Below are 72,089 nucleotides of genomic sequence, written 5' to 3'. Positions count from 1 at the left end.
TTTCAGGGGAATTTGCTAAGCCCTTCTGGTAACAGTATCGGAACAATTACTGTCGTAAAAAGACTCGATTTTTAAACATGCTTCTTTGTGTGCTTCAGGATTCATTCAGCCAAGGAGTGAGACAATGAAGCCAACCACCAGCAACGCTCCAACTGCTCAGCACAAGCCCGCAGTCTCCTAAGAGCTTTGTTAAGAAAAACATCTTTCAGAGACTATTGTCTCACCTAAACAAAAGGCTATTTAACTGCACTCTCATTTAACCCAAATGGGAAGCTACTGTCACACCAGGCGTGTATGAGAGGGCCTGTGACTAGCTGTAAATCATGGATGAATATTCTGGGAACCACTGCCACAACTGCGACAATCCCTGCTGGATCCAACCACAAAAAGAGAAAGTGCTGAAATCTTTGAACTGTTAAAGGAGGTCAGCAGGCACATCTTTGCTAAGCTGCCCAACTTCTGGTATCAAATAGTATGCAAGCAAAAATTTAGAAGCCTCATTATTGCAAAATTAAAGCTTGGATGGAACGACAAGGGAGAAAAGCTGGAGAAAAAGAAGCAAAGGAGGGCATGAGAGAAACTGTGTAAAACTGTATGACTACCATCAGATCACCAAGAGTATTCCTCCATTGTCCAGCTTCACTAAGACCAGAGGGCAAAACAGCCCTGGACTACAAGGACAGAGACTGAACCAAGCTCCTGAAAACCATAAGAGAAAGTTCAAGCACAGCACTTTTCAATTTAAGTGTACGTGAGATTCTTTGAGCTTGTTTTCAGTCTTGCCTTGTTGAAGAAACCTCTAAAGATCGCAGAGTAGAATCAATCTAGACTCCATAGGTTGGACATTAGGAGAAACTTTTTCTCTCAGAGGGTGGTCAGGCACTGCAATGGCTGCCCAGGGAGGTGGTGGAGTCGCCATCCCTGGCAGTGTTCAAGAGGCACCTGGATGAGGAGCTGCGAGATGTGGTTTAGTGCTTGTGGTACTAATAGGAATGGGAGGGTGGTTGGACTAGATGATCTTGCAGGTCGTTTCCAACCTTGCGATTCTGTGATTCTTGATTCCATAGTTTGGTCCGACTCACAAAAAGCCTGCCTAGTCTCTACAAAGGAAACTTGAGCTCAGGAGCATGAAGGGATCTGCTGTTGCTTATGTAAATGGCATTTTGCTCTACCAGGATTTAAAATAAACTGTCTGTTCCCTTCCTCAAAAAGTTGAGGTTATCACAGCAAGGAGACAAGTAAAAAATAAACATGCCCACAACAGCCTACAGTTTCCAGGAATTGTGCTTGGAAGGATCTGCATCTAGGTTACTTTACTCACCCCCCAAGAAGTGAAGTAGTAGGAAATTCAAGTTCACATGTATAGGGGAAAGAAATTTCATCTGAATACACAATCAGCCATGCATCAAGTAGTCTGCAGGGGAAAACGAGGTGAAAGTCAAAAATAGGCACAAATGAGCACAGGCTCGTGCCTCTCAGAGCTTCCCAGACTAGCACTAGTAGGAGAATTATCACAGGCCTTGCTTGGAAAGAATTGCAGTTTGAGTAATAACAACAAAAAAAGTCCTTCTATCCAGCTGCCTTTCAGCGTTTAAGAAATACAACGTGATGTCACAGTTTGCACCTTGACAGCGTTCTTTTGACTCACCTCACTAATACTCAATATATGCTCTACCGCGACATTAAATTTGGGAAAGTGGGAATAAAAGACTATTTTTGAAGAATTTTTAATAAATTTTATGGTCCAAATGGGAGAAAAATAACACAAATTAGCAAGCACAAAAACTCACATTAAGATTGCTTTTGCCATTTTTCTCTAGGTTTGTGTCTATCAACTGATATATCCTGTAAATATCTGCAATTAGGTAACTCTACATTTACTTCAATGCCTCTTCTCTCCATAACCAACCAGTTACACAGTTTTTACATACATTCCTAAGTTTGATGTAGTTGCATTTACATGTATTGCTTTTACGGCTATTGTGTTAGAAATCAGTAGATGATCCCTCTCTTCGTGCTGCAACACTGAATTTTTACTGTGGCTTTCAGCACACTTCAATTGAAAGGAATTAAATTTAAAACACTACGATGTCCAAAACATCATCTTAAAAATGCATCAGAAAAAAAAATAAAAAAATACCCCAAACATGATTACTATTTAAAACAAAATGATTTATTACACAATGGAAAGATTAAGGTTTGGTGATCATACATAATTTTTTCAATCCATTAGCTGTCAAATTTGTTGAAATACTGAGAAAATCTATGAGGTGTCATAAAAAAAAAAAAAAAAAAAAAAAAAAATCAAAAACCACCAGCCCTGTGACATACCTGATTTACACAATGCCTTCAGACAGCTGTAGTTTTTGTTCTTACGTATTTCAGGTGTTACTGTACATAATCCCAATTTTCTCCCATCTGATTGTCTTGTTCATAGATTAAAAAAGAATGAAGGAAGAAGTAAATGCTCGCCTGCTTTCTGAATTCCCAAATGAGTTGTCAATCCTGAGTTTATTCCAAAAGAGAACATTCTCCCCACATCTGGTAGCCAAACTGAAATCAAATTTCTAACTCACAACCTCTTCTGCATCTCAAAACATGAATATGCTTGCACTTCCAAAAATGTAAAAAGCAGAACTTTATCCGATGTAAAGATAACAAAATAGAGATCTAAAAAACGTAAGGGCAGCTCTCCTTTATGCCTTATATATTTTAAATGATTTTATAATAAAAAAGGTGCATCTTTTGACCTACTTAGTTCAGCTGTCACTCACCCAAAGCTTTTTATTTAAGTGAAACTAACAGGTACAGGTAAGGCCTGCAGCAGTAATTACTATGGTTCAAATTTAATTTGCCAGCTTTATTCCTAACAGGAAGTTTTTAAGAAAAGATGTTTAAATTATTTTTTATCTGCCCTGGAGTCAGTCTGCTTACTTTCCACAGCTGTTCCTCTTCCCAAGCCCTGCATTAAACTTCGCAGCCATCTCACATTGCTCATTTTAAGTTAACGTTTCCAAGCTGCTGCCTCCATACTGAAATAATTTTACTGGAAATCCTAGTGAAATACTAGAAAAGTGCTGCCAGCAATTGCAATCTGACCTCCCATTACAATTTAAACATCCAAAAAGTTCAAACGTTTCTCTTCCAGTTTTCTAATGCTTCGAAAAAATCCTCATTCCAGCTGTCTCCACAGCTGGGATAGCACAGAATAAGACAACAAATGAACATTTTGCATTACAACCAGGAGATTCCCAATCAATCTATGCACAAATAGTCCGTAAGAATGCTGGAACCTTTCAGAAAGGGGGGTGTTTCCCCACTGCTTTGGAAAGAAATAGTTTTCATGTTTCTGCATCTGGCTCTGTGAAAATGTGCTTTAGTTTCTCCTTCTTCAGCCAGCAGGCCCTGAAGGTGAAGTAGCATGCTGCAGCATGAGCACCAGCCTTTCTGGATGATGGTGCAGACTAGGAGTATCTCAGAGGAGATATGATCATCCAGAATAAAGCACAGAAAAAAATATGTGTTGGAATACAGCCTGCTTACCTAGAGAGGGCCATGGAATTCTTCCCTTCTTGTTGCCTCTTCAAAAAAGACCACACAAAATATTTCTGCCTATAGAAAGAGACATTTTCTGCATACACCAAGAGAAGGACCTACAGTGCTATGTTACCTTTTCAAGTACTTACACTGTGAAAGAGAAGATGATGGCTGCAGTACCACCTGCAAGGTAACACTTCAGGGAAGTATGAGCAATCCGTGGATAGCAAGCAAGCAGCCTGTTTACACACAGCAACTCATACACAGAATGAAAGTATGTTAAGTCCCAGCTATGCTAAAGCAAACTCTAAATATGAGCCAGTTTATTTTTTAGCCTTGCAATAATTTTGATAAACTTTGAGGTTACAGAAAGAGAACTCATTTTAATCAGTCACCAACTACAATCAATGGTGAACAGCTATCAATACACTTAAATCCTTGCAATACAGCACAGTAGGGAGAAAAAAACAACAAAAGACCACATACAGTTTGCATGCTGCTGTCTAGCTAACTCTAACTCCCCCTTCTCCCAACATGACGCCCCCACTTCACCTTCAGCATGCCAGAACAGACAGCACCATCCTCAGCCCACACAGCATAGCCAGGTCAGCAGGAGCATCCTATGGACTCAGAACAAAACACTCTCACCCTTCAGTGATCAGGCAAAAGCCAAATGCCAGTAGTTTGCCATCCACACCTCTCCTGCACTTGCTCTGATGAACCTTTTGTTTCATTCCCATTTACCAGACCTACACGGTGTTTTCTGTATCACTGCCTTAGAAAGTTCAGCTTCCAAGTGAATTTCACTTCTCCTTCAGTGAGTCAAGTTTAAATAAAACTGCTAGAAGAAACACTGAGGTTATTACTAAACAAAGCAAACACAGTCATCGCCCTGGCATTTGCAACCTTCTTGCAACCAAGCACCAGTCTTGCAACTACTGCTATGAGCAGTTAGTCAGAGTTAGGGAACACTAACTATGCATGCAACCTGGGAGAGCCACGGCTTGGTTCACATCTGTCTGAAGTGCTTAAGATGGGGAAACCGACAAACAGCAGCTACTATCTATGAAGCTGTTAAATATTTTAAGTTAAAGAATCAGGATTATTATTATAATAATAAAGAGAATTTTAAAAAATGAAAGTATGACTATCCATTCCATGTAAAGTCTCTTCCCCTCAATTAGTAAATTCCAAGCAAGAAGGACCTGCAGAACAGCCAGACACAATATCGCTTTAAGGAGAAATAAATAATGTGTTGTTGCAGCCCTCAGCTTGCAAAGTTACTCCAACTTTTTGTGTGCTCTGCAAAAACAGGCTGTACTTTGGGCAGCTCTCTTAATGGATCTGTTCAGTAAGGAACATTCTAGGTTGCATCTATCTAATAAAACGAAATTAGTGGCCATCTCAGTCAGTGAGAAGCACATACTGCCAGGCAGTAGAGAACCTCCCATAAAGGATGCAGGGAATAGTGGCACCTTCCTCAATTCCTCTAGCAAGGTCAAGCTTGCTTGAAGGCTCTTAAACTGCACAGAGGTATGTAAATGAACTCCGTGTTAGAGGCAGTTCTGAAAGAATAAGTTTGATGCTTTAAATTTTTCATGATCTTAACACATCTCTGATGTCATGCAGAACAGTATCTGTGCTCCACTTTGGTACGTTGTTCCCCTTTCTGTCTTCAGCATAATCTTCAGCTTCTGCCATCAACCTTCAGCCCAGAAAACAGAGACATGCTAACCAAAATAGGTCACCATGGATCTATGCCTCACTAACACAGATAAAATGACTACATCTGTGCTAACAAAAGGGAACCTTGAGGTTATTAATCACAGACCGCTTTAGCTCAGCATAAAAATAACACGTAACTCCATTTTCAAGAGAAAAAGCAGCACAGACTGTTTTCTATAAAAAGAAAAATAGTTGCTCGAGCAGAAATATTAACATCCAGAAGCCAGGAGAGAGACTGACAGATCTAATGATCCAGTAACTAGGTTACACGTGATCTTTCCAAAAGCCAATTAGCAGAAAGCCCCAGCAGTGCCCAGGCAGCTCTCCTTCTGCAGGTAGCAACCCCTGTGCCAGGGCTGGGCAGCCCCAAGCCGAACAAAAGGGAACCAACCATTCACAGGGGCACGTGAAGGATGTGGTCTGCAAGTTGAGTAGGAAGTTAAAAGATACAGGAAGAATCCAAGCAGTTTCATAAAGGCCAATTTACCAGAAGGAAAAATCCCCAACAGTAAGATTGTAAACTACATGGAGTATTTGGGTTTGTTGGTTTTCTGTTTTTTTGTGTGGTTTTTTTTTTTGGTTTTTTTTTTTTATTTTTTTTATTTTATTTTAATGGAAGCAGTGGTATTTATGACATTTGAAAGAAGCCTGTATAAAAATATCAGCCCTTATAGGGAGCAACCTTGAATCAGATTTTGGATACACGAAAGACAATTCAGGACAACTGCCAAAATTCCTACAAAATCTGGCTCAAGTTTGCAGTTCCCCAAAACTTCAGTTCAGCACTGAAATACAGCTCTGCAGATGATGGGAAGGAGAAGCAGGAACCTCACTCTCCAAATTGCTGAACAAAAATTTAAATAGATAATATCAGTGGTAATTAGCAGTCAGAATACAACATCCGGCCTACCACAGAGTAAAAGATATGCATTTACTCTTCAAGGTTGAGCAATAGGAAGAAATACTGACTTGTGATTCCTTGGAAAAATGAGATGGATTTCTCCCTGTGGAAAAACAAATGATAAAAAAAATCAACCACGATCAGAGACATCAATAACCAGCTTCTCTTGAGAGCTGGTAACCATTCCACTATCAGTGCATGTTTTCTTAAAGTTTTTCTTCCTTAATCACACAGTACAGAACAAGGTGTGTTTAGAACTGCAGCACTGGGCCATCGAAACTCCAGATAAGCCTCCAAAGATTTGCGTTCCTTGCTTACTGTTAAGAAAGCAGGAAGAATAATAGAAAGGGAGAAGTGCTCAAAAGTCACAGAGCTAAACTTGTTGAAGATGTGGAAGAACAGCCAATAAGTTCCAGGGCCCTACACCAACTGCTTTGGCTATCAGCTTACTGAAACTTTACAAAAAAAATTAACAGCGTGTCTTCCCACCTCATTTGTTTTATCAATGGAAAAGGTTGACACAGATATCATAGACAAACACTATGAAATGCTGTCGCAGATGTGCATTAAAAAAAAAAAAAAAAAAAAAAAGGCACAGGAAACAAAAATGTGTATAGAATCCAAGAAGGAAAAGCAGGTAAAATTATATGCATAATCAGTACCACCAGGTTTGGAGAACACCAAACAGTTCTTACTGTCTGAAAATCTCAGCTATGCATTGATCTAAATTGTCGAGAGTCAGAATTCTTTGCCCTGTATTACAAGAAGAAAAGCCATGTACTTGTTCATTTCTAGCAGTCAAACACATTTCCCTAATCTCAGCCTTGCAATGACAATAGTATCATTGGGTGTATTTTTGCTCATGAATTGTCATTAAAAGTAAGACAAGGTAATGGCTCTTCCCAGGCCTCCTGGCAGCAGCACGCATGATGGGCAGAAGGACAGAACCTCAATTTACCTTATGCTCTTCTTTCACCCTCTAACAAATTCAACTTCATTACCAAATCTGACAAAAGAAACGTGCTACTAAGCCAGAGAATACAGACATGAGAATTCCGAGGAGGGGAAAGAAAGGAGAAATAAAGAGGAGACAGAAAAAAACAAGTGCAAAGTAATGGGCCCAAACACCCCGTGGCATATATTGCCATGCAACTTTAATACATAAGTGGAGCTCCCTTCCAACGATGCCCTAAGCACAATGCTGCAGCCAGGTGAGGCTGCAGGAAAAGCAGGCAGCCAGTAGGCAGCCTTTGGCCCCAGCCTGGCAGAGAACTGCTCCAGCACAAGCACCCAGCTTCACAACTCCCTTCCCACGACCACACGACACACATACAAGGCAAGGTCCCCCAGGCGAGCGCCCTCAGTGCTGCGATTCCTTGCCTTGTCCCTGCAGCACGAGGAGTTTGATTAAACATCCCCAACAGGAGAGCACTAAACACACACTGTAAATTAAACAAAACTATGCTGATGATCTCGGTGCAATTACTTCCGACTGGTTTGAGTCTTTATTGTCCCCTCGAGCTCTGAGCTTCACAGATAAAAAGGATCCGGCCTTACTGGAGGAATACCAAAGAACGAGTTACGAAACCTTCCTTAAACACTTCCAGAGTGACCCAACTAGCTTTTCTTCCTGATGAGGTTCCAATTAAATTTAGCCTGGAAGTCTGATGAAAAAACAGCCTTTTCCAAGACTTATCATAAACAAGCTAGCTAATGCTTAGAATAAACGCAGCCATTGGTTAACACACACACATGAATTACAAATTGCTGCAGCGTATTTTATTTCACAAGAGTCAGGCAGTGCCAAAAGTCTTTAGGAAACTTTTCCCCGGCTGATATCATATAATCCAACACTCCAGCACTTCAGCTTTTCCAAACTTGAGCCAAGCTGTTGCTTGATTGCAAAAGGAAACACACACACACGAGCACAGTAGGGTTGCTTGCTGCAATTTGGATATTCTATGGTAAATGAAAAGCAGATAGTCTTAATCTGCTCCTGGGAATGTCTTTGCAAAAAAAACAAAAAAACAACCAAAAAAAAACCAACCTGGAGTTACTCACAAATATCCTCTAAGTCCTATTAAGTGTTATCAGGTTGGTTTTATAATTAATTTCCAGATATTAATTTCATTAGGCTCAACCTACTTGCAAGGGCCAGACCTATTATTCTGATTAATTTTCTCTTCCATGTCTCCAAATCACATCTTCCTTGCCAAGCTGGAACTCTTCTCTGATCCCATTCTCTAAAAAATACCCTGCTCCAAGGTTAACCCAGAGCAGCCAATAATGCAAGGCTCTACAATTTCTAAAAGCAGTTTGCATCTTCCTGCAGATAACTGTGTGGATATGGAGCTACCACTTTCCCTTCCCTGCAGTCTTCTCAAAGGACAGGCATCGTCTCATCCTGCAGCCAATAATACAGATTTCTGCAGAGATCCCAAACCAAAGATGAAGAGGTATATCTAGCCCTCCCTCTCATTTCTTTATATAACAGTGAGAAGGAAAATGTAGCTCTGTTATTTACATCCACTCATCCACACTCAAACAGACTCACCATCCCTCCAGTTAGCTACTTCAACTTTCATCAGGTTATGCTTCGTCCATGTATTAGCTGGTTTGTTCTCATCACTTTGCCTATTGTCTGGCCTATGTAGCTTAACTAATAAGAAAATACAATTTTCAAACATTACTCCTGCTTTTAAATAAAGGAAACCTGAAGGTAGATTTCACAGTTCAATCCATTGTCCAGTGAAATTTTACCAATAACCCTAAGAGTCAAAGCAACCTCAGCAAATACATTTGATTAAGAAGAATACTACATTTGGTTTTCATTCCTTTCCATGTATGCCTGAATTTTCTTGAGTATACAGACTGAGTGGGGAGCTTCCCATTGGTTTTTTTGCTTTTATAATCGGAGGAAGATGAAAAGTCTACTGCTTGGCTGCAGAAGAAAGAGCTTCTGAATTCACCCTTCTCACTGTATGCACAAACAGATAGATTTATCCCACTCCATCAGGGCAATGATCTAATTTTTCAGTCATATGCTCGTCGTGTGCTGCTATTAGTCCCTGGCTCTCCTCCATCACGTACTGTCTCTTCATTCAGGAAGACAGAACTGGCTTCCCTGGGTCTGGTTCTCTCAAGCAGAGAGCTGCCATCAAGTGTCATTTGCTCATCCATTGCTTCACCCGATCCTTGAAGCGTTATTACAACCAGAGACTGCTCCAGCGATTTCTCTGGTGCCTTAGCACGCAGTCACTGCACACACCATCACAGGAGGAATGCTCGTGTTCAAGGTATTGCTTTGACATTTTCTTAGTTTGGGCTCTGAAACATTCCTCAATGTGCGCTTCAGATGGTGGACAATCGGGCATGAATTCCACATGGACTCTCTGCCCCTACCCCCCAGCTCTGCTGCTTAATGGGATAAAAGCGCCATTACACAACATGCTCACAGTCAACAAACACTAGAGCTAGCAAAGGTTAGTTTCTAACAGCCCAATGCTTTTCCCACAGCTGCTGCCGCATCACCAGCCCTTCCTCACCCCTTTCCTGACACCGTCCCCTCTTCTTACTGCACATTTAGGGGATGAGAAATCGCCACCTTCTTCTCTTCCAAGTTCACTTCTGACACACTCATTCAGGCAAACTGACCCCATGTCATTGGAACTGTTCCATTTGCAACTTATTTCTCAATTCAAATACTATTAGCAAACGCAGAGCTGTGAGCAGGACTTCATTATAGTGCCTTCTAAAACCCTTTTGATATTCACGTGGCAGAGCCGCTTGCCCTCTCTCCACCAGAATACTATCACACCATCTGCTATCTCTTATTTATTTATTTACTACTGAGAAACTGCCAGGATATTTTCTGCTACCTTCAGGCTCAATATTTATAGAATCATATAATCATTAGTGGTCATAAATTTTAGGAACCCTCTCCTTTCTGCTCATTTTCTATTTCTCTTCGTGGGTTCTAGTAGTTTCTTTTTCCTGGTACTGACAATTACACTCAACATTTTAAAGGACGCCAGGGGAAAAAATGGCTCTGCATCAGAACATGAAATAATTTTATTTTACACATTGCATCAATTAATTTAGCTAAACTGTAAAAAAAAATAAGAAAAAAATAAGAAAAAAAGCTAATAAACACTGGTTACAACAGCACAGTCATAGACCTGGCCTTCTGACATGCATATAGCAATGCCTCAGTTCGAAATTGCAACAAAAACATTAACTTTTAGCATCTTCAAGGTAAATATGTCTAACAAACACAGTAGTAAACAGATTTTCAGGATGAATTTCCATGAAGACTAGAGCTGAAGTCTCCGAACAAAGGTTGCAGATTGCCTCCATTGAGGTTATTCTTGCAGGTCCACATGAACTTCTACAATGCACTCCAGCTACTTGGTACATGAAGTTACACACACCTCCTAAACCTCTGAAAGGTCCAAGAACTGAAACTCCTTCCCACGCTTTCCCATTAAGATTTGCCACATTGTTAAGGGTCTAAACGCTAACTGGAAAATGAGAAAACTCTTCTGGACTGGGAAAAAAAAAAAGAAAAAACACAGTAATTCCTGCAGACTCTTACTTTTACAAGATCTTTACCTTCCCTTTTAGCCTTGATGTTTCAGAAAATAACCGCAGGCAGGACAAACGAAACAAATCATGCTTTTCCTTAATCTGAAAAGGACATCGCTATTATACACCACAGCAAGAGCTGGCCAGACCCTTCCCAGTTGTAACCACTGTTATTGCAATCATAAGACTGCAGAGAATTAACAAAACAAAGCCAAGCCAAAATCATTTCACCCTGATGGCATGCCACAAGTGGCAGCAAACTCCTGGATAATTCATGGCAGGGTGAAAAAGAAGTGAGAGGAAGGAAAGAACAGAAAGCTATCGATCTCCTTCACCCAAACACACCTGTGTTGCCTTCCCACCATCACACAAAGAGCACAGCGGCAGGGAGAGGCTACAGATACCTGCTGTGTTCCTAGCAGTGGGAAGACTGGCTCCAACAGGGCAGGGAGCAGTACTCCCACAGCCTCTCTTATCCTCTTTAAAAGAGGTTTATTTTTACAACTCATTTTCAGTTACATATTAATGTCACGGAAAATAACTCCCGTATTACTCAGCCTTAAAGCCTGCTCAGAATTCCTACCCCTCTTTGTGTAAGACTGCTAGAAACTTACCTCGGAAAGGAAAAAGGCCACTACAAAAAACATACTTGCCATTTCATATTATTTAATAACAGCCTTCCCCTCCCCTGAACTTTCAGGCCAGAATCACCACCACATAAACCTGCCAAACAGGACACCTCATTATTTCAACGTGTGCAAGCAAAGCGATAGGGAGTTTCACAGCAAAACTGATAAGGAGAGACATAAAAGACTAATGAGCAGGCTGCCTGCTCCACTGCTGGGCTAGCCGAGGTCCCCCAGAGCACCTTTGGTGTTGTTCCATTGGGAGACAGACACTGGGACACGACCAAAAATAACATTTGGAGATGTATGGGAGAAATGAACACAAGGTCTGCAGCTCAGCCGTTTAATCCAGGCATGGAAAGAAATTATATGAGAGAGGATAATCAGCAGAAAAAAGCACGTGATGTAGAGCAGAGCGAGCCAATTAAATGTACACAGGTTACTGAGCAGTACGACCCTCCTTGTGCTGTTTGATCACCAGCCCAGTGCCACATCTCCTGCTGAAATAAATTGACAAATCTCTTCGTGACCTGTGCCTGTGGTACAGGTGACTGGAAATAAGGGTCCCTGGCTAAGGAGAGACAGTGCTGAAGAGTCTAGAAAGGAGGACATATATGAAGAGCTGCTCAGGTCCCTGGGTGTGCTCAGGGCAGAGCAGAGAAACTGAAGGGAGGCCTAATGGTGGCTGCAGCTTCTCACAGGGAGCAGAGCAGTAGCGCTGAGCTCTGCTGTGTGACAGCAACAGGGCCTGAGGGAACGGCATGGAGCTGTCAGGGGACGGGCAGATGGGGGTCAGGGAAAGGGGCTGCACCACAGGGCGGTGGGCATGGAACGGGCTGCTCAGGACTGTGGGCACGGCCCTGAATGCCAGAGTTCACAGAGCGTTTGGACACTGCTTCCAGACATTTGGGTGGTGCTGGACAGAGCCAGGAGCTGGACTCCATGATCCTTATGGGTCCCTTCTGTCTAGAGATACTTTGGGATTCTATGAATGACTACGGTCAGTGAGCATCAGTCAGCCAGTAGGGCCCACTGTACATTGGGAGCAGAGGTGCAGAAAGCCCAGCAGTGGCCTGAAGGAGCAGCAGACTCTGGGAGGGAGAAGGGCGCACCTCAAATTTGGTGATGTTTGCACTCCTGATAGGTTCTCCAGCTTACCACTAAGTCATCTTCTGACCCAGAAAAAAAACTGCACCAGACAAGCCAGCTTCCCCAGCAGCCTGCCCTAGAGAATGATCCTATTTGCTGTGGTCTGCACTAGAAGGAAGCTGTTGCTTCAAGTAGGGATGGCTTGCTCTAACATCTCAGCTAAAAAAGCCACAGCTTTCCCTGAGACTGAGCCACCTGTGCAGCGTATCTCTACAGGATTTCAGTAAGAAAACATGCAGGACGGAATGACACTCTGGGTTGTCCAGTCACCCTGCAAGCTCCACACCCTTACTTTAGCCCCGAAACAAAGCTGGCATATTTGGAAGGTACCTAGGACTTAAATTATTCTTAACATCACTACTTCTTTTAGAAATCTTGTACCACAGGATAGCAGCATCTGGCTTTGATGCTAAGGTAGCAGGAAAAAAAAAATACATATATATATACTTATATTTAATGGCAAGCATGAGAACAGTGCATAGGCAAGGCACCACAGGTAAGGAAAACAGCAACAGGTTTTGCAGTGGGCTTCAGCACAACACCCACTTTGTAACCTGGGATAGAAAACCCAAGCAGCAAACACACTGCCTTACACTAACATACCAGCCAGCCCTGCACCAGTTCCTCACACCCAGCAACAAACATGCACTGTGCAGCCACCTTCTGCCATGAATCTCAGTATCCGAACTCTGTGACTTGAGATTGATGCTCTTTGTTCCACTCTACGTAGCAGCACCAGAACAGATGCTTAACTTCCAAGGGCTTGTTACAAGAATCATGATTCCCTCTGAGATCAACAGAAAACAGCCTGCTGGCACCTTTACGAACTTCACCAACAAGGCTTCGTTTTATTTGAATAGCAACAGAGCCACCATTCTTTTTCACTAAGCCCTTTTTTGAACACCCAAACATTAAAAGTAATTTCCACAACTTACACATCCAGATTTAAAAAGTCACTTCATACTCCATCTCTCAAATCCCCCCAAAAGGTACCTCATATTTTCCTCTCTCCTAATATTTAATCAACTTCATTTCATTACAGACAAGCCTAAAGAGCTCATAATGCTGCAATTGATTACAAACAAGATAGCACCCACATCTGACGAAGGCTGACCTAATTGTCTGTCTCGTCTACATTTCTGCAGGGCAAATTTACTGACATTTTGTGCAAATTCAAAGCTGGCTGAGCCCAGTGACCTTTAATACCTCTGTAATTAGTCTTCTCCGCCTTCACAACCAGAAAAGCAGTCGCCCCTTTTCTCCCCCTAAGTCAGCAGTCCAGCTGTAAACTACAAACTTCACAGCCTACTCAGCACCTACAGTCAGTCAAGCATTCGCAAAAACAACAAAACCCACTGTAGAAAGTACACAAACTGTGACCTTTCAAGGTCATGGAATCAGGTCTGGAAAGGCCCTTTTCAGACAAGCGCACGTTTCCAAAAGAAGAAACAGAACTGGTGAGGCAAGTTGGTGGACAAAGTCAATAAACAGGATTTTTATACTGCTTTCCTAAAAATAAAAAATAATAAAAAAAAATCAAAAACAAAAACAAAAACAATGTACTGAGAGGAAGTTCCAAAAGTAATGCCTTCTATTTATCTCCAAGGAAACTACAGCAGATATACAATAACACTCTTTGATAGAGCAAATTATCCACTGCAAAACACCATTTTTGAACACAGCACCTTTAGCTAAGTATACCATGCTCATAAACATCTGCACCAGTGCAGGTGACCCACTATAGCTGTCCCCACTGCTGACACGCACCACCCAGCGCCTCACTGTGCTCATATCCACTGGTTGGGCTCCAGAAATACTCAGCAAGTGTCAGTGAATGTCAGCAGGAGCCACTTTTTCCCTTATGGGGGAAATATGGAGACCCCCCCCCCTTTGCTTCATATGCACTTGGAGGCACTCAAGGCCAAGTTGGACGGGCCTTGGGCAGCCTGATCTGGAGGGTGGCAGCCCTGACCACAGCAGGGTGTTGGAACTGGGTGGGCTTTGAGGTCCCTTACAACCTAAGCCATTCTGTGCTTCCATGAACAATGAGGGAACAGCTGGCAACTTACAGGAAATTCTTCAGCCCATTGCCAGTCCTCAAGTTTCTCTGCCCACTGGCCAAATTTTCACTGCAAGCACTGAGAACAAGACGGTCCAGTGGCACACCTTCCCCATTTTCCTGCTCCAGCAGATTCCAGCCTGGGATTCAGTGCATTTTACAGAACTGCAGTGGTTGGAAGGGAAGACCTCTAACGCACTGAGTCCAATCCCCTGCTAAAGCAGGTCCCTACCAGCAGGTCACACAGGAGAGTGCCCAGGTGGCTCCTGAGTATCGTCAGAGAAGGTGACTCCACAAGTACCCCGGGAGGCTTGTTCCAGAGGGTAAACTCCTAGAAATGTCAGCCCAAGAGGAAGCCAATGACTTAATGCAAAGATATTTCAAGTCAAAGAGTGCAGCTCCATCACAGAACATATATAACCTAAAAAGCTGCCAGCACTGGCAGCCTCATGTTCAGCAGCATCAAGAATTTTTGTGGTTTCTTTTTTTAATTAAATGCTAGTTCTCATCATATATGAATTTCTTTAGCAAAGGCTTGCATTTTTTCTTATGTTAATCTCAATTCAGCAGGGAAAATTTACTGAACGGTTCTATACATTTACAATCCTCTGTCTGAATTTTAATGCAGAAATACATCTCCTAGAGCAAGTCTTTTCTTACTTAAACCATCACACTTAAATGGCAGATCCCCTTCGGTCGTTCATCATCCATGATTTTCTTTTACAAAATTTGGTTACAAATAGCCAGTTTTAGGACACTGATTACACAACAACTGATGAACTGTGTCAGCTTCAGAAATAAAGGGATTTCCGATCTGACATGCAGCCAATGAGCAGAAGTCAGGCTCTGGTGCTACACTTTCAGTCTCCCACCAATTCCTGACATCTTGAAGTTGTGTGTTGCTGTGTGTGTCAAACATCCTGCCCTCATTAATAAACTCTTCTAATTTATTTGGCTTACTCAAGAAAACAGTGTAGAAGAAGAACACCATTTCAGTGGCGTTCATAAGGCTGTGCAAAAAACAAGCAGAAAAATGCAGTTTCCTGACCCCTTCCCATGAAGATGGCAGCTGCCCCAGTGCCAACAACTCGTTCCATAGCTAAATCTGAGCTTCAGTCTGCAGGGAAAAGAAGAACTCAGTGTTTGGGTGAACACAGCATCATTTAAACTTTCAGAAACAGCAGTCAGAACTCAACATGTCACATATAAACCCTAACTCTTGCTGTTTCCAAAGGAAAGCAAGGGGCTGCACCATCCCTGTGGGAGCACTCAGCAGGAAGGCCATGGGGATCCCGGCCCACAGCCATATCCTTGCAGGTGGGACTCAGTGACTGGAACATGCACTCACACACACACACACAGAGTGGATTCAATGCTTTCCTTCCGGCTTCTGCATGGCTCTACCCTGCTCATGAGCCAGACACCACATTCATCAGTACAGAGAGGAGGGAAGAACAAAATAATTAATAAGAAAGAAGAAGAAAAAAAAAAAAAAAAAAAAGAGAAAGATCTTAATTCAGAAGAATGTTTGGGACTTCGCTTACGTTTGGGGCTTTGGTTAACCGGGCTGCTGGAAAGCGTTATTGTGGTTGGCCCAGCTCCAGGATCAACTGCTCTCTGTGCGCACAGACTGGAAGCAGCACCCGGAGCGAGAGTCAAAGTATCCTGGGGACAGCAACAGCCAGGGCCGAGCCACTCTGCTCCTCTGCAGTGATCGCTTCCCACTCTGCAGGGACAGAACGCTGCTCTGCAGGAATGCCCACGAGGAGGGCTGGAACTGAGGAGAGTTAGGCAGCGCATTTCATTTATTTCATGCCAGCAACCGAGCAAATCTGGCAACTTAGGGGAAAAAAAAAAAAAAAAAAAAAAAAAAAAAGCTCCACAGAGTTTGCGTATGCTTAAAAAAAAAAAAAAAAAAAAAAAAGTAGAGGCAAAAAAGATAAGGCCTACTACGGGCAAGCTGCCGCTCTGGAAATAAACTTCTGTCTGCTCACAACTCTCCTGCCGGCTCCTCAGCCCGCACACGAGGCCACGGCGGTGGCGTCGCGGAGCCCCGGCCGTGGGCTTTGACCCGCAGAGGGCAGCGGCCCCCAGGCGGCCGCTACCGGCCCCGCCGCTCGGGGAAGCGGGGCAGCGGCTCCTGCCCAGAGAGCGCTCGCGCTGCCCCCCACCCCGAGGGGGGCTCCGCCGGCGGTGCCGCCTCTCCGCCTCTCTCGGCCGGGAAGCCAGCCGTCGGGAGCGGAGGAGCGGCCAGAGGGAAGCGCAGGCTGCCCCTGGGGCTCCGGCTCCCGGCTCAGGAGCCGACAAAAGGCACCGCGCCGCCCGCCCCCGCTGCCCCGAGGCCGGCCGCAGTCCGGACAGCGGGCGGCTGCCTCTCCGCGCGGTGCCGCCCCGCGGCTTACGGCGCTAATGGGATTACGCCGGGCCGAGCGGAGCCCGCCCGCTGTCACCGCCCGGGGAGGGTCGCTCCCCCCCGCCCGCCCCGCAGCCCCCGCCGCGCTGCCCGCCCGGCCCCATTGTTCCCCGTGCCGTCCTTACCGTGCGCGGGGTTGGGGCTGCCGGCTCTCCTCGCTGCGGCTGTTGCAGGGGCAGTGGCGCTCGGCCGCCGGAGGTCCGAGCCATTAAAAGCTCCGCGGGGAGGAGGAGGAGGAGAAGGCGGCGGCGGCGGGTGAAGGAGGGCGGCGGGGGGCTGGAGGGAGCAGGGTCGCCATGTCCGGCTTCCAGCGCGGGGAGTCCACCCGGCCGGGCGCGGAGGAGCGAGGCGGCTGCCACCCGCGGACCGGGGAAGCGGGAACTGGACGCCGGGCAGCGCGACCGCGCCTCCCCTAACCCTGCCCCCTCCCGGAGGGGGAGCCGCGGGCGGGAGGAGGCGGCCAACAGCCCCCTCCAGCGTTCACAGGCGGCGGATCGCAGTGGCGATCTCGGCGATACCCGCGGCGGAGGGAGCCGAGCGCCGCCGCCCGGATACCTGGCGGCCGTTGGGGGCGGGAACAGCGCCCACCGCCGCGCGGGGCACCTCCCGCCTAGGGGCGGCTGTGAGAGGCGGGTAGTCAGGGCAGGGTCCGCCCTCCCGCCCCGTGGAAGCAGGGCATGTCGCTGCCCTTCTGTGGCTAGGGGGACCGTGCCGATACGGGGACACGGTGCCCAGTAGGGAGGTTGCTCCTATTGCTCTGAGAGCCGGCTCTCACTTCGTTCATCGCTAGGTGACGGCAATTCCCCGGACACAATTCAACAAGTGGCAGCAGCAGGCTGGGTGTCAAGGGCTGCCTCTCAAAAACGTCTCCTGTCCGTGGGCTGGGAGAACACCACACAAGGGCAAGCTAGGGACCATGCCTCTCTCAGAGCATGAGCACCTCTATGCTATGCATTCATCTCCTCAGAGAAGTGCTAGAGCTGTGGCTAAAAGGCTCCCGAATACACTGAGGAGAATCCCTTAAAACACCACTATCCATTTGTTTAACTTAAACCTTAGGAAGTGCTTTTTTTTGGGGGGGGGGAGAGGAGAGGTGATTTTTCCTGTCTTTTACCCAGCATTATTTTCTCAAAGAAGTCTGGAGAGATAGAGCACAGCAGTGAGCGGCACGGGCCTTACAGGTTCTCTCAGTGACTTGGGAGGGAGCAGTGAACTGAGTGTGTGTTCATAAAGTAACCCTTCCTCAGCATTCAGCATCTATGCATAGAATCGTACAATCACAGAATGGCCAGGGTTGGAAGGGACCTCAAGGATCATGAATCTCCAACCCCCCTGCCACACGCAGGGCCACCAACCTCCCCATTTAATACTAGACCAGGCTGCCCAGGGCCCCATCCAACCTGGCCTTGAACACCTCCAGGGACGGGGCATCATCCACAGCCTCTCTGGGCAGCCTGTTCCAGCACCTCACCACTCTCTCTGTAAAGAACTCAAAAAGAAAATACATCATTTGAGGAACCCAATACGAGAACACCACAAACAATTTCTCCTTTAAGCTGTGCCTTTGCTTTATGCTCCAAAGACAAATTCTTCTGCTGTCAACAACAGTGCTTCTGTGCACAAACACCCCACTACAGACACGTTGGTGTATCTGCAGGGATGCACCAAAAAACCTTCTGGGAGCCATTTCTTTGGTCAGCTCCCAGACCTTCACCGAAGCACATAGGGAACTGACTAAAAAGCTGGAAATTGTCCTTAGCTGTCAACACTTGATAAGAGAGTAACTGCTGTTATTCTCCCCAGACCTCTTCCACACAAAATAGTGATCTGTCTGTAGAAAACCAAGAGGAAAAGCCACATGGTCATCCAAACAACATGAACGGGGATTAAGAACACAGATGCAAGCTTTGCTTTTTCCAAACACTTATTTTGTCAGGAGCTTTAACTACTAATGAAGGTGCAGTTAGGGTAAGAATGGCACTGCAAGGGCCAACAACAGCATTTAGAATTTGCTGGTGCTTTTTATGTAGGCTTCCCAATCACCAGTGTCTCATTCACACCTAACGCAGAGTTGTTGTAATCAAATTAATGAGGTTATCTTCAATGCCTACCAAGTCTCAGTGACCTCGAAACTTTTCTCAGTATTAAACAGAAGTAATATGCTGCCTTGCAGCTACTGGTCATTCATTACTGAGCTCCAAAAAAAGCAACAGCAACAGCTTTTACTGAACGGTAATCTTACTGAGGCATCAAAAATGGTCACAGGTTGGCCACCTCTCCAGGAGACACATCTGGTTTATTTAGTTAACTCTCAATTCTTGAGTCTTCTGAAAGAACGGAGCACAATTAGTGGCCGACATCTAAACATCTAAAGATATCAAGAATCTACTCTCTCTCACTGTTCACACAGTCAGTCATAAAGGCATCTTCACCCATCTGTTCCCACTGATGCTCTCTACAATTCTAAGCAGCGCTTTTTCTCTAAAAAGGATTTCTCTTTTGTAAATGACACATGGCCAGCAGCTTGTATACTTCCAAAAAGCATTAATTGCTGCTGTTAGATTCCTGTACTACATAGGGTCACATTGTTTCCACGCTGAATGAGGCATGGAATTTGTTGAGACATCAAATAAATAGGATCATTTGAGAGAGACAGCATGTGTTCTTTTAGAAAAGTGGCTGAATTTAGAAAAATGATTCTAATTAGGTCAATTTTTTGAAAGAAAAAATAAGCTCTGTCTGCATTCACTGACACTAAAGAACTGGAACTGGATTTCAGATTAACCAAAACCAAATGGGCACCATTGTTCAAGTCTGCTTTACCCATGGAGCGGAAAGGAAGACATTGCTTGAAAGGGTTCTGTCATCTTGAGAACCTCTGTGCCTCCTGCCTGTTTCCCTGTTAAAGAAGAAATAGCAACAGCTGTGCTGGAATGCAGGTAACTGCTCTTGGGAAAGCTTTCACATCTTACAGTTATCTTTCACTGAAATTTTATCCTATTTGCTGCAAGGTTCTAGAAGGCATCTGTGTACAAAGTCAATCATGGCAGAATACTTTCCATAATCTCACTTTTTTTCCTGACATGTGATAACTTGTTTGCCTTTCTGTGTACTTTGTCAGACCAAATTACTGGACTTAACGCTTGAGTATGTGGATTAAGTTCTTTGGTATGGTTTACACTAATGTCAGAGAATGGTCTTTCTGGCCTTAATATCTGTTTTGTAAACTACTTCAAAAATATGTTGAGTTCAAATATTTATCTCTGTTTTATTAGGCAGAGAAGCTGAGATGTTGCCTTAATAGAAATGTATTTCGTCTACTTCTTTTGTCCATGTAGTTCTTTTTTTCATAAACATTCCACAGATGTTTTCCCTGGAGCTTGAAATCTTGTTTCAAAGACCCTTTCAACAAATACTTTTGCTCTAGATTTATCAGTATGTTCTGGTCTAAGTGTGGTTTGTGGCTCAATCTTGTAAACCTAAGGCACTGATCAGTACGTTTTAGGCCTTCTTTCATATGCCTTAATGTTAGTTCTCATAACATTGGCATGTATCTGTGTCAGTGAGTTGTGATAGCTCACATGTCTTTGCTAATTTAGTTGAAGAGCACGGCAGAATTCTCCATGCAAATCCTTCAGTATTATTTCACCATTATCTTTATTAAGTTTTCCCCCACCTCATTATTTTTTGTTTAAGATATATTTGTGTTACAGTCTTCAGTTAAGATGATCAAACCACTCAATTTTCTGGTAGGGCTACTAATGTTGGACTGACACATCTTCTTGCTTCTGCATCAGAATTTAACACCTAACTACAGTTAGAAGCAGTGATAATTAACAACTATATAGTGCTAGCAGTAGAACGTATCTTAACTTTAGGGGAAAAACAAAGGGAATTAAAAAACAACCCACACTAAAAGACCTGTTGCCAAATAGTAAAGGAGTCCATTACCATCCTCAAACATTAGGAATTTCATTAGGTAAAATACTCAACCATTAAATAGAAGTGACTGAAGTACTAACAGCCCTCTACAACCACATTTTGTTTACTTCCTGCTCCTATAGGACTGTGAATTAAAAGAGAGCTTTTCAAGGCTAAATGCAAGTTTCCCAAGACCTCAAGAACTTATACAAGAGAGCCTTTGCATATCAAGCTAGCAGAACAAGCCCCACTTCCTAACTTCATTATTGCTGTACAACATCACCTTTGTTACACATCATCATGTTTACCTTGTGTTGTCCAATGCATTTGTGTTTCAGGATGAACACGTTTGTTACATTAGCCGCTTCTATGCGCTAAGGTGATCATCAGTGAGTCAATAGATGAATCATCCCTGAAGCTTCAGAGCTAACAGGTTCACTGGAAATTAATGAACAACTTCTGCTTACTTCGTGCTTGCTTTTTCATTTCTGTGCATACAAGAGGAAAAGAAAGGCTTATTTTTTCAGTAACATTGGAAATTCTGAAACATTTGTTGACAGACAAAGATGTCAAAGTACTATGATGTAAATAAAAACATTATTAAGAAAATAATTTATTATATTTGTCTGTAAAATGATATTTTTCAAGACACATGTATTAGACCATTTAAGAAAATATAAGCCAAGAAAATGCAAATTGAAAAAAACTAATTGAAGATACTTTTGCTATTTGTATTCAGGTTTCCTCTCCTGAAATCCATTTTCACCCTTTCTCCCAAAAGAAGGAAAAGAGAACATTTTCAGGACAAAATATGTATCCCTCCCCTGCAATGATTCCCATCAGAAGCAACATATACCTCTTCTGTCATGGTAAGGAGAGAGAGAACGGAAAGAGAAAACATTTGCAGATGGGAAATGATTTCGTTTGTTAAATAAAAATACTGCTAAAAAGGAGCTGGCCCCTTCACCCAGTGCTTTGAACCCATACTGCAAGGTGCTGTGCAGAAGCGATCCTGCTTCTGGACATGGCTTTTAGAAACCAAACAACCTCATCCATCTTTCAGTTCTTTTTTTGAGAAGAAAACCGAATCTATCTGAAAACAGAATGTCTGTTAATAATTCAGAGTTTGAGGTAGAACTCCCTGAATCATGGCTCATTTCCTTCCAGCGCTTTTGTCATTTTGGACAGAGCAAGCTTGGTAAGAGGTTTGTATGTGGGAAGGTGGTGGTTTCCAGAAAGACTTGTACAACTAAATTCATTAAATGATTCTGAGACCTTTTAGCACTGTGACGAAGAAGAACCATCTCGGTATCTGGGCTGATATAAGCAAACAAAGCTCTAAAATAGAGAAAACAATGCTGTTTCTACAGCCTCTCAGAATTTATGCCATGAGCAATCGCAGCTGAAGAGTACTCTTATATATATAAAAACTGGAAGAACACAGAACAATAAACATGGCTCATAGCATTATTAAAGGTTCCCATGACAGTAATAACCCTCTTGCTCTCCATTTCCCCCTCCATCTCTCTGCCAGTATTTTTACTGTGACTTTCTGCAGGTGAATACATCTGGAACACTGCGGTATGTCTGAATAAATCCTCCTGGGACAGTGTGGGAACCTTATCTCATGCACCATCACATCCTGGATTTCTCATGGCCCTTTTCTAACTTCGTATTGGACAACAGGCATTTCGTTTTCACATCAGCTACTTACAACAGGTAACTTAATTACCATCTTATCCATCATCCTATTCTTCTGCTTTCACTTTTAGAACACTGAAATTTGGCTGGAGGGAATAACTGCGAAACCTGTCAGGGCAAACATGCGCTCACGGTCTGATTTTGCTATCTCAGAATGCAGGCTCTGGAATTAGCCAATTCCTCCAAATGTCAGAGCAGACGCAGCGTCTGCTGAGGGCGGTAATTTATTTGCTTCTCATCTGAGATGTGCACCAGAGTGAAGGGAAACAAGACCGTTAGCTTCTATTTGGGTTTAATTTCGTTAACGAAATTCCTTCTTCAAAAGGAATCCTTGAAACTTTCTGTGCAGAAAATGAAAGGTACTCAATAATTTATAGAAACAGTATTTTACTGCAGACAGCCTAGCCAGATCTGCATAATTTATGTTTAATAAAATCAAGTAATCAAATGATTACAGACTTGGAAAGTATTTATTTTCCTGCTTTTTTCCTCTTATCCGCTGCAGTTATTTTTTTTGTAAGTAGAATTCCAACAGACCACAGAATCATGGGCTCGAAGGGACCTCTGGAGATCATGGAGTCCAACCCTCCCTGCTAAAGCACACTAGGGTAGGGTGTAAACAATGTAACTGTTCTAAATAAAAGCAGAATTAAGACTAAAAGATATGAAGCATCAGTTCCACCAACAAGGAAAACTTCAATGGTTGTCTACTTTCTGCAGTAGTGTACTTCTGATTCGGGAAGGAAAAGTTTCCTTAATGTTCAAATGGATTAAGTCTCTCCTTTTTCTCGCATGAAGCTCCCATCAGTTTGCAGACAATGATATACGCAGAATTGTTTTCCGTGTTCCTCCCTGTACAGATGTCCCCACTGGTCAATCACTGCAAAGACTGCACTTCACCTGTTCAGCGCACATGGCAGCGTGGGCTCTTCCCATGATCTGGAAACAGATGTGATGATTGCTGGCTTATTCCCAAGGTTGTGAACAGGGATGCTTTCCGTACGATCTCTTAGTTTTCTGAGATGCAGGATACAGGCGAGGATGTTTTCCCCATGCCCAACTGTTCCACCCCATTTAAATATTTGTAATTCATGACCATCGCTTCCAATTATTGATGATTTTCCTGCTGTATTTCAGAGAAAAAGATCCCTTGTGTCTATTGTTATAGTTTTCTCAGTGAGTGTGGTCTGTATACCCCATGTCTTCATTCCTGCCACTATTACAGCGCTCCATATCTTTTCAGTTTATTGTAAAGTTTTCCACTTTGTAATTATCTTAAATATGAGATTCACTATTTGCTGGGACAACGAAGTACAGAAGCTTATCATTTTTGCTTTATGGCGATCTTTAAGACAAATTTGATCTCAAAAAAAAAAAAACTTAATTTCCTGTGGTGATTGTTTGCTATATTCAGTTGAATTAAGAAGATAATTAAAAAGAAAGAAAGAAAGAAAGAAAAAATCCTATTCTTTTAGATACCAGATTTCAAAATGAGTTTAATACATAACCAGATTGAATTTACTGCTGAAATAGGGTAGGCTTCACCAGAATAGTTCCCAGGAAATGTCTTAATGTGCCAGGAGTTTTAATAATAGCCTGTACTAAATTTAACTGGTTCTTTATACTAAAGATGCCTATCATCTCATGCCTTTACATTCCAAAGCACATTCTTTCCTTTGATATTTCTAATTGCTTCACCACTGTCTGGTTAGCTCATTCCCTCCGCAGACTCCCTGTGGTTGCTGACAGCTCTGGCACTGCACATCTGCACTGTGCCCTATCTCCCTCTGGCACTGGAGAGGAAACCCTAATCCCTGCTTCCTGCTGTAATGTCTCCTCCTGAAGAGGCAGGCCGGTAACAGAGGAGCTGTGGTTTTCATAGAACTTCACTGACATTAAAACTATTTCATCTTCTACCAGGGGAAGGCAGAGAGCCTCGCTGCATGCCTTGCTTTCTGCTGCACTTTGATCCCTGTGCAGGTTACTTACTAAAATTCAGTATTTCACGTTTGCACTCTTAAATGCCTGAAAAAAACCCACATATGAGCTTCTCAAAAACAGTGCAGGGGAAAAAGGTCAGAACATTTCATTATGCTTTTATTTGATTAAGTATTTCTCCTTTGTCTTTTGTTTAGAAACCGTGTAATGCTCCACACTGCCAAGATGAGAAAGCATTTTTTTCCTTTCCTGGCCCCACAGCAAGTGTCTACATGAACATCAGCACTGAAATATGCTTTGTATAAAGTGATTCCTACCTTACCTGATCCCATATGACCTGTTTGAAGATATGTTTCTCTATCAAAAAGTTCTGAAAACACAGAGAAGAGCTTTGGAGGCATACAGAGATTCTGTGCAACCAAAACTACAGGGGGGAAAGTGAGGACAGGAATGCAGTAATGAAGGATGATTGCAAATGGCTGTGGGAGCCTGAGGGAGAAAACATGGGGCATGGGATAAGTGTAGAGCAAGCCTCCCCCTGGCGTGCTTACCCTGCTCCTGACAGCCCATGATTTATGGACTTGCTGAGGAAAGAGTTTCCTTGGGATGCCTTACTTGATGAGCTGACAACCCTGACAGAGCTGCCCCAGTTCTCCAGTTAAATTTCTAGGCACACCCATCAGAAATTACTTTCACGCATTATTTGCAACAGTTGAAAACATCCTCATACATCATTTGGGCACCCAGTTGTGGAGAAATGTTGAATTCCCTATTCACCCACTTCCATATGTTCATAAGAGTGTAGATGCACACACCACATCCCTTGCAGTTGTCACCTTTTCAACGTGAAGATCCCTTATTTCCTCAGGGTCACTCCAGATGGGTGGCACTGCGAAGGGATGAAACTTCTCCCCTCTTTCTTAACCTTTGTCTCCTTTTCCATGCGCTGGCATCAGCATTGAATCCAAACACGATGCCAAGTTGCACAGTCAGTCGTACAGCTCAGTCTGCAATGGGAAAGAAAGAGGAGTTCTTATGAGGAAAATCAGCCTAAAGCCTTTCAGTGGTGCATTTTTCCCAATTAGAGCAATCATTGTTTTCCACCATAATTACAGTATTATCAGAGAAATTTAGGATTCAGGGGAAAACTAATCTTGATTTTTAGATGATCCAATAAACACTTGGTTGTGTTTTGAAGTTAGAGAAGATATTTAGGTGCCTAGACCTCTCTGTTTGCCCACAAAGTTCAGGTGATTTGTTGTTAGGAAGTTGATTTTTAAGGAATATATTTGAATTCTTAGTATCTGTTTCATAAGGGAAAACATCAGCAACTGTGCTGGGGAAGAAGACCAGACCTACAAAACACAGCTTGAAACAGAGCATCTTTTCTATTGGGATAGCAAGGGCTTGGGCCTAGCAGGCCAAACACCGCAGACAAGATGGTTTTTGTCTTGCCTCACTTTTCAGCCATCTGCTGCTTCTACATCAGGACATATAAAAAGTTATTAAATGTTTATCTCAGAAAAAAGAAGTTACAGTGGGCAACCACTCTGTTTTACATTCATCACGAGTGATGAATGGAGTGCTGGTCCTGCAGGTTTAGGCTAGGCCATTTCAGTGCTGATTCAGGTGTTTCTGGGTTTTTGGGTTTTTTTTTTTTCAGAGCCATAAATAATAGTTATCCCTTTCTACCTTTCCTCTTGAAATGTACCTTCTTATTACACTCTGCTACCCCCAGCAGTGTTTGCAAACTTTTGCTCATTGTAAGGACAGAAACCCACATTTCAGGTGTCAATATGCAGCCCCAGGCACCCATCCATGAGCTGCAGTTCCTTTCTTTCTCTCATTTTCTTTCTCCATGCCTGCAAATACCACCCAAGACAAACCACCTGTCCTGTGCACACACCGTCTTTAAGCAGGAGTTAAAGTTAACAACTTCCTGTAGAACAGCCTTGGTGAGAGAAACCTTCCCTAAACGGGGACGAAGGAACAGCAAACTCCCCTAGCATAGCGCACAGCTCTCTGATACTCAGCTGCATCGTCTCCACCTGCTGGCCAGAAGAAATTCCAGCTGGAGCACAGAACTCACTTCAACCTAACGGTTGATACGGCCTCATTTTAGAAAAATTTGGCGTGGCATCTTTTACTATGCTTTTTTTTCCCATTTAGGAATACCTAAACAGACAACTTCTTGGTGATATTTTTTTACCCAAAATAACAGTGACAACACGTCTCCACAGTAAAAACATCTCTTGGTGTTTTATTCTCAGTAGGCATTTTTAAATGGTGATATGGCACAATTAAAATAACTCTGGCAAGGTCACCTTTCCCATTTCAAGATACTGTGTTACAATCACAGTTTTCACAGGTCGAAATCCAAACTATGGGTTTTAGTTAAAGCTTTTCTTTTTTTTTTTTTTCCTGGAAAATTACCATTTGTTTTTTAAGTAGTGTATGAACTGAATATCAAACATCTGTTAATTTACACCAATCCTATCGCCTCAGGATAGGATCCTACAGTTATTAAAGAACAGTGTTTTAACAGCGTGCATTACACATAAGAAACGTACTTCAGATATATTAAAAAAACATGAAACCAAACCTTTCTATTGCTACTTCAAAAATAAGCAGTCCCACAATCAATCAACACAAGAAGAGTATGTTAGAGAGATACCCTCCTCCCTTTCCTTCCTTCTACCCTCCCACAGAAGCTGGTGAGTAGTGCTGACAGTGTGTGCAAAATGAGAGATGGGCAAGGACCTCCTGTGTCACCCTGGCTGAAGTCAAACCCACAGTTTCCTGCGCTCACTACTCAGGAGTTCTCCAGTTTTCACCCATGGGTAATCCTCCCCTTGGGAGTGTCTGCCAGCACGTATTCATCCACCTTTATCTGGAAGATGCAGGAAGAATTTGTTGTAACAATCCAGCATACCATTTTAGCAACCGGTGTTGAACCTCCTGTGCTAGGCACACACGGCACCATGCACTTCAAGAAAAACTCGAAACCCAGCACAACCAACCAATTAAAAAACAAACCCCTAAACCAACCAACGAAAAATCCTTGAGGCATTAACTACTGTTAAATTTTTATTAGCTAACGTTAAGCAAGCGAAACTCTCTTACAAATGTTATGCTTAGTTATGCTTAAAACAAGAGTGGTACCAGTACCAAACTCAAAGGATCCACTGATTTCATGGTTTAGCAGCTCCAAAAATTTGCTGGACCTGAAGAAAAGTCACAGACAACTTATTGAGTGAGAATGCAAAATCACAAACAAAACAGACTGAAACGTATTGGTCCTTTCTTCACTTCTTGAAAATATATGGAGGAAATTACCTTACAGTCCTGAGCGAGTGACAGAACAGTTCTGACAGAGGCTGTAGGAACAGTCTCCTCAGGCAGAAGCTGTCATTTTTTGTCTCCAGATCAGAGGTGAATTACACATGAACTCCAGCCTTACAGCACTCTGGAATCACGCTGCCAGGTTGCCACTCCTTGCCTGGATTTCCAATGGAGCAGCCATTAGAAGACATTTGGTTTCTTCTCTGTCACGTGATGGGAAAGATTGGTGTTGATTTTGAAGGCAAAAACTGTGAACATATAAATCAAACCCAAACATTGGGCCCCACGGGCCATGAAGGGACAAGATGCTGCCTTTGAAAAGCAAACACTCTGATAGAGAAAAGCATTCTAAAACTCGTGTGATAAACCAATAGACAAGCAGTACTATCACCAACTTTAGTGTTTTGTATTTAGAAGTATGAAACACACAGCCTTCTTATGTCCCAAATGGTTCCTCAGTCCTTACATCTCTTCTGCATCAGAAACAAATATGTGGAAACCTCTTCCTGAGATAAGAACAAGCAAAGCAACTGCATGGCTTCTGGGGTAGCCTGCATTTCTCTCTCACGTGAGAGAGAAGAATGAATTAACTAAATAAATATGAATAAATATTAATAAATGAATAAATAAATAAATATCTAAGGTGTGGGGGCAGAATGGCAAGGCCAGACTGTTTTCAGTGGTGAGTGGAGACAGGACAAGGGGAAACGGCTGGAAACTGCAGCATAGGAAGTTCCGCACAAACATGCGCAAGAACTTCTTTACAGTGAGGTGACGGAGCACTGGAACAGGCTGCCCAGGGAGGTGGTGGAGTCTCCTTCTCTGGAGATGTTCAAGACCTGCCTGGATGCCTACCTGTGCGACCTGCTGTAGGGAACCTGCTTTGGCAGGGGGGTTGGACTCGATGATCTCTGGAGGTCCCTTCCAACCCCTACAATTCTGTGATTCTGTGAATTCAGTAGAGGCAGAAGCACACATATGGTTTCTATCTGTTACCAGAGGTTAAATGCGATGAAGCAGAAGATAAATCTGACTCAATGACAGAAGGAAATGCCAATGGAGGTAACTTACACCCTCCAGAAATAAGAGTGTTCTCTAAAGCTTACACGTGAATGAGAGTTAATTAGCAGATAATTTACCTGTCAGTGGGAAACACCCCAATGGGTTGAGAAATCTCCATGAGAGCTGACTCAGTGAGGCAGCAAGGGGACAGCTGAGACTGCTGGGGAGAGAATATTTTCTACTTATTGAACCCAGAAGTAGGGAAAAAATAGGTTCCAGGAAATCCGTTTCCAAGCAGTTGCATTGCAGTACAACCGTGGATGTTACTCAGCGCCATCGTACTGCAAATTATAAACACCATCTGAAGGATGACTGGGGGTACTAACCACATCTAGTCTACCAGCACCAACTCACAGGGCAACCAAACATTTCCTTACAATTCAATGTTAGATGATCTTAGATACATCTGGTTCCTTCACTGAGTTGATTGAGCTGCAGAAAATTATTTACATGCCAATGTTGTCGCAGATACCTTGCATCAGGTGAGATCAATCCCATGACCATTATCCGGTACTTATCCCAGACTCCTGTCATCCCAGTAGATGCTGAACTGTCCTGAGAGGCACTCTTCAAAGCAATGCAAACACCTTTGTGACCATTACCTCTACCAGACAGAAGTCAACCAATGCGTTTCTTAGAATTTAAGAGCTGCTCATGATCCATGCAAGCATAACTAAGAGAGAATGGAATAATTAAGAACCAAAGGCTGATTGCTCCCCAAAATACATCAAAGCTGGGACAAAAAATATTACAGGGTGGCAGCTACTTGACTGCATGATTTTTCACACCTCTCTTACTGGATGTGGAAGACTTGATGTACATGCACCCCCAATGGATACAAGGGCAGAAATAAAGCTCCAGATCAAGAGCCCAGGTGGATGCATACCCAGAACATAGATGCATACGCAGAGCCATTAGAAAATTCACCTTCCTTAATTTTTTATTTCATCAAAAATTCCAGCTGTGCAACACATCGTACTCTCACACCTTACTCCATACATGAGATTGAAAGATTCATACTTGTAGAAAATAGACAACATTTGGCATAGCTGCTCTGTGCTGTGGAACAGCAGCCCATGTACTCAGCATTACACTGAAGTCTCTGCAGAAAGTGATGACGGTGTGTCCCAACTGTACACAAACGCTGTGCCGAGAACGTACATCTACCAAGTCGTTTTCTTACACGGATGAGAGTTTCGATGGGAACTCACCTATGTTTTGGAAAGTAAACTGCTTCTAAAAACAAGGAACGCTTCTGCTTGGGTGTCTGGGAGGTTTGGGACACCTCTGCTCTGGCAATGCAGATCACCACTGCCAGTTGCAGCGCTCTTTGTGCTATATGAGGTACTTCTCCAACCAAATTCAGGGGCAGAGCATTTCAGTGAAGCGCAACCTGGAAGTGGTTGAAATAAAACTACGTCCCTTTCCACATCAGTAACCACTGCTGGATTCCTTCCTAACAGCAGCTTTTTATTTTTTTGATTTTTGCAGATAAAGCTACTGTTAACACTACACTACACACTGTTTGGGGAACCACACTTCATTGCTCAAGGAAGATCAAGAATGACTGGTAGCACAGGGAAGGCTTGTACTCATACAAATATCAAGTAAGAAACTTGAAAAGCTAAAATTAGCAATGAGAGTTTTTAAAATGGTGAAAAGAATTCAGCTTTTAAAGCTCACATGACTTAAGAAAATGCTACAGATTTGGCTCATCTCTGACAAATTCATTGGGAACCTCTGTGTACTTCAAGAAACCGATCTACACAGTCTTATTCAGTGCTCTTTTCTTTGATAAATGGATTATTAACAAGGTAGAAACAACTGCACGATGCTGTTCGGTGCTCCTCTGGCACACAGAACAATCTGCATTCTCAATTCTACTTGATCCAAACTATTTGGGCTGAAAGAAGAAGTTGGTCCACTGGGACAGCAACGTGAATGTTACTCTCAGAAAGTCAAAGTCAATGCTGTTTTGGGGATCATAACAGAAGTTCAAATACTTTTTCCAAATACGGGTATTCCAAAGAATGGGAATGAAATTTTGAGAGAAAAGATTTTAAAAAAAGCACAACTTAAGTGTTTTAGGTTGAGGGGAAATTTACATAAAGACAATTGAAACTCAACAAACAGGAGAGATCAAGGATTTAAATAACTGGTCAGCGATTGAGGTAACTGTTCTTACTTACAGTTCTCTAACAGTACTGCCACCTAATCCTTGAGAATTCATGCCACAATGTATGAATGCTTCAACTTTGCAAATGCAAGATTAAAAACAATTAACAAAATGGGAGCGGAAGATTATTGTATTATTACTATTATTTCAGCTGTTTCTGAAGGAACTACAGAGTCAGTCCATATGGTTAAGGCATTTCATGTCACATATTAGGATATAACAGTCCTGGACAGTCTTTGATATACCTTATTCTGTACTATTTTATTCAAACGATTTTCAGAGGCAAAACTAAGCTTACTCTACAGTGAATTCATTACATGTAAAGTTCCACCTTTTCTTGTTTATAAAGGAAGAAAACTTACACCTTCTTTCAAAAGACATCTATGTTTTTGGGGTCTTTTGAGATTGCATTTGACTCAGAAAAACACTCCAGTAAGGAAGTTTAAAAAAAAAAAAAAAAACCAAACAAACACCACCAATATATATTCTATCATTTTGAAAGTAATAAAAGCACAAGCTTCACACTGACCTTTGTTAGAATTCCAATACTCTATATGTTTATTTCAGCTTTAGGTTAGCTAGGAAATGGTGTACTGCTCTTGCTGTGCTAAAAAAGACCTGAAACAGTTCTTGATTCTTTCAGGTTAGGGAACCAGGGAACATTAAAAAAAAAAAAAAAACAAACAAAAAACATACTACCAGTTAGCTCTGGCTGCCAGATCATGTCACACATTTGCAGCTGGAATGACACTACATTTTGTAAGTCATGAAATGCAATTACACCTGAACATAAAACATTTAAGATATGTAAATGTACTGTCTTAAGAGGAATGCAGTTAAGTTTCCATTCTAAACACTTGGGTGGAAAAATTCATTAAAAAGTCAAGCAAAAATGCATAAAGTCTGTAATAGGCAACAATATACAAAGTTTCAAATATAAAATCATGACTTGTATAGCTTGTTACTTGCATCTTTCCACAAGAGGAAATTAAAAGAACCACACATCACTGGACTCCTACACAAGCTTCTTGTGTTTCAATGTCATTTATTGAGGAGTGAATGAGATACTGTCAGACATGCCAAAAAGACTTCACATTCAAGGGCTGGAAGCTGAACAGCTTTCCTCATTGAGTCACTGTACAAGTTGTTTTTGGGAATCTGAAAGTGCGATCAATGAGGTCTTCATGCTCGATGTTTTTGTCTTCGGTTGTTCATCTTTTGATCTACTAACTTGTCGGGCAGAAGGACACTTTCTACCCTACAAAGGCTCACACTCCAATTAATACAATTAACACTAGATGTAGAGAAATGTTTATCTGTTATAACATACATCTACTGCTGAATACAAGGTCTTAAAGCTGTTTCTTAATTCATTATGTCTAATGAGAAAATTCAACTTGTTTCCCTTTCGCCACCGTATGGATGGCTAATACCGTTAGAAAAATACTCTTCAGTGCTATTGTAGGGTTTACAGGAAACTTCTTCAGTGTTGTGGGACAGATACCGATTTAAACACCATTCTGAAAGAATGCTTCTTCCTGTTGCCACTGCCTGTAGGTTGCAGAAGAATGGCCTACACGCACTACAGTTCTGTTTTACTCAAAAAAAAGAAACAAAAGAAACCTAAACAATAGGGTAAACGTTTATTTGGAGTTAGTTTTCTTGCAGATGATGCTTAAGGCCCTTCAAGCAGAGTTCAGGAGCTCCTGTATGGCTGCCTGTTGATCTGCATTGAGCTGTGATATGCATTCTGTCCACAGTCCTCCGGATGTCTAGGAAAAACAGAGAAGTTGGGTTTATACAGGATCGCAAGCTTCTAAGGCACGTACTACAATTTTAGATGTTTAAAAAGCTCAGCATTTACCGGGCTTATTTCTGTAACACATATGCTAAAGGACAGACTGAATCCTTCAGGTATACACAGTTCTGCATTCAGAGAGATGCCCCGAAATACTCAAAGGCAAGCTGCGGTTAAACAGCGCCACAGCAATTTGATTTGAAATTCCTGGGAACTCCCCACAACTAAGTGGGTCAAATAAAAAAAAGTGACCCTTCATTCTTTAGTTAACAGTGCCCAAACATTTGCTCTCGTTTGCACTAAAGTTAAAAGATCAACATCCAGGCAAAAACAAATCGTGCTGAGATAAAAAAGGTTATCTTCTGGGCACTGGTGTATCACTAATGTCTTGGGAGGAACTGAGCTCTGTGATTATAGCACAACTACAGTGAGTGAGTGAGGCTGTAACTGCTGCAGATGCACAGGATTACTCTTTAGATAGAAGAATAGTAAGCTTCCTTCCACATTCAGCTGTTTACTGGTAAATGTAAACCCACACCCTCCTTTGCCTCACTATATCATATGTGCTACCATTTTCAAGTTACTAGTAGAAAATCCTGAAAATGAAAGAAGTTTTGGAAAAAGCATTTATTTGGCTACAAAAAGATGGAAGCAACTCGCACCTTGTCTTACGTGACTAGCTTTGACATCGGATTAGCTTTTGTAACAGCAATGTACTTCAAGTACATTTAAAAGACTGTTGTATTCCAAGTTTTTTTATTTTCAGTTTTATAACAAATCCCCTTTTCTCACAATGCTTTTTAAAGCATATAGAAATGGATTCACAGACTTTGGAAACAAAGCCCTCAAGTGTTGCTTTTTTTTTGTTTGTTTCAAACAAGATTAGACATTTTATACTCCTGATGTATTGTGGAATGCTGCAGAACTACATGTGCTCTGCCAGCATTTATGACATTTAAATTGATACTACACTGAAATATTCCTGGCATGAGAACATCTAAGCACAAGGGAAAGAAGTTTATGTGAGATTCTAGCCCTGACCATAATGCTACTCATATCAGATGCTGGCAGTGGATCAGCTCACTCAGAAAACTGCAGAAGAAAGTCCTTCTGCCTGCTGCTGCTTCTCAGATTCCAGGAAAGTGCTAGCACTTACACTTCAAAGATCCTTCTATGGGCTAACATACTCGCAGTGCTCTACTGAAATCAAATTATTATGTGTGGAGAGATGCAAGGTTGGCAGCAGTAAGCTACAATTAGTAACAACAAGCAAAAAAGCCAACAACAGCAAAATAAAACAAAACCCAAACAAATAAACCCACAGCAGCTTCAAGATTTTTCCCCCCCAGTCTGAAGCTAAATTATTTAACTGATACAAAACCATTCCATCCCATGTATACCTACCAGTCCTGGTCAAAACAGAACTTTGAAAAACAAAACAAAACAATACACAACTAACCTATACAGGCACATACCAGCTAGACTGATCAAATATACTGGCAAACCCTAAGTTCCATACCCCGACTTTAAATACTAACAGCAAAGGATTCATATCTGTAAATGAGAATCCACAGTGGCCACTCTTGGATGAGTTTCATTTTTCGGTTATTTTTCGTTGATTTAATTCCCTTTGTATGCCTTCATTTGGAATTTCAATAAAGGAAGTCATTTTGTACCAGACATACTAGATCTTGTAGGTCGACACAGTCATTCCAGTAAATCCTTCCCAAAATCCAGTATTCCTACAACTCTTGAGCCCAAGTACTACCACAGGATGACAGGTACAATGGGCAGTGATTGACTAGCTGCTGCTCCAAATCCCATACACATTCTATAGGCCATATACTTGCCAGGAACATTACTTTCTATCACAGAATGGCCTGGGTTGAAAAGGACCACAATGATCATCTAGTTTCAATCCCCCTGCTGTGTGCAGGGTCGCCAACCAGCAGACCAGGCTGCCCAGAGCCACATCCCTCGCTATCGTCCTTCTCTCATTAGATGCTGTAACTGTCAAGTAAACGTGATGCTATCAGGTGGGCTATGCATCTTAAGACTTTTAATTAACAAGCATCTGAGAAGCTTAGACATAAAGACAGACTTTATTCCTTTACCCGAGTGCAAACATTACCAAGTTCTAACAGAAATGGTTCTAGGAATATCCAGCAACGCCCATCATCACTGGTTGCAGCACCACTGTTTAAGGAGACAAGACCCTCAGGACTACTTTAATGGTTCTGATGCTTCTGAAAGCAAATCCTAAGCGTTCCCCTTTACGTACAAAAAAGAAGCTTTACCTGCACTTGGCGAACAACATTAGCCAATCGCTTGGTGCATGGATCTTCATGTTTAATAGCTTCATGAATTTCACCATCCGCAATTATACTGAATATTCTGGGAAGGTTGGAGTTGTTGGGACCGAGGACAACTGGATTGTTGCTGTTATGATGAAAATACATATTACAAATAAAGCAATGTTGGACTAAAAAAGTTAATGTGAACATTTAACATTTAAGCTGAGTGATTTTGAAATATCTTATTCTTAAGCTGCTTGTTTACATCCAAGTTTCACTCAGCTTAGTAAGTATGCATAGCTTTGTTGCTTGTGACAGAATGTTCCTCCTCCTGCTAATATTTAACCAGCTGATTTTTAATCCACCTACACTTTATCAGAAAGAAGTTCTGTACTTTACGGAACTGCTGAGTTCCATGCAGATGAAACTGTAAATAAAGTGACAGAAATACTCTGCCTAAAAGGGCTTCTTTCTCTCTCTCAGTGCTCTAAGGGGGAGGAGGTTGTATTACTGGTGTCAATAGAGCACCAGTGACCTCAGCTCTCTGCCAGCACTCTCACTGACACCACCAGTAAACAGTTTTGCTCTCTCTTTCCCAGCCAAATTCTGGAGCAAAGGAGTGCTAGCAGCCAGGGACTGAGGAGGAAAACACATTCTGCTTCCAGCTCTGCCACCTACCACTGCTGTAACATTCTGCATGTGGTACAGACAGAGCTCTGGAGAAGCACGCAGCAAGGCTGAGCACTCTGTGCAGAGCTGAGGATAAGAGAAGCATGCTGGTATTAGAACTCTTCATTTCTGCATAAGTGTGTGTGTGTGTACATACAGGTCAGCATTACTATGGCATCTCTCTACAATTGTACAGTCATCAGTATGGAGCCTTCAAGTTGCCACCACCTGTTTTTAACCATAACCTTAACAGAGCATCACAAGATGCAAGGTATTAACATAGCTTTCCTACTTAGTGACTTACTTTCTGTGTTTCCACTAAGACAGATGTAATGATCCAAAAGATGAAATTCCTCCATTCAATTACTAAGTGCAACCTCCACTCACACTAGAAATCTACCCCACCACCCCACTGACCCATGGGAAGCAGCATAAACCCAAAGAACAAGCTTTGAGACAACATGCTTTCAGCAGCAACTGAAATTACTACAGAGCCCAGGACATGCTATCAAGAAAGTGTCTGTATTGTTTCTCTACTACAGACTTTGTTTTGTTGATATTTAAAAGTGCAAAACTTCCAAAAGGTTATGAAGGAAAGGCTGCAAGTGCATGCAGGCTGCACTCTGCAGTAACAAGACCTGAGCAGTTATCAGTGCTGAGACACAAGCAGAGTGTTAAAAGACTTTCCGAAATTTTCTTTACAAGTTCCCAGCTGATACATTCCCATCACGTACATACTAAACTTCCAGGAATTTTTTCAACTTACAGACATAAGTTAGGATGAGAATAGTGACTGTTTATAGAAGAGCAATATCATTCTGGAAAACACTGCTATGACTTTCCAAATTATCTTCTCCAAAGCATAAGTAGATTAACCTGACAGCTTCTCAGTTTTAGAAAACGAATGCAAGGAAATAATCTGCAAACAAGCTCGCTTTCTGCCTAGCATCAATAGCATCACCTCACCTCTCAATTAAGTCACACAAATAATTGAAAGTATGAACAGCTTCTTCTTTATCTTCGTGAAGTGGAAGCCATGATAACCAGTGTGGCAGGACTTCTTCAACATTTACACAGTCTGGCTTGAACTTCATTATCTTTCCCACAGCTGAAATGCAGTTCTCTGTTGCATTGACATTCTCTTTGGTTTTGGCATCTGGTGACTGAATGACTCTCACCAGCAATGGAAGAGCCTCTGATAATTAAACAAACAGAAGAATAGAATTTAATGCACAATCAAATTATATTTTACTAACATCACAAATTCTACAAGAGATGACTACTTATACTAAAGAAGTCTATAAACTATATTGTGGTGTTTGTTTGTCCACCCATGCAACAAAATCCAGCCATCCCACTGCTCCACTGCTGCCCAACTACTACAGTTGGGCACTAACTGCTTTCAGGCTCTTTCCTGCTCAATAACCTGTAAAATACACAGATAGAGGAAACAAGAAAACAGTTAATACACAAGTTTGAGTTTGCTTTACAAGGACAGAAGAGGAAAAAATAGTTATCTTCTCCATCAGCTTTTATTAACACTGATGATGAAAAACATCACTTTAATTTGGACAGCAGCACATGTCAACAGTGCCTGCCTGCTGCATATCTATTGCACGTCTGCATACACATTCGTATGGACAAACACACCCCTGGCCAAGAAAAGGTGCATTAGCAGAAGCTCATAGAAGTAACTTCATATGGTGAATCCATCTGGCACAGTTTGCATAGCAAAAAGTCAAACTTCAAGTAGAAATGCCAACTTCGTTACATTGATAACAATTTATTTAAAATAGTCATGCGGGCAGCCATATGCATACATACTTCCTATGAGTACTGATGTCACGCTTTTAATCCATAGGATCTCCGAGGTTGGAAAAGACCTCTAAGATCACCTATCAGGCCCAACCATCCAGCTGCCACTAATACTGCCCACTAAGCCATGTCCCTCAGTACCACATCTACATGATTCTTGCACACCTCCACATTGTGACTCCACCTCCTCCCTGGAAAGTCCATTCCAGTGCCTGACTACTCTTTCAGAGGAGTTTTTTCTAACATCCAACCTGAACCTCCCTTAAGGCATCTCAAGGCCATTCCCTCTCATCCTATCTCTAGTTACCCAAAAGAAGAGGCTGACCTCTTTCTCACCTCTTGTGTCCATGCAGACTTCAGAAACACAGCAACAACCGACCTTGTGTTCTGCTAAAAATATAATCCTAAATCTGTAAAATTCTATACCACCATAAAAACAGGCTGTGGAATTGTGCAGAAAGCACACTTCAAAGCAACTCCTATTACTGTAGAGTGAATTCTCACACCACAATTTCATCAGTAAGCGTTGCAGTTAACTGATGCACAATTACACTTGCTACACACAGAGTTTGATTTCTGAAGAATTTAGCAGCTGGGGTTAGGATTAGCCCTGAGATAAAAAGGATACTTTTACGTATCTGATGAACATTACAGGATCACAGAAATATTCAGAAACATTGGCCTGTGTAATGAATGCATGTAACCAAAGGTGGGCATACTTCTCTCGAGGGACAGCGTGGGTATGGCTGTGGCAGGGAGCAGCACACGCAGGATCACACATTCAAGAGGTTTTACCTGGTGAACTCATACCTGTGCAAAAGGGACGATAGTTGTCCCCACCAAATTGTGCCATAACTCCAACACCATAGGCAGCTGCTTGCCTAACCTCTGGGCTGTTATCACATATTGACTGCAGCATCGGCCTCAGGAAGTACTCGGCATACTTGAATGAGGAAGGGCTGCAATGCTCCACGATGTCATCAAAAATACAAAGTCCCCACTGCCTATCCGGCCATGGCCTCTGTGGACACTGCAGCAAAACCAGATAATATTTAAGCCACCTTAACATAGGTAATTTTGTACAGTTAATGATTGTATCAACAAAGTCGCAGTAACAGTGGTCTAGTATTTCTGTTAAGCTCTTAGTCTCAATAGTGGTGGTTACAGCATTATCAAACAAAATACAGGAGAATTAATTAAGAGAATAATGATTTTAGGCTCACCTAAATCCTTCACCTCTCCTTCATGCTCCTTTACCTATTTCATTATCAATTTATCCCCAATAGTCTGCAACTATATATATTTTTTTTGCTCTCTTCCTGCAGAGAGTATCAGGCTGCCCCACACAAATCACACTCCTTAAAATACTTGTGTGGATCAATGATCCTGAGTATGGCAACACTGAAATTAAACTTAACATAGCAGAGCAATTTTTAAAGAGCATGGCTTAACCTCCTATCAGTTCTGGAACTAAACCAGGACATGACTATTCTGTACAATAACTACTGTTCCATTTTATCTACTGAATTATCCCAGATGCCTGCATAGAAGGCCTATTAGACATTCAGGGGAAGAAAAAAAAAAAACAGAAAGGAAAAACACAATAAAAAGAGAATAGGGTACTTACAATTAAGTTGACAATTAGTGGAAGTAGCCTTTCAAACCATGGCAACACCTTCTCCTTATAACTGCTGAATATTGAGTGCAAAATGTCGGATACTTTAGTCAAAATATAAACGTCACTGTCATCCTGATAGGAAAGATATAACTCACACTGAGACTAATGATACTTAAAATACAGGAAATCACATGAAACACTATAGTTTCTAAACCAATAGAAGAAAGTTGTTCAGCGATTTTGTTTTGTGAAGTGGACTTAAGGCTATTTTAAGTCCAGTACTTTGAACTTCTGGTGCAAAGCTCAAATCCACTGCTGTTAAGCATCCAATCACCTAAGGCTCGTAGGTTTGTTTCAGGGGTGGAAAGTTTAGAGACAAATGCTCTCCTGTGTAGATTTACTGCTTCACTGGACTCCCCTTACAGAAAAACAAGGCCCTTTTCCTCCTCTGAAGCTCACACACACTGTAACAAACTTTGATTTAAAAGCAAAGAGATAACTGCCTTTGTGCCAGAATGTGGCAAAAATGAGGAATATTAATCATCTTACTTTAATTTCATTTTTCTCCTTGCTCAGTGTATCAAACCAACAAAGTCCAATAACCATCACATAGATTCGGCTATCAATTCACACAATATTTCCAAGTGAGGATTTCAAGTTGGTCCCTAGACACGCATGCACTGGAAAAACCATTTGACTTTGTTCTGTTGTACTCAGCATAGTTCCTTTGATCAGCTTTTACTTTCACAGGCAGGAAAACAGAATATAGCTTCCCCCTCCACTAGAGGCCAGTAACTAATAACCACTTATCATGCAACAAAGCCTGCTACAACAATAAATTTTTACATTGTCAGGTGTCATTTTAGCAGTAACTCTGGAATATGTGTATATATATACACACACACACACACACACACACACACAAATAAGATAAGAGGTCCATCTGGCTTGATATGGCTTTTTTTTTAGATAACCAATAACAGATGTACAGAGGTAGGAAGTAACATTCGTACAACGCATACCTCCTCCTGTGCTATATCAAATCATCAAAGCAAAGTTACTGCTCAAGCCAAGGTTGCATTCGGATATTTGATTGACATTACTCTTTGATTATCTTTCTTGACTTCTGCCCTTGCCTTTATGTATCCCCTAATATTCCTGCTGCCCTGAGGTAAGGGCTACGTACACAATTGTGGGACCAAAGGTGTATAATCAGGTGTTGCTCACTATCATATCTTAATTCTGTTTGCATGGCAAGAGACATTCCCATCCTACTCTTACTTTCACAAGACAATGCATACAAGTCTTTCTTTCGGTCTTTAACAAAAAGATTAACAACAAATATGAAAGTATTTTCAAGAATGCCTTGAAACTCTGTTGCAGGGAGTAGATACGGCCACTCTGAAATTGTTCCATTTGCTATCACTTTCTCTCATTATCACCATACAGTGACAGTTAAAAAAAACTTCAGTACTGCAAATGAGAACAGAAAAAATAGTCAGGAGGGGCTTTTGACTCAAAACTTGTGTATTTTTTTTTTTTGGTTGGTTTTGATCCCACGATAATGCCATTATGCAGGTGCTCAAGTTTACCCTTTTGAATGTTAGCCTAAAGTTCCCAAAGGAAAGGAGCACAGAAAATGCACTGTTATTTAATAAAGCATTTACATATATGTGCATGATTTGCTGAGATGAGTTCTGTCCTGAAAGCAACTTGAATTCAAGTAGACAAGATTTAACTACTCATCACACGGCAAAAATTTCTTATTTCTTAAATTCATTATCTTCCCTCTTTCATTACAAGCAGCAGTGACTTATTCTTTATTACTCTTCCCGTAACACTGATGATTTAATGGAACTACTTTTATCTCTTCCACACTCACCTCTACTTCAAACTGAAGTCAGCTCAGTGTCTTAGCAAAATCACTTTGATATACTCTCACAAGCAAACACATTATGCCAGCTGTTCATTCTGTTGTCCTACTTTATAATGCTATTTTAGGCCTGTCCTTTTTGAGACAAGCTCTTGATCTCACATGTCTGCAGTACAGGTATCAGAGGTATGCTCAAAGTTTAAAATGGGCCACGTGGGTCACAAGGTACAAAGACAAAGCCAGTCAGCAAGGCGTGCCTTGGACTACCACAAAAGCATTTGACAGCAGACCATTAAACAATGTTATCTAAGAACTGTGTGAGATGTAGCAAGTTAAAAGCTGGATCTCAAAATTCTTCTTTTACTGTACTGGGGCAAGGAAACCTCTGGCATTTTCCAATTCATGGAAGTATCGTGACTCATTTCTTGAATGAATATGGCAACAGTGCATTCTTCCAGGAAGAAATAATTCTGAGAAGATGCACGATGCTTTAACTTAGTCATCTCTGTGTCACGTACTTCCATCTCAGTGCTTTATGAAAGGAAAAGCTCCCCAAGTCAACTTACTTCATCTTGTAATGACTCCTCAACTTGTTCATCATAGTCTTCATCTTGTCTTTTCACTAAATTAAAAAAAAAAAAAAAAAACACATTTTAAACCACTGTATTTCTAGGCAGCAATATAACAGATTCTGAAACAAACTTAGAATACAAGAAACACTATCTGAAGATGCAAGAATTTGTCTTTAAGCTTCAAAGACCTTTCACAGAAAAACAAATATGACAGCTCAGACCAAGAATACGTAAAACAGCACAGAACCTGTCCATAACCACAAAAATTCCATATAAATAAGGCACTATTGTTTTAAAACTGCAAAGATTTCAGAGATGAAAAAACACGTAAGTGACACTACAGACATGAGATCCATCAAGTAACCTGTACGTAAAATTTTGATTAAACTATTGTATTTCAGCAAATTATGCCATCCCCACCCTCCCAGAGCTTGCAAATATTCATCAGATTATGTACTTTCAAAGTCTAATTGGTTAAATATGGAAATTAAGGAAATCCCAGCTAGGAATTTTGTGTTTAGAAATGATTAAGTTCTGCTTTGAAGAACTATCACATGTGAACAGGAATTCTTGCTGACCTACCCTGTCTTAATTCTTGGTTTTTAAAGTGCTCTTCTAGTTTTCCTTTTAATATTCCTCCAAGTTCCTCAAAGTGTTCGTTGTTAAGGCATCCGTCGCCCATTACCTCGATGCACTGTGAAAGAAAATGGTCTGTCTTTCAGATTTAAGGTACCTGAGCATCTCAATGAAATCTAAAACGTGCACAGAGTATTAATTCATGTTTTAAGTGATTACTTGCAGAAATAACTAACAGAATTTTCATGCTGTGATCAATTCTCACATTAATCAAGTAAGGCTTGATAATTTCACTGTACATTTCACCCACATGGTTTGAGTGGTTTGTGGTTAAAATAAACAAGCCTGGTGTTTATTTTAACTTACTTTTTATTTCACTTCCCACCCCCCCAGAGATTCAAAATACCTATGTACAATTAGAAAAATCAGAGCAGAGATGTATTAGCTTTGGTATTTGTATGAGCTTTGGTATTAATTTAAGCAGCTGAAAGAAATGCAAACACATGGTTGTTTTGTTTTGTTTTGTTTTAACCTTAAAAAGCTATGAACAAATGAATTTTAAGAAAAAGAAAGTTACCTTTGCAAAAGAATGCATTATTTCTGAAAGAACATCTGAATCTGGTTCTGTCCCAATGGCTTTGATGAGTGCATCACACATGAAGTGCCACATCTGTGTGAGGTACTCAGGCCCACGGACTCTGGCACATTCGAGAAGGAGGGGCATCGACTCTGCTGCTGCCACTCGAACACGTTTTGTTATTAAGGAAATAATACGACTCAGGAGAACAAAAAAGTGCTTAGAATATAAGTATTAGTAACTATAATGACATTTGTTTGCTACCCAAAATTGACTCTTTGTTATGCTTTGATTTCTTAGATTCATGGTAAGATCATATTTAAAGGGAAATTACAAACAGGAAGGAAATTGACTTTTTACATGAGTAGACAGTGACAGGACAAGGAGAAACAGTTTTAAACTAAAGGAAAGGAGATTTAGATTAGATGTCAAGAAGAAGTTCTTCACAGAGAGAGCGGTGAAGTGCTGGCACAGGCTGCCAGAGAGGCTGAGTGCCCTATTCCTGGAGGTGTTCAAGGCCAGGTTGGATGAGGCAGCCTGGTCTAGTGCCTGATTGAGTGGATGGGAACCCTGCCTGCAGCAGGGGGTTGGAACTTGGAGATCTTTGAGGTCCCTTCCAACAAGCTGTTCTATGATTAAGAAAATTCACCTGTTTGCTATTCAGAAGTTGTTTCAAGCCTATTTCAAGCAAGAAATATATTCAAGTTGCCTTAGTTTGTTGATGCGAACAAAACTTTCTGTTCAGCTTGCTTTCTACATTACAGATGAGCTTATTTAAAATAAACTAAAGTGAAAGCTAGGATTTATTGGCTAAAGATGTATAAAAAAAACATTCTCAGAAAAAGACTTCTACAAAGCAGTAGAACACAACATCAGTACTTTCTATCCACTTAGGGAAACATTGTAAGCATCACTGATTTTTCCCAAACTAAGCTTCCATTTCCACAGTAGGATTTATCAATAGGATATCATCATGGAAGTAGAACTTCAACAACGGAACCATCAGCTTTACAACTTGTTCAGTGTACTCCACAAACCCTTCCTTTAGCTCTTTTGCATAGCAAACCTGAAACACAAAACGGTGGAAGTGCCATGTTAATGTGCAATATTTAATGAAAAAAAAAAAAAGCATCGTTGCAAAAAAAAAATTAAACTTCTTCAACATCTCAAATACTGTGAAGTTTTGCAAACAAAGAAAAGTTCTGTTCACCTTAAAAAATTAGGTTTTTTTTTTTTTAAGAACTTATCTTCAAACAGTGGTAAAATAGATTTTCTTTTGAGTTTAGGATTCAGACAAACAAAGCTACTTTATAGTAAAGAATAGCTTTGTTACAGATTTTGGCCTCAGACTCACTGTGCAGCAATACACACATCACCAACACTGCCCTACTACTCACCAGCATTTGGCATGCAGTTGCTTTCTCTTCAAGACCCGCAGTTTTAATTCCAAAGCTTTGCTGATCTCCTAGGTTTACAAACTCCCAACCATCATCATCACTCATATTCTCCATATCTTGTGCTGTTTTTAAAAAAATATATATAACTTAAAATACAACCATTTACTTCAGTGTTTTTCAAGCAAAGCATCAGCTTAAAACTTACTGTCTAAAAGAGCTACTTCAGGTTTAATGGATGCAGTCTTCATTAGAGGGCCCATGACAACAGGAAGGTACTGCTGAAATTCCTTTCCAAGAATTTTACACATTCTGGCCCATGCTGAGATCATATAAGAAATCTGTAAGAGAGGACGGTCACAGTTTTCACATCTCACATTTTATTCTAATGTATATTTGTAATGATATCATAAAGAATACTTTGCAATAGATTTTTTTTTTTTTTCAAATAAAGTCAGCAGTGCATAAGATACATTTAAAAGAGAAGACTGAAAAAAATCAAATCTGATATGCATGTTATGTAAAAATTAAGCTTGAGAAGACCTCTACCCCAAGCCTTTATATGAAACAGTGCACTGACATCTCTTATCAAAGGTGTGGTAGTGTAAGATATACGCTTAAGGCAATCATGACACTCCTCAGAAGCCAATTTCTTTCTGAAATAATTTCCTGAATTTAAGTGATACTATTGATCGAGTCTCATTTCTAAAAAGAGCAAGCAGAGCAAAAGACTAATGTAGTGCTTTATGAGGAATTTCTCAGTTGCACAAGTCAAAATAGTTCTTTGCTCATTAGAACAGCTGCCTAGTAGAACTCATGGAACTATTTATAAGAAGATGACAGCAAAGGAATAGTCACATAATGCCAAATAAAGTAGCAGCTATTAGACAAGGGATGATTGTCCATACAGCAAATATAGATTCCGGATGTCTGATCTCCTCACCATGCTTCTGTGAGAGATTTAAAGGACACCTCAGGGCAGTCAATCCCTCACAAAAGATGTGATCAACTGTTAGCCTAACTGCAACTATTTTTTTTTTTTTCTTCTTTAAGGAATGTCACATCCTCAAAGAACATTTTAAATCTTAACAAACAAGGTAGAAACAATTTTAACATACTTGCGGATCATCATCTTCTAGATCACTGAAGTCTGTCTGTGTCTTCAACAACAGCTGCATTACATCTGATGCATCCTGCATAAACTAAATGTAGGAAAATGTGCTTTTAAAGGCAAATCAAGAGTCTCAGCAAACTACTCCTTTAACACTAAAGAAAGTATTTATGGCCAACATGTTATCAAGACAGAAGTTAAAGCTTCAAGAAGTCTGAAATGAAGACACAAGTGAAAATGCAAATTCTTTTCTGGAAGCATCACTAAATGATCCTGGTCTTCAGCCTCTGCACCCCTATCCGCATACTTGAAAGCATAAAAAGGGCTGTTTAAAAACAAACAAACAATCACAAAACCTACTTAAGTAACTTTTATTCCCATGGAACAGGAATAAACCAATAACATAAGCTACTAGTGAGACAGCAATGTTTTAAGTCACATCAGATGCTTCAGTGAAGTTACTCACACCCTCTTTTCACTTCCTGCATTTCCTTGCACTCCTCCAAGAAGAACCTATTGAAGGTTAGTCTTTCCTTAATCCATACACCACCTTATTCTGCTTTTAAGCTATGATTTTGTCTTCCTCACTCAATAAAATGAAAATCTGTGTCCATAATTCAAGCTTGCTATCTGAACATCACTTTGATTCTTAGACAGCCCTTCACGCTTGCTTACTGGCACTTTTACAATATGCATTCTAACTCATAACCAACAAAAAAATCCCTGCCAAATGCATTAGTGACTGCTTTCAGTTCTATTGTAAGCACACTCAAACGTTTCCAAGCATTTGATCATAAACTACAACCAAACAAGATCACCTATGCTTAGCTTCCTTTTAACTATTTAAATCTTAGCCACCATTATGACACTGCTTAAATGAGATGTTCCAGTATTTCTCTTAAAGATAAGAAGCAAACAACAAAAAACCCACATACTATCAACATGAGGATAACTTAAGTTGATGTATTTTACTAATATTCTATTCTAAATTAGTGAATCTAAACAGAAAGACAGTAAATAGTTACCAGAGAAGAAAACAGAAGTGCAAGCATTGAAACCAGCAACAAGATAACTGTATGTTTAAAAAGTGATGTCAATTCATTGTAAACCATCACAAGAAACAAGCCTGCTTGAAAATACATTCAGATAGTTAGATAAGATTATAGCATGATTCACAGAATGGCTTGGAAGGGATCTTAAAGTTCCAACTCCCTGCCAGGGGCAGAGCTGCTACCCACTAAATCAGGCTGTCCAAGGCCCCATCCAACCTGGCCTTGAACACCTTCACAGCCTCTCTGGGCAACTTGTTCCAGTACCCCACTGCCCTCAGAATAAAAACAACTCCCCCTAAATTCTAACCTAAATCTCCCCTCTTCTAGTTTAAACCATTCCCCCTTGTTCTATCACCATCAGACATTGTAAAAACTCTGTCTCCTTTTTCATAAGCCACCTTCAAGTACTCGAAGGCCACAATCATGTCTCCCTGGAACCTTCTATTCTCCAGGTTGAGATCTTACCTTTTCTTTACCAACAGCAAGACCAATTAAGCTGATGCATTCAATAGTTTTTCCACGCAGAAGCCTTAGTTCCTTCTGAACAGCATTCTCCACAATGTGTTTTAAAGAGGTCATAAATAAGTCATAGTATGGAACAAACTTCTCCTCCGCTGTATCTGCAACCGATGCTATTGAAGTCACAACTTGCTCCAAAACCAGCTTAGTACCTTTCTGTATCAGCTTGAAAAGAGAAGAATAAAGTGTTATATTTTTAAAGCAAATATTTTAATGAACAACATTCAAAACAAAAAAAAAATGCTCATGGGCATATCCTCATTCTTGTCAGTTTGTAATGACAGCAGATCTGTCTACTGGTTTGTAGTTCGCAGTTCAGCTACACTAGCGAACATGCAAGAGATCACCTGCTGTGAAGCTGATCATTCAGTATATTATACCTCTTGTAATTTTATCACCATAGTGGAATGAAGATGCTTCACTAGGTTATCCAAATATGGAATTAGCAGTGACTTGGGACAGTCTTCAGTGAAGTTTATAAGCGCTGCAGCAGCATGGGCTTGAACACGCTGGTTGTCTTGATCCTCCATGGTCTGCAGAAGAGCTGCTATCACCTGAAACAGAAGTGTTCGTTTTCAGAGAAGCAAGTTTCTGAATGGAACACTCTTTTTTTGGGGCACTGTTTTACTGCTTACCTTCTCATGAAATTTCTTTTGGAAGCCAGGTGCAAAGTCAGTTGCCATTTGTCCAATTGCATTACAAGCAGCATATCTCACTCTCGGATGCTGAAAAATTATTTCCCTCAAATGATTAAGAAGTAGTCACAAGAGCAGAAATGAAAATGTTTTGAAATAATTAACTGTATTAGACTCACAGGGTCCTGAAGGAATAGCAGAACAAAATTAACTATCTCATTTAAAATTCCTTCCATCTGTTGGTGGCAGCCTTCTCCGATGGCTGAGAGTGCCATCAAGCCCGCATGTCTGTATTTCCAGTCAGCTACAGAAGATTAAAAAAACACAAATATTAAAGGGACAAACCATTTCTATTTGAGGGCTGGGGTAGCAGGGGGCAGTGGCAGGAAGAATAGGTGAAAGAAGGGAAATAAGTGCAATTTATGTTGTAAACACGGTTTTGATTTTTCTCACAGTGACACACAGAAATTTGAGTATCTAATCCAGGCCAAATCCAGACCTAAAAAAAAAATATCTAAGCAGCAGATACAATTACGTACATAGTACTAACATCCGGGAATAGCATTTTAATTAAGTGAGCTAACCAGGGAAACATTTTTTTCCTGTGTTAGAGCAGCCTACATTTTACTCTCTAAGTCAGGAGGGGAAAAGAAAGGTCGACAGAATCAAATATATGAATTTAAAACAAATAAATAGTCAGAAGTTGCATCAGAGCTCTTTAAGAACAGTGATATTCCATTTAGGGTTAATGAGGCTTTCCCCCCCCATCAAGTCCTATCAGTCTAATAGTCTAATCTTAGACAAGTGGGTATTATGACATCTGATCTTTCATCATCTCCTTTTTCAGGAAGAGATGAAGTATCATCTTGATAGAAAATAGAGTGAAGCAGTTTATTTCTGCTATTTAAGATAATTGGATGTTCTTAGTTAAGCTTAATATCCACTGTCACTCACACTTTGTTACTATGAGCATGAATTCCTGACTCGAAATTAATGACACTACAAAATGAAACAATTATATTTGTATTACCTAGCTACCCAAACTTAAGAATTATTATTTCAATAAGCATTTTTGAAAAGCTGTAATGCTAAGAGAAGGGAAATTCTGATTTCTCAGAGAGCTGTTTATGTTTTAATCTGAATGCCTTCATCCCCTCAGCTTCCTATCAATGAGAATCTCCGCATCAAACAGTGCCTATTGCATTTCCTTTTCCCAAAAAAGAAAACATACTTGTCAGGTACTGCTCTAACCCAACAGAAAGCCAGAACAGAAATCAGAATTATCAGCTATGTGATTTCTTCACAGGTTGCCCAAGGAGGCTGTGGATGCCCCATCCCTGGAGGCATTCAAGGCCAGGCTGGATGTGGCTGTGGGCAGCCTGGTCTGCTGGTTGGTGACCCTGCACATAGCAGGGGGGTTGAAACTGGATGATCTTTGTGGTCCATTTCAACACAGGCCATTCTATGATTCTAAGTAAAGGTCCTACAACCATTAACTCTTCTCTGTGGGCTCTACAGAACACAGCATTTACCAGTCTGGAAGCTATTAACATTAGAAGGGAAACACTAGAGGTAGTTTTTGGGAAGAGATTTCTGAAAAATAAAATTCCCGAAGAGACCTTATAAATTTTCATGCTCTACAGGTGATACCTTGAATGGCCCTATATTCCCCATCCTAGAGGGTAACAGCCTTTTTTTGTTTGAGTTTTAAGTTATTGAGGCAAGAAATGCATAGAGAAATATTATCTTCTTTGCACTGTCTTCTATATTGACAGCTCAAATCACAAATCAGTTGAAAGTGTATGCAGTTCTTCTGTTTTGAAAGGCTCCTGAGCCAGCATTACAGGTTTTTGTTAGGAGCAAAGAAGCATTCAAAGGAATTGATAAGAATATATGTAACCATCTAATGGCATAAATATTTAAATCACAATAATCAAACACAACCAGCCTATCACAGACTTCTGTATTTTGACACATCAAATTCCGGAACAGGGGGTGTGACAGAGACAAATTTTTATTTAAGCACTGTAACATACTAGAAATTCACTTAAATGCAACACTTCTAAAGAGCTCTGAGCTTCAGATCAACAGGGCACACTTAAGGTATTGTGTGACACTACACAGACTGAGAACAGCAGAAAATAAGACAAAAATCAGTCTGTTTTTTAGCATCTGCTCAGCTGTTTGGGGTCCAGTTTTAATGCACTATATATGTCTTAATAAATCCTGGTGTAAAGAGAAGTGATGCATTTCAAAGCACATGGCACTTGCATTTTTTGCTGCTGAAATCAAAAGAAGCGTATGAAATACATCACTTAGCTGAACAGAAGACTTAAGAGATATCAAAGTTCCTGGAAATTTGAGAATTGCAAAAATTTGCATCTACTTACGATTCTGAAGCATCTGCATAATATGTTCTTTAATCATAGGTAAAACAAGCTTCCCTCCAAGGCCACACGCCATCCTGTCCAGCGCGCTCTCACCAGCTACTGCATTGCTAAACAACAGTTACAAAAACAGCAAACTTTTGACATCTACAACAGAACAGTCTGACATTTTTGTGCAGTTCTTCTCCTCAAACTTTTGCCATCCTGAGTATACACGAGACTCCATCAGTAAATAAGGTAAGCCCAAGTCTAAAAGCACAAACCATGGATGCTTGAGCCACAGAATAGCTACTTACCCTCCACTTAAGTACTATCTGTAGAATTAATAATATTGGCCAGCATATTTTTGTGTAAATCATCCTGCAAGGCTGCCATATCTACAGCAGCACATCCCCAGGCCAATGACTCAGGCAGGAAACATCCAGTCCAGGTGAGAAATGCATGACTTGCAGCCAGCTACAGAGCTGAGAACAGCTAAACATTACCTATATTAAATGACTTGTTGACTTGTTTTACCCAGTAGAATTAATCCTTACAGATAAGTGAATGAAGTTTCCAGGACACAGCAAGCTGCTGTTGCAGTCTGGGTATGGCTTCCCCTCTAATAACTCAAGGTTATTACAGTACCTTCTAGACACAATGCTGACTGAAAAGCAGAACAAATGGTTCAGAAAAGGATGAATCTTCCTCTTCTTTCAAATACCATTTGGCTGGGCCATAAATAGAGGTCTTCAAACTATCGTGCTTGAATCCCCAAGTCTCTTTACAAAGTATATATAGCCTAAAAAATTCACATGCTGCAAGCAAAGCTGCTTGCACAAAGATATTGACCATATGGTTCCTCTGCAGATTAATCATGTTCAGACAGAAGCATCACCAGCCAGTGCATGGGCACATAGATTTAGACTGGAGCAAACTCACTGAAGTTTTTGGCTGCCTTCACCTGAAATGACGTCCCTTGAGTTCCTTCCTTCCACCATGAATTCATACATTCAATTTAAGGAAATAAAAGTAGTATTAACTCACAACAATGACCACACATCTCTGTGCAACATTTGCAAAGCTTTTGCCAGGGAAGAAGGAAGTTGGATTAGAGTCTTCCTTCTTTTTAGAATTTCACTGCTGTGTGAAGTCAAAGGGACAAAGAAACTGGAAATGCTAAATAATCCCTGATGCTTTTGCATACGCTGACTCACATCCCCCTTAGTCAAATCTGAGCACACCCTAACTAGGCTACAGCCTGATTATCATTAGCCAGCTTCTTGGACTGCAAATAAATTCCAGGCATCTTACATGGCTATAAAGTACTCAAGCACAAGCAGCTAGAAAGCATATCGTGCCCATTAACAACTCTCTACAAAGATGAACTTCAGTGGTGGGAAATGCATAGTAATGTGAGTGAATGTGCTGAAAGAACAAACTAAGCAAATACCATCTCCACAAACTATCTGGTTTCTAGGATTCTGTATCAAACCCTCCAGCTCTCCTACTATTTTGAGGACCAGAACAGCTGAGTTTCTCCTTTAGACTAAGTTTGGTTATAACTTCTTCCTTTATCTTTGCTTGCTGCTTTTAACAAAAGTATTTCACACTAGAATCCACACTTGTGTGAAAAGAACTCTCTGCTGAGAGTAAAGAGAAATTGGCATGCCTCAAGGGGGTGATTCAGAGTACTTACTAAGCTGCCTAAAGCAGGCCGTTGGAATGAAACCCCACACCCTGAAAGCCTTGATAAGGATTTCAACTTCAATTTCCAGTATTCTATTAACCCTTGAAATTTAACAGAATGAAAAGAGTTTAATACTTGACAAACTTGAATGCCAATATGGCAAACTTCAAAAGTTGAAGAAGCAGAACGAACTAAAATGTTCTAATCACCACGGGGAAGAAAGGGGGCGGAGGAAGGTAGTTTAGTTCCCATTCCATAATCAAGAGGAAACAAAAAAGTGTTCCAACTTGAGCACAGAAGTAAACAGGTTCTTCCATAAATTCCTGTGCATCAGTTTTGCAAGCAGCTCATATGCCTGATATCTAGTACAAGTTGCTATGTGGATTAGTAGTCACACAGTTAGTCTACTGTTTATCTTCCTACGAATATTTCCAACTAGTTTGCTAATTTATGAGATGGGGAAAAGACCTGCAAGACAGCAGTAAGTATTTCCAGACTGAACTACAAAATTACTATACATAAAAGCACAAGAACAAGTTTGGAAAGCTGCTTCAGAGAAGGAAAAGTTGCATAACTAATACAATTGAGGCTCTAGTAAGAACACATTGATTAAAAAAAAAAAAAGTTATTTTCTCCTCATTACTCTTCCTTAGGGGCTTTCTCCTCTTTTGTGCATGTGGTAAAATTTGTACGCTGTCACAAACTGTTCTGAAACAAATTACATCAGAGGATTCAAATAAGAGACATGTTGCAAAAAGCACCTAGCCTGGTAAAAGGACACTGCCTTTGCACATATGTGGGCATAATTATCTCACTGTACATTTTTCTGCTTTCTTCTACTGCATTCTACTTCTATTTGGACAGGGGCAGACATGGGAGCCCATAGACATACCACAGACTACAGTGAAAAGTTGAAGCAAGCTACAAAGCATGGAATGAACAAGTGAGAAAGACTGGACATATTTAGCAGGACTTCCTTACCTAATACAAGACAAGCTACTAGTAGCCATCTCAAGAGATTTAAAATAATAGCAAAATAAAAAATTATTAGAGCCAGAGAGAATCTGGCACAGAATCACATCATGCATTCCAGTGTCTTTTCAAAAATCAAGTTTTTTTTTTTTTTCTTTTTTTTTTAAATCACCACCATTTCAAGGGCCTCGATCCTGAAAAATACGTAGTGACTGGTTGGAGGTGACTAAAATCAGTGTCATTCAGCTTAGGTTCCAGCTAATTTCAGGAAAAGCACTCAATTGAAGAGATTAGAAGAACTGAATCCTAAACTGAGTAAATAACATAAAAAACAGAAGGAACAGAAGTGAAACATTAAAACAGTGCAAAACAGCAGGGAAGACAACATGTAACTTATAGATGTGCGTTATAGCAAGAAGCAAATACTGAAAGAATTTATTTATTTGTTAAACAGTACCTAAATAATCTACAAATAAACTGTTCTTACAACCAAGTGCAGTTACTGTCAATTACGGATCTCCTACATTTACCTTCTGTTACTTGAAGTTACCAATTCATGCTACAGCTTTAATTTTTACTCTTCAGTGGCTGCTCATGACTGAGAAAACAACTTAAAGAGTTGACTGAGTAAAGAGAAAGTAACGCATTGCAGTCATTTGCATCCTGCATTCACAAGCTACCGTTAGCTGTGCAATCTTGACAGCATATTGAAACAACTAGTTGCACAATTACCTGTCAAAATCATCATCTTCAAGCTCATCTGCATTTGCCCAATCTTCATCTTCTTCCAAGTCAACCATCATTGCTAACATCTGAGGAACTGAAATGATAAGTTTTAAACTCAAGTTGTTTAATTAAAATAAGATTCTCAAAGAACAGGTGTAAATTGTAAGTTCCCCTTTAGAAATCATGGAAGAAGAGGCCTTTTTCTTCAAACAGCCGATAGCCAAGTCTGTCTGTCAAACTGTATCAGCAAAAAAAATTCAGAACAGATTTTCAGAACATTAAAATCCAGAAGAATGAAGAAAAGCTGAGAGTTTTTCATATCAAAAAATCATACTGCCTGTGCTGCTGCTAAGATTCACTGCCTGATTGGGTATACTGCAACTGATGAATTTCATAATACTTCTACTACTGTTAGCTACAAGAAAGGCACAGTCCTAAGCAAGCTCACCTCACTGCACAGCTGGATAGATGAGAAACTCCTGCCAGACTGACTGACAACAGATGAAAATATCAGTATCATGTAACAAGTACAAAAAAGATCAAATCACGGATTGATTTGCTTGATGTGGCTATGCATCTTCAGCCAGACATATAAAGGTAGCTTAATGGATGTTAACAACTCTCTAGTGTGACACACAGGTGTCAGAATTCCCTATATACTGACTAGTCACTGAAAATAATTCCTTCAAGAAAAATCTATTAGAGCCCAGAAGCATTTCAGACACACACTCATAAGCACATGTGAAAATGATCGACTGACATAACTCAGAAAGGTGGAAGTCAATCTGCCACCAATGCTATAAAGTCCCAACAACACACATCAATCTTAATCACTGCTAACAAGCAGGGCTGAGAACATACCAGCATCACAAGTTGTTTGGCTGTTATTGCATCTAAAAGCCTGTAAACATTTGTTCATCGAATATGAATTACAGAGAATTTTTTTTTAACCTTAGAGTTGTGCAGTAAAATCTGTTGTCCCAAAAGGCCCTCAAAATTTAACTGCTGCCAATGTATTGGTTATTTGTTTATAATGAAGACAACTGAGCTTTACTTACTGCTGAAGCATGCCAGGACTTGGCACTAAGGAAAAACTACCACCAAAGCTAGGCTGCATCTTAAATTTCTAGGCAATAAGCAAATAAAAAAACCCCTCTTATCTTGAAGACAGAGCTCAAAGCGGAAATGTGAACCCAAGTGAATTCCTGAGCAGAAAACAGTTAACAGGACACCACTTGCTCCTAAATCAGGGTCACATTCTGCAAACCCAAAATAAGGTGACAGTATTACCTAAGATCAGATTCTAACTGTGAAAAATGAAGAGATTCAGCAGCTTTTTAGTTGAATGAAAACAGGAAGTCCTTTAAACTAAAACACAAAACCAAGACAAAAGTAATCCATCTTTGTCACCTTTTTATTATTCTCTGAACATAACTGCTTTATGAGCTCTGCAAAAGGATTTTCTTTTTAATCTTAGTGACTCATTAAGAGTGATTTTACAGCAGGTTGCAAACCAAAGGCATTTCATTTCCATGTGGTGCCCTATCCTAAGAAAGTATCTTAATATAAACGTTTCCTTCCAAAGCAGCAATTACCTCTCCAATACAAAAGTAAAGCAATTCTAAAGGAATATGACTTCTCTGCTATGCTGCCTGACTAACTAAGAAGCTTATAATGATTTGGGGACATTCAGCAAGTTTCAAGTTAATATTCTCAGCAAGCTACAGGATGGAGTGAACACAAAATGATTTTTAAAACATTTAAAATATGACAGTTTCCATTCTTTAGAAAACTATTCTATAAGTATACAAAATACCTAGTCAATAGTTTCAATAATGCCAGATGCAGCTATAACGTTTTCCAGAAGTTTCGTGATTGCTTTAGACATTCATACATCCACAACTTTCCCAAGCTTATGACTAAAAAGAAGTGCAAGTGCAGAAAAAAAATCCTTCCAAAGAACAGCCACTCTGCTGTGTCAGTGTCCTCATCTGCTCGCAAGAAGGGTTTAAAAGGCAGAGAAATACCAGTGTCTGCTCGTTTAAAAGCACTGCTGCTTGGACTGTCCAAAAGGGTTATTTTTAGTATCTCAAATAACCCATGATTAAAAAAGCACCCTTCCAAGAGAATTTACCATTTGCAAGTTCAATAGACTAATTAGTCCAAGCGTTTACATGAGCATCTGATTTTTAAATTCACAGCTTTAAGTCAACACTGAAGCTCAACATGCATGCCGAATTCCTTCAGCATGCAATTGCCAGCACCACAGAGTATCTGGCCTACATACCAAACTCCAAACGTAGGACTTCAGAACTGAATGCATCAACATTATTATTTTTTTTTTTTAACATTACAAATTCCCAAAGCCAGCAGAACAGCATGAAAGCTGTATTTTCCTTGGAAACACCTAATGAGAGTCCACTGTAATTTTATACAAATTTCTGGTGGCTGCATAAGCAGAGATTCATTTATGAAGAGTCATAATAAAAAAGCATTTTCTCCATAAGAAATTCAACTCTGTCACTTCAAGTTACCAACAACAGCAAAAAAAAGAAAAAGAGGTTAGATACATTTTTGCTACTTGAACATCTGCAAAGTCAGTTTAATAACGTAAAAGAAGACAAGTTATTTCAACAGAGAAAATGAACAAAATACTTACTGGCTTGTGCAACAATGTTTGTATGCCTCCTCAGCATAGCAGCAGCAGTTTCTGACAAGGTCACAATTACTTCAAGAGCCAATTGACGTTGCATGTTACTGAGATTGGTGTCTGCACACAACTACAATTCAAAAGAATAGAGCCAACAGTTAGAGCAGATGCTTCAAAGGAACAAAAATACCAGTTAAAATAAAAGTTCCCAGCTTTACCCTCAGACTTAGTTGCAATGTAGGTTCTAAGTGTGGTCGCAAATACTTCGGAACAGAATCTGCAATTTCTACGAGGGACTTCAGGACAGAGTCATCATTTTGATAGCAGGAATCATTTACAGCCTGTAAGGGATAAAAAGAAAATTATTAAATGACAAGTGAACAGCATATCACAGGGAGTACAAAGAATCATAGAGTTGCAGAATCCCCAATGTTGGAAAAGACCTCCAAAATCATATAATCCAGCCATCTGCCTATCACCAACGTTGCCCACTAAACCATGTCCCTCAGTGCAACATCTAAACATTCCTTGAACATTTCCAGAGTCAGTGACTCTACCATCTCCCTGGGCAGCCCATTTCAGCACTTGACTGCTCTCTCAGAGAAGCATTTCCTAATATCCAACCTGAACCTCCCCTGGTGCAACTTGAGGCCTCTTGTTCTATTCCTAGGACCCCCACCTCACCACAACCTCCTGTCAGGTAGTTATAGAGAGCAATAAGGTCTCCTCCAGACTGAACAACCCCAGCTCCCTCAGCCTCTCCTCATAAGACTTGTGCTCCAGACCCCTCACAGCTTTGCTGCCCTTCTCTGGAAAGGCTCCAGTGCCTCAGTGGTCTTTTCTGTACTGAAGGGCCCAAAACTGAACACAGTTCTCGAGGTGCAGCATCACCAGGGCTGACTACAGAGGGATTCACACCTCCCTGTTCCTGCCGGCAACACCATTTCTGATACAAGCCAGGATGCCATTGGCCTTCTTGAGCCAGGAGTGTGTCCAGATGGCCAGTGCAGAAATCACATACAGGGTCCAAAACCTACAAGCCTTCTGTAAGTTATGGAGCATACTATTATTTTTTTATCAGATTAAAACTTAAAAAGTATCAAGGAGACAAGTCTGATGCCAACATGAAAAAGAACCCCATGCTTTGACATTTACAACTTCAAGAAGGCATTTTAAATACAGAAAACCTCAACTCTTCCCCAAAAGAAGGAAAAAGCCAGCCTAACTCCTTTTTTCACTGTCACATGAGAATAGCTTTGAATAGCTTAAACTTACAAACACCCACAATTCCAAGTTTGAGTAACTTTTTTTTTTTCCCCCCACTCAATTCTGCAGAGTCACTGAGTTGAAGCAGAACTTTCAGCTTTCCATCACAGGACGCAGGAAAGGAGAAAAAGAAATCAAGTTCTTTTTAAAAGTATCTTTCCTATTCTGTAGCCACACTCTGAAGTTTAAAACTTACTGAAGTTATCAAACTGGTTAGTTAAAAGTATCAGAGCATCACACAGTTGATGGTGTTCACAATTTCTATGAGTAGGACACAAAAAAAACCCCAAAACTTCCAAAGAACAGATAGTTTTCATATACACCTCAAGGGCTTCTGAAAGGAATTTTCATTAATCAAGTACCTGATGTTTTTTCTAGTGTAGCAGCATTTTTTAGAGTGAATAGCTAGTTGTTTTTTTTTTTTTTTTTTTTTTTTTATGTACTTCAATCCAGAATCCAATGCCTTTGATAAAGCCACTGAAGTAGTCCACAATTTCGTTTTCAATGTCAAAGCAGCATTTTTCAACATCAAAACAGTTATGAAAAAATCTCTTTGTGTCTTCCTTTCTTGCAGCTATCACTCATTCTCTGATTCTGAATAGGCACAGTGCAGTACTTTCTGGAAGTCTCTTTAGAACTCCAGATTCTACAATCATTGTAACACTAACAGAGAATGAGACAAAACCAGGATTCTGAACTTGCATAACAAGGTCAAAACACACGTTGGGTCCAAAAACGTAGAGGCAGTTATTAGTAGTATAAAACAGCAGCAATTAGACTCAACTGAAGTTCCAGTCACTTTTTACCACCGCTGCAAGTTCAACCTCTTCGATACAACAGTCCACAATTATTTCTGAAAGTTTTTAGCTTCCAATATAACTGCCACAGAAATTTGACTGAAAGAACTGAATTGCTAAGTCAGATTTTTAATTGTATGCAATTTAAAATCACAGTACTACTTCAACAACAACAACAAGCATCCAACTGTCTCCAAAGGTCACTCACTGCTATTCTAACACATCCCATCTCCTATTTATAAACTGGGATTTTCACACCCATCTTGTGTTACCGCAGCCAAAGAATCAAGTCCTCCTCACAATAAGGTATTTTAAAACACAGCCTGTGTAGCATAGCCCTGCGATCCGCAGTTGCAAAATAGTTGAAAACTCCAGCCAGTTGCTGCAGTGCAATAGTTAACATGCACTTTTCAAAGCTAAAATAGCTTTCGGAGTTCTATCACGCAAAGTGGGGTATTAATCTGTAGCCTAAGAACAGCTTACTGTTTAATTGCTGAACATCAAGACAAATGGCACGCCTACCCCAATCCTGCCCAGCTCCCACTCGTGCAGTACTTAGTAGCCAAGGTCCTCTTAATTACAATTTGAGCAATACAGATGCCATTGGCAAAAATCAAACTCAACTGCCTCTCTCCTGAAATGGTCCTAATCAAGTCTCAGACATCGTATGAAGCATAGTAAATCATTCAGCTTGCAAATTCAATTTATCAAAGATCATTCTATCCAGACTGCTATTCTTACTTAGAGATCTTTGCTCAGAATAATTCTGTGCTTTCCTCTACACTGATGAGGTATGACATATCGCAGGTAAATGATTTTTTTTTAACTGTCTACTAAAAACCTCCAGATAGCTTATATTTAAAGCATATTTCAATGTCATAGTTAATTAACAAGTGGTACAATTTTCAGTTGAATACCTTTAAACTTATTTACCTACACAGCGTCCACTTACCAGCATTTAACCATTTTCCTTAAACCCTGTCAACTACCTTTACTTATAAAATCCCTTTTTGGGTTCCATCTTGCTGGTGACCAATGTCAGGTTAATTAACACATAAAACTAATTCAGGTCTCAGAAAAGATTTATACTCAACATCAGTTTGCAGGTCAACAATTTCTGCGTGGGTCCCATCAACACAGACACATTAACAGCACTTCATTGCTTACTTGTGTGGTTTCTTACCTGCAAGATTCCAGGTAGCAAGTCTGCAAAATGTTTCAGAAGGGGAATATTGTGCTCATTAGCAAGAACAAATGCAGCTGCAGCTCTAGCAGACAGAGTCTTGATCTAGAAGGCAGGATTAGAGAAATAAACATGAGGATCTGGTAACAAAGCACGTATATGTTTTCTTCTCACATTATGCCTACTGTAAGACTCTAAGCTAGATAATCATTTTCTTCTTACATTTTCCTAATAGACAAAGAAATCAGTTTTTAACATGGACTTTTGCATCTTGCTTTAAATTAAGGTAAAATAGTTAGATTCTCAGCACCTATGTCCTCAGAGATAGCAAAAAGTTTATCATATTATTCTTCTGAGTTGCATGTATTTCCCATTTTTTCACCTCAAAAAAGCTTTCATCCCCAGCTTCCTTTCCAACTTCAAAGTCTCATTATTCAAAAAGTGTGATTTAAATTCGTAAAATATGCTTCTGTGAAAAGGCATGATTTGTGGTACTTTTAAAAATGTTATTCAGTTGACTTTCAAAGGTCAGAAAAAGTAACCCACAGAGGAACAGAAAACTGAGCCCATATATCACAGCAGGGTTTCCTACACTTGCCCAGCATTTTCCTGAACAAGAGAAACACTTTCAAAGTACAGTTCTCTGAACAAATCAATAAATCTGAACCCTTCCAGAAAAGCAAGGCTTTCTACATGCCCATAGAGCAAACCATGCATGACCAGTACAGAATGTATTTATTCTGCTAAACATGAGGGCCAGAAAGTGAGCTTAACAATGACTTTCTGATCACTCATACTGCTGATTAAAACCCCTGGCTCTGCGTTTAGTCACTACAAATAGGTTTCTCCAAACATAACTGCTAGGCAAGAGTTTTGGCCAATGCAGTGATACGAGCCTGTGAGCCCACCTTAGGACCATGAGAACATTTGACCCTGTTGTTTTATGTAGGCATAGTTAAAACCTGCTCCAGATGTACACTGACTTCAGGTAACACAATTCTCTTAATGTTTGGAATCCTAATGTTTGGAAACCACTACAATAAACCTGGATATTGGAGGGAGAAAAACAATCGAAAACAGCAGTCTTACTGAAGGATGCTCCTGATCTTGCATACACTGAACCAGCATCCTTTTAATAACCTCCAAATAGTGTTGCTGCTGATTTCCAAAAATCCCAGGAAAATTCCTGCAAAGAGAAGATCAGAACATTAATGCAACTTCACACACTTCAACTGTAACTGCTACCTTAAACTTACCTATCGTTTCAGATACAGATTGCAACCATACACATATTGGGGTTTATTGAACTCTTAGAACAAAATAAATGCAACTTATGTTCACTTGTTAATTAAGTAGTGACAGTGTTTACTCTATTTTTACATATATGACTCGCATCATCTGTGAAAATGTGGCAAAGCCTGAAAGCTTACCAGAAAATATGCAGAGCAGCTTCACGAAGTCCAACGTTTTGAGAACTGACAGAATCAAATAAGAATTTTAGAACTTCCGGCCACTGGTTGTTTCCATCTTCATCTAGATAAAACACAACAGGGATTTTAGGATAAGCAAACAAAAAGTGGTTCTCTCTCAATTATGCAGGGCAAACAGTTGTCAGTACTGAAGTTCAGAACAGCTGATGTGAGGAAGCACACAAATCACAGTGTAAGATACAGCTAAAATGGTAGATCTAAAGGCACAAAGTGATCTCTATTTACTGCTATAACTCTACTCAAGAGCAACAGCTCAGCACAGCATTCACTAGAATTGAAATGTAATACCTTTTCTAAAACTTTACTCAATTTCACTCAAGCAATTTAACAAGCAGAACTAAGGAATCTTACTTTTGTCTGATCAAGAATAATGTAAGCAAATGTTACATCTTACTTGAAACTCTCAAATCAATTAATACATGATGTGCTATACAAGACAAGAGAAGAATAAAACCATCAACACCTTTTGCCACAATACTTGCTGAAATAAAATACCTATTAAGTTCCTGGCCAGCTCAGCAACGATGTCACAGATTTTTTTCCTCATACTGGACTGCGTTTCCAACTGAATAATCAACAGCAGTCCAGTTTTGATAGAGGTCTGATCATCAGGTGAAAGAGCGGGATAAACTTCTTCAAAAGCGGAAGACAAAAGACGTCGTAGAAGGACAGCTGCCATCTGTCTTGCCTGTTGGATGAGACAGCACATATGTTAAAGAGTTCTGATGCAAAACTCTAAGAGAGAAGAGAGAACCTCTTCCATGAGCAACTGTAGCGCTCCATAAACCAACTGATTTTTACAAACAATATCGAGACAGAACTAGTGAGCAAATCAACTACAACAACTAGAAATTTAGCACCTATCTTGTTTTGAGGGTCCCTATGCAATTTTTTTTCTGTATTTTGTAATATCTGCCTCTGAACTGCATTGAAAAAGAAAAGCCACGCTCTCATGATGAAAGATAACAGGTATAATGCTTTCTACTGTTTGGCTTTCACTGTATACACTTGTTTGGTAAACAAAATACCTCTCAAGCAACAGATGGCAATTACAATAACTGGTAAAATCATCGTTAGAGGTGTAATTCAGTCGATGCTCCTTTACTATCACAGCTATTACTCAAAGAAATAACACCTTCGAGGGTTTCATGATTAAGTTCTTCCTGGAGTTGAACTTCTGACATAAAGTTTTGTGACAAGACAAAAAACTTAGCCACATTACTGAAAGATGTTTGTAGAGCATCTTTTTGCTATTTGGCTCACTGTGATATTTACTATCCAAAAAGAGGTGTTTGAATTAAAGAGTTAAAGAGTTGATTTCATGTCTTTATCAGACAATCTGTAAGCCTTTTCTCAAGCAAGGTTTCACCCTAAATATTCAGGAACCTAGAGTAAGACTTCGACAAGCAAGCATGAACCCTGAACAAAAAGAAGCCAAAGCTTTCAGCCTCTCTCAGGCCTATAATGAACTGCTTCAATTTAAGTGTGAATTTGAGTATAGGAACCTCAAATAGTACATATTATAATTCTCTAGCTTCCTGTTTGCATACAGCAATTCCACAAGTGTGTCACTTACATATTTGTATTTATTTACAATTGTGAAAGAATTGGAAATGAGAAGCATAGCCAAGTATTTCTGAATGAATAGAACAAAATCTACTGAAAAGACGTGCAAAGCACTCTGAATAACAATACATTGTTCACTAACTACTAATTCTAGATGGACAAGCAGTAATTACAAACAATCCCCCAAATCTCTAAAGCATAACACATAGAACAAAATGTTGTGTGGAATCACAAAACGTAACACATTATTTTCAAATTCCAAATACAAACTTTGTATTCACCGAACTCGAATGCACTCTGTTTTTCCTAAGATATTCTTAGATTAACGTGTACTTGAATGGAAAACAATTTCACTAGTGACAGCCCTCGGAATTCCAAAGCATTCAATGAGCAGAACTAATAAAGTCAGATTCCTAGCAATACTGCTGAAAGATTTGCTATGGCATAAGCTGTACATGAGAAGCACCAACACTGCTGCAAAGTCTCCAATTTTAACACGGTGGGTACTGCTGTAATAAAGATGCTGTCATGCTGTGTTTTGCAGTCTGCAGACTCAATGTGTATTTGTTGCGGTCTAGCTCTCCTCTTCACAAAGAGTGCACACCAAATGCCTCTATATTTGCAGAAGGGAAGGACTAGAACAGGACCTTACTCTACTCCTCCACATCAGCACAGGCCAAAACCACCACACATGTAGGATTAGTAGATCTGCCTTATTAGATCTACTGAAGACAGTCAGTGAAGAGGGTCACAGTGTCTGCCTGTGTCGTAGCTCCCATAATAAGCCAAGGTCTTCAACAGACGTATGACAATACAAGAACTGAGTGAGTAAGGAAAAAGATTCTTTCATCACCACTTCCGTGAATCCCCCTTACAACCTACCCCCAAAATTTAATGGCACTACAGTATTAATAGTACCTTCCCTTTTCCCATTCCTAGAAAAACTGAGACTGTAAAAGATTACATTGCTACTCACTCATAGTGTGAACTTACACAGAAGCCTTGATTGAGGAGTAAATTCCCCAGGACTAAACAGGAGGGCAAAAACTCCAATTCAACACCTTCTCATACACTGCGTTATGTTTCTCCATATATTCTCTGACATCTGATGATGGCTGGACTTGCATTGCATTCACTCCTTCACTCAATCAATACTAAACAGGGAATACAGCTCATTTCCTTAAAACATATAGTCTAAGAGATCTTACTTCCCATCACTGAAGAATTTTAATTTGAAATACTGGAAGACAAATATAGATGTACTGCAAAGTTAAAGACAAGCACCAAGGCAGGCAGAACACAAAGATCTGCCCTGCAGGAATTAGCTCCTGGCCATTGTTACTAGTTTAGAAAAAAATAACCCAGGTTTCCTAAAGTAAAGCCAAACATCTCAAGGAATGTCAGAAGCAACTGACTTCTAGAAATAAATGGCAAATTTTCCTCAGCAAGCACCCATCTATATATGTAAACTACTCATGAATTTAATTATGATGTACAGGTTCAATCAGCAGCAGATCCAGTACTGTTCTCTGCTTTAAGGAAACAAGCATAAGGAAACAGGCATAAGAAGCAAACCAACGTGAAGAACAGGGCAGCACAAGAACTATGAAAAGATATTTGGGACACTGTGCCTTCACTGGCAAAGCATCTAGTTAATCACAGGCTTTTTGTAAGAAAAGGACTGACCATCTTGTGTTGCACTGCTGCAACACAGTCACTGCGTTTTTTGCTTCTTTTTGCTTTTGTTTTACTGTTGCTCTTAGTTCCTCAAAGAAGAAAACACGCATAGGTGAAAGCGATCAATACTTGGGATGAAATCCAAAATGGAACTTGCAGAACTTCATTCAAGGACCCAGGCCCACGTGGAATTCGAAGTGCACAGTGCCTAAGGTTCCCATACAACCCAAAGGGAGAACTGTGGTGCATCAGCAGTCTGCCGGCTGCCCGCCTTCCTCCGCAAATACTGAGGAGGAAGCTGCCCACAGCAGTTTTCAGATTAAGAAATGCAGTTTCTGTGTGACAATATGGAGAGGAAGAACATTCAGAAATATTAAGAGGGCTGTCAGTCAGCAGAAACTCAGTTTTGCACAATTTGTTCCCAAATTTCACAGTGCTTGAAAGTTCTCAGCTGTAAATTAGGACAAAAGCAAAAACTGTCTAGAGTTAACCAGTAAGAAAACAAACAAGAGAATATGCATTTCTGTTCCTCTCTCAGATTGACAGAGGACTCAGGGTTCCAGATATCAAGGACCCGTGGTTCAAGCCTCAATCATCGGGTAGAGAAGCATTCTCACTACTAAGTTGGGTACTCCAGTCCACTTCTAGGAACAGTGTTACTCTGCTACCAGGAAAGCATGATATAAGAACAGAGGGAAAAAATGACCATTTTGCCCAAGGGAGTTGTGAATGCCTATCCCTGGAGGCATTCAAGGCCAGGCTGGATTGACTTTGGGCAGCCTGGTCTGGTGGCTGGCAACCCTGCACGTAGCCGGGGGTTGAAACTACATGATCATTGTGGTCCTTTTCAACTCAGGCCATTCTATGATTCTATGATTTCCACAATTTAGGCAATTATTCAGAATGAGAAAAGCTATTGTACAGATAGCTCTTAAAAGATATTTCTAGTCTGCCTTAACGTTTTTTTTCCATGTCAAATACAAGCTGTCCTTAAAGCAGGATCTAAATCCCTGTTTCACCATCTAAATGCTAGAAGTGACCAGGTTACCAGCAGGATCCCCCTCAACTGCTGCACAAATAGTCCTATAAATCTTGCAGTCTCTACAACGGAGCAGCCCAGCTATAGCAGAGAGGATGGAGAACTCTTCTTTGGCCTTGTTTTCAGGAGGTAGGGAAAAGCAATGCAGAGAGAGACTTCAGGATGGACACGGATCTGAACACAGCTTCCCTTTAGCTGGCAGGACTTTAAGTCTTCTTCCAGCAGCCAGTGTACATTGGTGCTGGCATGCCTACACAACGCCTGCTTAAGTTAAGAGCAAACATTTAAACCTTTCTTTGGTTTATCCAGTTATTCTACAATTGCTAATCTCTGTCACTTTCGGTAAAAGTTACCTCTACAGGTAGAAAGAAGATACTTAACACTTATGCAAGTTGGAATCCAAGTCATTGGCAAGATTCTGAATAAGTTTTAGACTCTGGACTATTTGATCAGCTGACATAAAAGGAGTAAAAAAAAAAAAAAAAAAATCAGTAACAATACAGATTACATATTTATTTACACAAGCATGACTTCATAATTGTCAACTCAGACTGTTATCATAAGAGTTCAATAAAAAAAAAAAAAAAAGCAGCATGTGCTCACAGCTATGGCTTCCAGGGCACAGTATCACCTTTAGAAGAAAAAGGAGCAGCAGTGGATCTTATTTTCCATGCAAATTTAAATACAGGACAGATCACTCTACTACTTTGTCATCAGAAACATCTCAGAGCAGCAGGATGGAAAACTAGTCAGCTTTTCTGCAACCAGTTGCTAGTATAATACTGAAGGGCTGTCAGATGAATATGGCTTTGTGTGTAGATAAGCATCAGTATTAGTAAGCTGATACCCTCTGTGCATCAAAAAGCACAAATACAGTCTACCTTGAAACTGATGGCTATCTACCAGAAACAATCATTATCCAGAAAGGAACAGTGCTGGTACAGTCTCCTTACAATATCATTCAGAAATTCTACATGGTACATCCTTCTGCTGCCCAGTAAAACTCTACACATGAAGAAAAAGTAGTCCAAGATTTTTAATTTATTTTTAAGTTTGCAATATCTTCAAAGCTTAGCGGTGCTTCGCTCTGTTTACCTACTTTCACCACAAGAACTACCTGATTGTAGCAGCATGTGAGCCTTCACATAATTAAGGAATAATCAGAAGCCACAGTTAGTATATTACTATCAAAAAAACCTACAACTATGTTAGTGCTTGCACTGCCAACCATTCGTTCTCTAGCACTGCTGGATGACTTGATGAGTATATCCTCTCCAGATAAGGCAAAATACAGAAGTCATCTGAATAAAACATACAAAAATCAGCTACCTTATCTCACCCCATTCTAATTTAAGAAGCACAAGACTTTTCAGACCATACGTAAGCAAAGTTTATCACATTTAGGCACAGAACCTGAAAAAGGAAAGTGTTTCTCAATTGTAACTCAAAGGAACATCACAGTAACACTCAGGTATTTGTTACATGCTTAACTCACTTAAACAAAATACAAAACCAGAAAACAACGGAGGTCTGAGCAGTCAGTGAAAGACTACTCTTTAAACTAAGTATCCCACATGAAGTCTGAGCTAGTGAACTCTGGTTAAAAGTGTGCAGTAAATTAAGCTGATTCAATTAATGCCAAACTTCATTTGGCATTAATTTATTACTTCATTTATCCCCAAATGACTGTAATTGATGTCTTCCCTCCTCTTCCAAGTTCCTTTGGAGAACTGCAGAACTCAAAGATTGAGACATACCTCCTCAGCAGCAGCAGTATTCCTGATTGCTTGTAGGAGGAAGGTGATCTTGGACTGACCCGGAATATTCTCATACGTCTCCTGCATGAAAAAGGATGCAGCTTATTGTAAGTAATTACTAGAAAACATGTGTTAAGCATTAATAACTGTGAGCTGATTTACTTTCTCAAACAACTGTTTGGATACTGAAGTCAGGCTAATAGACCTATAACTTAGTTAAAAAAAAAAAAAAAAAAAAAGAAAAAAAAAAAAAAGAAAAAAGAAATTCTCAAGTAAAGCTTTCTGGTCCAGTTTAAAACTGTAATGAAGGGTTAATGACCTAAGAAGGCCTGCCATTACTGGCCACTTGAAAGATGAGTTAAGAAGCAATTGAAGGGGAACACATTCTCCCAGCAACTCACCCTAGCTTTTATCATATCAAAGGATTAAGAACCTCAGAAGCACAGAACTGAGCTAGGAACAAGAATAACCACTGACCAAACTGCAGTCTATGCATTTGGTTCAGTTCTTTTTCTGAACTTTTTTTTTTGCCTTCACAGTGTCATGTGGCAGTGACTTACACAACTCAGCTACAACAAGTTGAATAAGCACTTTTGGTTTTAAAACTCCTACCTGAATTTCACATTGTCCACTTCTAAAGCATACTTTCTTACATACCTTTCTCAAAGCACAATTTGCCAGGAAATGAGACCACAAAGCCTTCCCTCATCAGGAAAAAACCCCTTAATAAAAGGTGAAGCTTAGTAAGTTCAGTTACATTGCCTTACACACTCCAGTGATGCACTTTTGTACCCATCATAGCTTTCTTAGATAGTTACTAAGTGCTCCAGTGAGTGCAATAACAAAACTTTTGCTACCAGAAACATTGTATACATCAGCATTTTAGAAGTGTAAATTCTAGTTTCTAATATAACAAATACTGAGCGTGCTACTTTTCATGGATGTGATATTTAAGGTAAATACCCCCCTGCTCTCTAAACAATCACTACTCCAGCCTGAACTCAGTGCACAAGCCTTCTATACAAGTCATGGTTCATTTCATTCAGTTCCACGCCTGCCTGCTTCCCCACATTCACCATTGCACCGGTTCTTACCAACACTCCAGTAAGTTTGCAGCACCTCAGTACTACCCCTGCTGCTTTCAGTGAAGTAGCTTGTAACGTTTCATATCAGACATCATCTGCCTCCACTTTCTGCACCAGTTTCCTAGCAGGCCTCATTCACAGAGCCCGCTCGCACATCATGCTAGATGCCAGTATATGCTTGCAATCAATGAGATGAATCCCTTATGAATGCCTGCATTTAATCTCATCATTTCATGGAGACTGCAAAATTAAATGAGGTTTAGGGTCAAGACAAAGTCTTTGCAGGTTAACCATTTCCACCAACGTGTATGTTTACATTGCACTGCTGTTTATAAACAATTTAACAAGAAATACTTCAACAAGAAGGCTTTGTAAGTAAAAGACCTGCCTGGATCTGAAGCCACAGCTCCACAGACACCTGAATCCCTGCTCGCACCCATTCTGATAAACATGATGGTCTCTCTGGAGTTACTTGAACTTGCTAGGAATGGCAGCAACCCACCTAGCAGCCAACTGGGATCACTCTGCCAGTTCAGCAAAGTGATTTCAGAGAATGCCCTTCAGAGCATAAGAGTAAGGTAGGTAAGAGCAGCCCACAGCAGAACTTGCTCCACGTGCTGGTAGATACAGGACAGCTAGCACACACACAAATGGATATACATAAGTATTCAACTAATAGTTCAGATTAGATTTTCCTCCCAGCTCTGATTTTTACAGCTTTCCCTGTGCTCTGGCCCACTAAACAGGGAATGACACATCTCCACCTCTGAGTCCAATCTTCCACATATTGCAGCCTTCACCTAAAACAAACAGCCCAAGCACGCATCCTTCAATTGCCCACCCATCCACTTCTCATCTTGTTGCTTTCCAGTGGGCACAAATGCCAGCTGTTCTATTTACCTCCAATTATTTGACTCCCTGTACAATCTGATACTGCTTTCCAATAGCACAGTGTAGCAAACTGTATGATGCAGGTGGTTAACATAAAAGATTGAGTCCTATATGATTTTTGCAAGTAGATATTCTAATTTGGATGCAATACTCTCCTTTCTCCTTTTGTTGACTTCTTAGCAGGCATGAATTGAAATCATAGAATCCTTAGAGTTGGAAGGGACCTCTGAGGGCCATCCAGTCCAATTCCCTTGCAATGAGCAGGGACACCACAGCTAGATCAGGTTGCCCATGGCCTGATCCACTGGCACTTCTTTAGGGACATGGTTAGTGGGCATGGTGGTGATGGGTTGATGGTTGACCTAAATGGTCTTTTCCAGGCTTAATGATTCTACAATTCTGGGCTGTATGGAGCAGTCAAGCAGGAGCAGACTGCTCAGGGCTCCTGTGCCATCTTACCCTTCTTGGGGGCTTTCAGGACCCAAATGGGCAGAGCCCTCTGTCTGGGTGGATCTACCAAATTCCAGAGTGGTTCCAAGCGAGTTCTTGGTCAAAAACACTAGTGATAGAAGTCAACACTTTAGCCTCATTTTTCAAGAGTAGTTGTTATCTCACAGGCCTCACAGCACAGCTTTCCAAAGAACTTGCTTCAGTTTACCTAACGTCTCACATGCTAGCATAGTTCAGAAAGTCGTGAGAGATGCTGTGTTACACACAGAGTCAAAACAACACACACACGCAAAAAAAGGGAAAATTGAAAATCCAGGTGCTGCTGCGGAGTGCCCTCTGTTCCACCCCCATACTCAGAGACGAGGGAACACCACTTGCTGCTTCTCGTCGGCAGCAATCGATATTGAAGCTCGGCTTCTCCTCCGCCCCACACGCCGTGGGTCGGGCAGGGCGGACATCAGCCATCAGCCCTCCCTTTGTCACAGCTCGGGCCCCCCTGATCGCCCCGTGTCGGGCGCATCGATTCGATCCGGCGGGCGCGATTCTCCGCCGCGTTCCACAATGGAGAGCCTTAAGCGTGACACACGCGCACACACACACAGAATTAACGTGGCTTAGCACCACAAAGCATCCCGGCCGGAATCGCGCGTCGGAAAACTTTCTGCTGATAGCAGAAAACGTCGCTCGGGGTGAAATATTTCCCCGCTGACGGAACGCTGGGGTTTTTACCCGAGTTAACCCCACAAGCTCTCGGCTCGACGAGCCGGAGGTCCCGCTCCCCGCCGGGCGGGGTGCGTTGGCGGCTGCTTGGCGGCGAGCAGGGAAGCCCGGGAGCCGCCGGGCGGAGGAACGAAGCCCGGCCGCGGCCTTCCAGCGCGCCGGCCCTATCGCCGCCACCCCCCGGGCCGCGAGGCCGCCGGCAGCCGTGCCGCCGCTCACACGTGGGGCACGGCCGGCCCCGCCGCCTCCCTGCCCCCTCCCGGCTCCCCCCGGGGAGCTGACAGCCGGCGCGGCGCCCGGCGGCGGGGTGGGGCGGCGCCGTTACCTCGGCCTGCTTGCGGACCGCATTGTCCGGGCTGAGCAGGTTGCCCAGCAGGAGGTAGAACTGCTGCTGCTCCTGCTCCGCCGCCGTCGCCGCCATTGCTGCGAAAGGGAAAGAGAGGGAGGCCGGGCGGGCGGGGACAGGGAGGCGGGCGGGGAGGGGCGGGGGAAGCCGGCCGCGCTGCCAGCCCAGCCGGGGAGGGGGGGAGAGGAGGAGGAGCAGCCGGCACACTTTCTCCCTCCGGGGCCGGTCGTACTCTCCTGCGCTCCCATTGGCTGGAACGCGCGGGGCTTCGCCTCCCATTGGCTTACTCTTCTGTGACGTCCTAGCCGTGACTCGAGCGGCGGGGGAAGAGCGTCCGGACGACGTCCCAAAACGGGGGGGGGGGCGTGACTCCTCGCCTTCAATTGCTGCGTCTTCGGGCCGGGGGCGGGAGGCACAGGCGGGAAAACGCCCCGAGCTGCGTTCCGATTGGATGGCGCCTCTGACGGTCTCGGCAGGATTGGTCAGAGGCGCGGTCGGGCGGTGCGGGTAGGGAGGGGCCGAGGCGGAGAAGGGGGGGGGGTTGGGAAAGCGCGGGAGATCGTGAGGCGTCTGCTGGCCTGGTCTGTGACGTCACGTGACCCAACCCCCGCCTGCTGGGCGCGTCTCGGCCCGGGGTGACGTCGGGGCGGGAGTGGGGCGGGTCTGAGACTCTGGCTGGAGTGATTAGGAGGCGGCTGAATAAAGGCGCTGCTCTGAAATAGTGGCGTAAATCATGTGTTTGAAGCACTCGAGCAAATTTGTGTTCCCTGGGGTCTGAGCTGCGGGTAGAACGTATTTATGTCAGTGTCTCATCCAACCCACCTGCTTGCCTCCTATGCATGTTTTTATTTGGGTCCCACTCTGATACTCCCAAGGGTGTGCTGCTGTTCTGATGATTAGGCCAAAGTTACAGCTTATCTCAAGGAACTGCAGTCGGCTGCGTTCCTGAATTCCAGCTGTCATCAAATCAAGGTTGGAAAGGACCCAGATGATGATGTAGGTTCTTTCCGGCCTTATTCTATGATATGCAATGACTTGGGTTAGAAGGGACCTTGATCATCCAGTTCCAGCTACCCCAACGGGTTGCCCCCCACCAGCTCAGGCTGCCCAGGGCCCATCCAACCTGGCCTTCATTGCCTCCAGGGATGGGATACCACAGTTTCTTTGGGCAGCCATGCCAGTGCCTCACTGCCTTCCGAGTTACAAATGTTTCCCCTAACATTTAATCTAAATGTCCCCTCTTTTAGTTTGAAGCTGTTTCCCATTGTCCAATCACTATCTACCCATGTCAGAAGTTGATTTACCTCTTGCTTATAAGCTCCCTTCTAGAACTGTAATGAGGTCTCCCCAGAGCCTTCAAAAATCCAGGCTGAACAAGCCCAGCTGTCTTTGTAGGGGAGGTATTCCAGCCTCCCCTGCCTTGCTAGCCACCCTTCTTTGGATAAAGCCCTGGAATGTGGCTGATTGAAGCATAGTTAGTAAGCCCCGTGTTAACTTGGGGTATTTGGTTCATGATGTGCATATCTTCAGGCTATGACTGTTGTCCAGCTTCCTGGGCTTCTTGCTTGGTAGCATGCTGGCAAACTGCTTGGGACCTGGTGAGCTGGTGGGGCCTGGTTGAATGGCTGGACAGCCCCCGGGTAGGCAGTGCAGCTGGGCCGTGCCTGGGGATGTGGGCTTTCACAACAGTAGGGAGCAGCCCACAGTCTGTTCAGAAAGAGATAGGAACTTCTTCATGACATGATTATGGAAGATTTGTGAGCAGAGCTGGAGAATAAGCT

At 41.3% G+C, this 72,089-nt stretch overlaps 1 protein-coding gene across 1 annotated transcript; it reads right to left on the bottom strand.

The window, feature by feature from the left end:
- Positions 1-32,767: 32,767 nt before the first annotated feature.
- Positions 32,768-70,398, bottom strand: IPO5 (importin 5). The gene is made up of 26 exons (XM_079549349.1): positions 70,288-70,398; positions 66,817-66,897; positions 61,273-61,465; positions 60,718-60,820; positions 60,377-60,473; positions 59,288-59,392; positions 56,260-56,382; positions 56,051-56,171; positions 53,398-53,485; positions 50,028-50,134; positions 47,817-47,941; positions 47,638-47,727; positions 47,383-47,556; positions 46,949-47,167; positions 45,439-45,522; positions 44,529-44,661; positions 44,324-44,445; positions 43,896-43,992; positions 42,927-43,099; positions 42,356-42,467; positions 41,768-41,823; positions 39,338-39,460; positions 38,521-38,740; positions 36,862-37,090; positions 35,230-35,371; positions 32,768-32,906 (listed from the first exon to the last, which is right to left on the bottom strand). The coding sequence occupies exons 1-26, from the start codon at positions 70,381-70,383 to the stop codon at positions 32,820-32,822; spliced, it is 3,300 nt and encodes a 1,099-aa protein (XP_079405475.1). The 5' UTR covers positions 70,384-70,398; the 3' UTR covers positions 32,768-32,819.
- Positions 70,399-72,089: the final 1,691 nt, after the last annotated feature.

Source organism: Tetrao urogallus, assembly GCF_951394365.1.
Source record: "Tetrao urogallus genome assembly, chromosome: 1".
NCBI lineage: Eukaryota > Metazoa > Chordata > Aves > Galliformes > Phasianidae > Tetrao > Tetrao urogallus.
The sequence above is the reverse complement of the archived record's forward strand: the minus strand, read 5'-3'. Positions and strand labels throughout refer to the sequence as shown.

Coding starts and splice junctions, on each gene's coding strand:
- IPO5 (XM_079549349.1), bottom strand. CDS start 70,383: ATGGCGGCGACGGCGGCGGAGCAGGAGCAGCAGCAGTTCTACCTCCTG. Junction 61,466..66,816: donor ATACTGCTGCTGCTGAGGAG/GTATGTCTCAAT, acceptor CTCATCCAACAG/GCAAGACAGATGGCAGCTGT. Junction 44,662..45,438: donor TAGAAGATGATGATCCGCAA/GTATGTTAAAAT, acceptor CCTCTCTTACAG/ATTTCTTATATGATCTCAGC.